The following is a 72,089-nucleotide window of genomic DNA, read 5'->3' as shown; positions in this document are numbered from 1 at the left end:
AGAACTGAGTGGTGAGAACTTTAAGCAATACACCTGGTATTCACATTCTTGGAAGGAGAAATGGCCAGATGTAGATGGTATACTGATTCATGAGTTTTGGCCAAGGATTTGGTTGAATGATCAGGGACACGAAGAAAACATTATTGGAAAATTGGTAACAAGAAACTGTGAGAAAGAGGCATGTTTGCATAACTTTCTGAATTAGTAAAAACACACAAAGATATTTATGTTCTTTATGAGTACCCATCAAAGAGTGACCAGGAGAGGAGGAATTTAATAATCAAGTGGATAAAATGACCCAACATCATATACCAGTCAGCCTCTATCCCTTCTGTCATCACCCAGTGGGCTTATGAACAAAGTGGCCATGGTGGCAGAGATGAAGATTGTACATGAGCTCAATAACATGGACTTTCCCCTACCAAAGATACCCTGATCATGAAAGCACTGCTAAGTGCCCAACCTTCCAGCAGCAGAAGAAACATAAAGTCCCCAATATGGCACCATCCCTTAGCATGATCAGCCTGCTTGCGGATTGATTACATTGGACTGCTTCCATCATAGAAGAGAAGGATTTTGTTGCTAATAGCATAGACACTTTCATTGGATAAGGATTTGCCTTCTCTGCATGCGACTCTTCTGCCAACCTTACCATCCATGGATTTAGAGAACATTTAATCCACCATTATAGTATTGCATACAGCATTGCTTCTGATCAATGATCTCACTTCACAGCAAATGAAGTGTCACAGTGGTCCCATGCACATGGAACCCACCAGTCTTATTACATTTCACACTATGTTGAAGCAATTGGCCTGACAAAATGGTGCAGTGAACTTATACTACCAGCTAGGTAGAAACACCTTCTAGAGCTGGAGCAAGAGTCTTCAGATCTCTGGAAGGCCTTATATGCTCTGCATCAACACTCATTACTTGTTGCTTTTCTACCCAAAGCAAGTCCTGTAACCAAAGGTAGAAATGGAAGAGGCAGCACTCATACAACCCTTAGTGACCCAGTAGCAAAAAGTTTGTTTCCTGTTCCCATTAACTTATGTTCTTCTTGCTTTGAAGTCCTCATTCCAAAGGGAGAAATTCTCCCGGCAGGAGAGACAAGACTCAACTGAACAGAGAGCTGAGACTGCCATCTCACCCCTTTGGGCTGCTCATACCTTGAATCAATAGGCAAAGAAGTAAGTTGCTGTGCTGGCTGTGGTGATTGAAACTGGCAACCAAGGGTAGTTGGACGACGGCTCCAGAATGGAAGGAAGAGTATAGCCAGGATACAGGAGATCCTGTAGGACCACTGTTAGTACCCATGCTCTGTGATAAGGTCAATGGAAAACTACAACCATAGAGGCAGAATTACTAATGACCCAGACCCTTCAGTAATCATATTTATAAAAGGAAAAAAATCTCATTTTTAGAATCCAGTGTGCTTAGAGAGAATGATACGATTAAAATAAATTTGACCCTAATTTTGACCAGAATTTCCTTAATTATGATAAAAATTTTGTTAAAAATTTTTATTTTTAAATAAAAATAATAAAATAATAATAAAAAATAATAAAATTTGTTATTTAATATTTTCTGGAGTAGTATTTTGGGACTAACTTGCCAGATTTTTTTTTTCTTAAAAGTGTCAAGATTCAGGGGAGCCTGGATGGCTCAATTGGTTAAGAGTCTGCTTTTGGCTCAGGCAATGACCCCAGACTCTCTTCTCCCTGCTTGTGCTCTCCATCTCTGTCTCTATGTCTCTCTATGTCAAAAAAAAAAAAAAAAACTTTTTAAATAAAGTAAAAAATGTCACTCCACCAGCTAAAGAACCAGCTATGACCAGCTTTGGTGCTTGCACCAAAGGCACATTGAATACAGGATGATTAACAGAAGAAACTATAAATTATTCATGTAACTATTACAAAAGTGAAGATTGTATTTACTCTTTGTATTACGAGTATATTTGTGTGTGAATATATATAAAGCAAATATTTTTTGTTTTCTTCCCTCTCTTATTACCTTATCATGTAACAGAACACATATTGGCTTTCTGTCATAGCATTTTAGAATTTTTCTTTTTTTTTTAAGATTTTATTTTTCTATTCATGAGAGACACAGAAAGAGAAGGGAGGCAGAGACACAGGCAGAGGGATAAGCAGGCTCCATGTAAGGAGCCTGATGTAGGACTCAATCCCAGGGTTCCAGGATCATGCCCTGGGCCAAAGGCAGGTGCTAAACCGCTGAGCCACCCAAGAATCCCCAGGATTTTTATTTTTCATCTTAGTATTTAACTTATTGAATATGAACGTAAAAGTAATCACCCTCAAAAATCACCTTCCCTATTGTGGAAATTTTAGTGTATTTTCTGTTGTATAGAGAATAGCTGTATGATGTTAGATAGAATTATGACCTTGAGTTGTCTTTATTTGGAGATTCAGAACAATTTAAGGAGATGTCTATTGATGCTAGTGGATAAGCAATGAACTTATACTGGCTACAGAGTGCCTGGACCACAGAGTGCACACATATTTGTTTGTGTGTTGTCTTGGGTTGTGACCATGAGATTTTTTTCTGGATGACATTAACTTTTGAATTGGCACACTGAATAAAGTAGATTGCTCTCACTAATGTAGGATCCTCATCCAGCCAAACAAAGGCCTGAAAATTACAAAAGGCTAACCTCACCTGAGTAAGAGGGAATTCTCCTACCTGGGGCCCAGACTGAACCATAAGCTCTTTATGTCTGAGGGATTGTCATGGACACATTAACTCTTCCTGATTCTATAGTAGCCTCCTGCCCATAGACCTGAACTGGGACATTGGTTCTTACTGGTTTATAGTAGTTTCTGGTCTGCAGACTCAAAATGGGATATTGTACAGATTTTCACCTGCCATCTCCCGTATACAAAAAAGCCAATTCTTTACAGTAAATCTATTTGTGTGTGTGTGCTCTGAAAGATATCATATTTTCATGGATCAGAAGACTCAATATTGTTTAGATGTCAATAATATCCAAAACAATACACAATTAATACAATCCCTATTAAAACTCCAATGACAATTTTTGCAGATATAGAAAAATCAGCTAAAAGATTCACATGGAATCTCAAGGGATATGTAGTCAAAAAAAAAATCTTGAAAAAGTTGTAGGTCTCACATCTCCTGATTTTAAAACTCATTTTAAATTGACAGTGTTCTAAACAGTATGGTACTGGCATAAATACAAATATTGGCATATATACAAATGGAATAGATTGGAGATCCCAGTAATACACCATCACATATATGGCCAAATTACTTTCTATAGGCGTTCCAAAATCATCCAATAGGAAAAGGTAGTTTTTTTCAAAAAATAGTTTTGGAAAAACTAGATATTCACGTGTAGAATGAAGGCAGACCACTAACTTCACCATCTACAAAATAAACTCAAAATGAATCAAAGACCTCAGTATAAGGGCTAAAACTATAAAATGTTTAGAAGAAAATGTAAATTTAAAAAAAACTTCAGGACATTATCAGGCAATAATTTCTTGAATATGACACAAAAAAAACCCAGGCTACAGAGAAATAAATGAATTAAACTACCTTAAAATTAAAAACTTCTATCCATCAAAGGCCACGATCAAAAGAATGAAAATGCAACTCATTGAATTCCTACAACTAAATATCAAAAAAGACTTGATAAACATTTCTCAAAAAAAACATATACAATAGGGAAAGAGCACATGAAAAAAAATACCGAACATCACTAAACAAACTCAGTGTTCGTAAGAATATAAAAATGGTGCAACCACTGTGAAAGGCAGTATGACATTCATCAGAAAGTAAAAAAAAACAAAAAAACAAAAAACAAAAAACACAACTGACCTAGCATTTCCACTTCTGGGTATATGCCAAAGCATTGAGTGGGCACCAGAAGAGATCTGTGTACACTCATGTCCATATCAGCATTAGTCATGATAGTGAAAATGTGTAAGCAACCCAAGTGTCCATAAACATATGAATAAACAAACTGTGATATGCATACAGTGGAATTTTATTTGGTATTGAAAAGGAAGGTATTTCGGACCCATGCTAAAACACAAACTTTTATGACATATTAAGTCAAATAAACTATTTTTAATAAACTTTATTTTTTGTAACAGGTTTACACTTACAGGAAAATTGTGGAAATAATACACAGAGCCCCCATATATCTTATACTCAGTTTCTCTTATTACCATCTTGTATAGTGTGGTACATGTGTCACAACTAACACACCTGATGTGAATACATCGTTAACTAACATCCATACTTTATTTTCTAAATAATGCCACTTTTCTTCTCCAGAATTTCATCTGCCATACCACATTACATTCAACTATCATGTCTTTGTTAGCACCCCCGAAAAAAATGACCATTTTTCTGAATATTCTTTTATTTATTTATTTCAAGTAGATTAATATACAGTGTTATATTAGTTCAGGTGTGTAATGATTCAAGAATTCTACACCTTACTCAGTATCCATCACAATATTTGTGCTCAATATTTCTTGTTTTTGATGATCTTGACAGTTCCAAGAAGAACTAGTCAGATATTTTATATAAAAACCTTCATGTGGGGTTTGTCTGGTACTTCATTCAAGATTAGAATGGGGTTGTGGGTTATTGGGAGGTCACAGAGGCAAAGTGCCATTTGCATCACATCATACCAGTGGATACTTTCAATGTGATTCATTACTGTTCATGTTAATCCTGATCAACTGGCTGAGGTGGTATTGTCACATTTCTCCTTTGTAAATTTGTACCCCTGCCCCATTCCACAATGTGCCTTTAGGAAGGAATTCAGTTGTGTACAGCACACAAAGTAGAGATTGAGAGTTATTCTGTAACCCTTTGAGAGCAGACAACCTACAAAATCATTAAGAATTATTTTAATGGAAGAATTGTCTATTAACCCCATTTTAATTATTTATTTAAGGGTTATATAATTATGAACTTGTGGATTTTATGAACTATGAGTTATATACTTCAATTCAGTGTCATTGATTTTGTTGCTCAATTTTTTTTTCCAGCCTTTGGCATTGGAAGGTCTATCCATTGGCTCTTGTGTCCCTTTGGCATATTCTCAAGAGTGTGAGTGACTGTACTTGTGTGTGTGCATTAACATCTGTACCTTCTAACCTTACAAGATGCTCCAGTTCATCTTGTACATTCCCTGCCCCAAACCTAGAATCAGCCATTTCTTTAAGAAGTCCTAATTCATTTTCTTGGATAATGGTATCAGATACCAAGTCCTGGGCACTATACCAATAGATAATCACTGTTTGTTTGGGGTTTTTTAGTCAAAAGATGTCATTTATGGCCCAAATAACACCTTAAATTGCAAGAAGAGATTACCTTTTACCCATAATCTATTAATACATATTGAAGATTAAGTTCTTTATCACATCTAGTTCATGTGTCTTAATTAAAAGGGAAGAGACACTTTAGGGAATGACCTTCCCCAGACTCCTATAATTTTGCATCATTCCTGTTTAAATACTACTGCAAGAAAGGCAAAAGAGAAGCATTTCCCAGTGAGAATGGATTTCAGACAGTGTGGGATGAATCCAGGACAACTTTGTCGTCTGCCATGCAGGCGAGAACCTGAGCCTCAGTGACATCAAAGAGCTCAGACAGAATTTTTGAAACACTTTTTTTTTTTTAATTTTATTTGAGTAAAGTGGCCAAATTATCTTGAGAAGACAAGGAGACCACTGAAAATCTTATCCTTTGCATAAGCTCTTATCAAAACTGGTAAGATTTGTGTTGGGGATTCATTTACTTTCATTTAATATGCAGAGAAAATTAATCTTATCAATGTCACAGTGTGCACTTAACACATAAAAGGCATTTGCAGACAGAAAATTTAGAGAGTTTTCCAGAAGTGTTTTACAATCTAAGGTGAGAAGTTGGAATAAAAGAAATGGACAGCAGCTCCTGGTAGAGAGATAAGCAAATAGAAATAATATCTATTGAGTGTTCCAGGAAATGCTCCTTGGAGATGATGATTTTACTTTGGGTGGAGTAGGCTTCCCTGTTCAATGGGAAATGAGTATTGAATAGGACCAAACACTATTGGGTTGTGTCAATAAGAAATTATCTTAATTCTTTCATTCACTTTATGAATACTTATGATTAAAGATGTACTTTTTTCTAGATGCTTAAATTCAGCAGTGAGCAGACAAAAATTACCTTCCTTGCATTCCTTAGTTCAAATGTATGCCACTCTTATCTCTATTATTATGTGAATTATACAAATGTTTTAATTTATATCTCTATCAGGCAGATAGATGATAGATGATAGATAATAGATCAATAGGTAGATAGATGGATAGATAAATAGATATCTTTTTGTAATACCTAATTGTTAGAAACCACAAACAAGTTTTCATTCCTCTTTGGAGAAGAGTTGGACAAAGAACATATTTGGCAATCTCATAAGACTACAGGGGAACGTGTAGTGAATGGCAGTGTGATTGGGGCCTGAGGTGGTAAAGAGCCTTGAGTCCAGAACTGCCTCTACAGCTGACTCACCCTCTTTCTCAGACATTTAAACCTTCCTCTGGCCCTGGGAATCTTGCTGTCTCTGAAGCCTATGTAAGAAGATGGCTGCTATCGACCAGTAATATGCCAATGTGATTAACAAACCATCTACTAAAAGGAGGTTTTTTAAAACTTTATTTTCAATCCAGCATGATTATGACATATTTTCAACTACCAAAGGGAATATTTTAAAAGGTAGTCATCCTCCTAATTTTAATTTCAAAATGCAATTTCCTCACCCTGAGGCCACAACTATTATGCTATCTCAGTACTCTCTTAAATAAAATTAATTGATTTGAGTCCGTGTGTGTGTGTGTGTGTGATATATTATTCTGCTGTTATTGAAAATATTAGCACCCTCTGCATACAGTCTGGAACTCTATCACTTTACAACATATTTTAGAAACCATTTCATAAATATCCACTTGACTTTTTTGATGATTGTATAAAATATTGTCCCTGATTCATTTAGCTTCTTTTTTTTTTTTTTTTTTCATTTAGCTTCTTTCATGATGGGCATTGAAGTTGTTTCTTACCTTTTGCCAACATGGAAAGAACTGCTATGATTGTTTTTGTGCCTGTGAGTGAGATTACTTGGAGCAAATGGAATCACTAGACCTGTGTCTATGTGACACTGAAATATCATTAATGCTGAAAATCACTCCCCAAGAGATTGCACCCCGTTAAACAACTACCAAAAGTGTGCAGGCTCAGTTGTTTCCCACATCATTTTCAGTACTGTTTGTTGAAAAACATTCATTAAAAAGGTCACTTTGTTGAAAAGATACAAAATTAGAATTTAAATTTGAATGTATTTTATATGAATGAAATTTAGTACCTTTTGACACTATTTTTAATAAGAAGAATTTCTTTTGAAATCGGTTTTTATAAGGGAAGGGAGAAGAAATGTGTGGGAAATATCAGAAAGGGAGACAGAACATAAAAACTCCTAACCCTGGGAAACGAACTAGGGGTGGTGGAAGGGGAGGAGGGAGGGTGGTGGGGGTGAATGGGTGATGGGCACTGAGGGGGGCACTTGACAGGATGAGCACTGGGTGTTATTCTGTATGTTGGTAAATTGAACACCAATAAAAAATAAATTTATTATAAAAAAAGAAATCTTTTTTTTGCCAATTTTTATTTGCACTGTTTTTTAAAAAATATTTTATTTTTTTATTTATTTAGAGAGAGCACAAGCAGAGGAAGCGACAAAGGGACAAACAGAATCTTAATCAGGCCCCATGCCCAGCATAGAGCCCACTGTAGGGATCGATCCCACAACCCTGTGATCATGATCTGAGTGGAAATCAAGTCAGATGCTTAACTGACTGAGCCTCCGGGGGGCCCCTATGCACTGTATTTTTAAAGATTGATTTCTGAAATCCATCTATATTTGAGAAAATTATGCATTTGTCTGAAATACATGTTGTAAATAAATGACTTGGCCTTTATGTATTTAACTATGCTACTATTTGGAAAATACATGTGATGTGGACAGAAAAGGACTTTTCCACTGTTTGGTATATGTAAACAAATGTTAATTCCCTTCCTGTTTCTACCTTCTCTTACTGATGTCAGGTTACGGGACAATCAAGAATATAGATTCCAAGAATTCTATTGAAAAGTTCCAGCTATGACTTAAAGCTTCCTTAGCTCATTTTCTAAACCCTGGTGTTTAAAATAACATGAAGTTTGAAAGACTATTTTGATTTATGCCAAATGTTCTCAATTTATCCTTTATTTTAATCTCAGTCTCTCCTTCTGTGTTAAGAAATTATGCGGAAAGACTAATTAAAATACTGAAAGAGATGAAGAATTCAACTTTGGACAACATAGTATAATTTAAAGAGTATGAAGTTTTATGATAGAACTGAATTTAAAGAGATACCTGGGTAATTCAGTGGTTGAGCATGTCTGCCTTCTGCTCAGGGCATGATCCTGGGGTCCTGGGATCGAGTCCCACATTCGGCTCCCTGAATGGAGCCTGCTTCTCCCTCTGCCTGTGTCTCTGGCTCTCTTTCTGTGTCTCTTATGAATAAATAAATGAAAATATTTTTTTAAAAAGGACTGAATTCAGAACTGCAAACAACCAGAAATTATTGAGAGTTAAAGTAAGAAGAAATAAGCTTAGTCAAAGTAACCTATTAAAATAAATTTCATGTTAGAATGGACCAGTTGACTGAAAGTTCACTGCTAAAATTTTGTTTGTTTCTCTTGTTCTCTTTCTCTTTCTCTCTCTCTCTCTCTCTCTCCCTCCCTCTCTCTCTGTTTTAGGTTTCATTAAGGAAAACACTATCAAATGCTCTACATCATTCCTTGAATATTCAGAATATTTAATAGAAGATACTTGTTAACTTAATTCCCAGGTTGAAGTAATGTGAAAGTGGAATATGTAAATCATACATAAATTTTCCCCATTTTGGATCATTCTACCCTAACAGGTCCTTGACATAAAATGAAGAAAGATATTCAGCTCAGAAGATACCTTCTCAAACCAAACCTCATAAATTAATGTTTATTATGCCTGAAGAATCAGGTACTCTTTCATTGTAGATATATTATATTATTTCCATAAGCAATCAGGTGAATAGATTGTGAATAAATATCATGATTTCCACTTTATTCAGAAGAATACAAAGGGATTATAAAATGGAACGTGGCACTTCCATAATCAAGTATATAAATTTGACCTCCAAATTCATTTCATAATATTTTTTTCTTTGCAGATTATATCTAATTTGCATTTTCTTCACTTTGCCTGAAATAATGCAGCAAAATAACAGCGTAACAGAGTTCATACTATTAGGACTAACCCAAGACCCTATCAGACAGAAAATGATATTTGTAATCTTCTCCATTTTTTATGTGGGAACTGTGGTTGGGAATTTGCTTATTATTGTGACCATCAAGTCTAGCCGGACACTTGGGAGCCCCATGTACTTTTTCCTATTTTATTTGTCCCTTGCTGATTCCTGCTTTTCAACTTCCACAGCCCCCAGACTAATTGTGGATTCACTCTCTGCAAAAAAAATCATAACTTACAATGAGTGCATGACTCAAGTCTTTGCACTACATTTATTTGGCTGCATGGAGATCTTTGTCCTCATCCTCATGGCCGTTGATCGCTATGTGGCCATCTGTATGCCTTTACGTTACCCAACCATCATGAGACGGCAGGTCTGCACCATCCTAATTGTTCTGGCATGGATTGGATCTTTTATCCATTCTATAGCCCAGATTATCCTGGCTTTGAGATTGCCCTTCTGTGGACCCAATTTGATTGATCATTACTGCTGTGATTTGCAGCCCTTGCTGAAACTTGCTTGCATGGACACTTATAAGATCAACCTATTGTTGGTGTCTAATAGTGGGGCCATTTGCTCAAGCAGTTTTGTGATTCTGATGCTCTCCTATATTGTCATCTTGCATTCTCTGCGAAACCACAGTGCGGAAGGGAAGAAAAAAGCTCTCTCTACTTGTACTTCTCACATCATTGTAGTAATCTTATTCTTTGGTCCATGTATATTCATTTATACACGCCCCCCAACTACTTTCCCCATGGACAAGATGGTGGCCGTATTTTATACTATTGGGACACCTTTTCTCAATCCACTTATCTACACACTGAGGAATGCAGAAGTGAAAAATGCCATGAAAAAGCTATGGCATATCAAAATTACCTCAGAAAGCAAAAAATGAATTGAGGACTTTGGTAGATACTTAATCTGTGGAAATATCAAATATGATGGAGTATATCCTGACTTTCCTGAAGAACTCTTCTGCATTACACAAAATTTCCTTACTTTTTCTCTGTACTTCTGCCCTCAAACTAGTAGCTTCCTTCATATTGTCACCAGGCATTCTTTCTTTTCCTGAACGCTTAATTTTGACATTGCTGATTGTGAAATACTCCTCACATCTCAGTCTACACTTTGGTTGATAAGAAGAAAGATATTTATACAATAACAACTGTTCAAACAGTGAGTACCCATAAATAAAGTATAGTCTGTTCTCTATGATTTGTAATTACTTCTATAGCACATTTCAAATAAGGTATCCTGCTATCTTTTGAACACTTTCAGGGCAAATGAACTAACTTTATGTGTTAAGAAGTTCTTTTCATTATATATTTATATAATGATATCATTAGTTATATCATCAGTTTATCTTTAAAAAGTTCCATACCAGTGGAGTAAAAGAATGTACCAGAGGCATTCAGAGATACTCACTTGGCTTCTGTGGTCAATGGGGCTAGACACAATCTACTTTTGCAGTAGGAAGCCACTTTCTATGTTTGTACTTTCTTAGCAAAGGTGTAGTATCTATTCTAAGTTAGACTTGCCAATTGAATTTTGATGCATATAGTGAGCAGAGCAGATTAGCAGCCATACATTGAATATGTACATACCAGAGGTTGTATTATGAACTTTTAAAATTCATTGATTTCAGAGAACCAAAATACTAATTCAAAGACATATATGCACCCCAATGTTTATAACATCATTTTCAACAGTAGACAAATCATGGAAACCACTCAGGTGTCCATTGACTGATGAATGGATAAAAATGTGGCATTTATAGATGATAGATAGATGATAGATAGATAGATACGTAGATAGATACGTAGATAAATGATAGATGATGATAGATAGATGATAGATCGATAATAGATAGATTACATATATAATGGAATATTACTCAGCAATAAAAAAGAAAGAGATCTTGTCATTTGCCATGACAAGGATGGAGCTAGAGAGCATTATGCTAAGCAAAACAAGTCAGTCAGAGAAGGAGAAATACCATGTGATTTCATTCATGTGTAGTTTACAAAACAAAACAAAAAAATGAATATAGGGGAAGAAAGAAAAAGAGACAAACCAAGAAACAGGCTCTTAACTATAGAGAACCAACTGATGGTTACCAGAAAGGTGGTAGTAGGAGGATGGGTTAAATAGATGATGAGGATTAAGGAGTACACCTGTTGTGGTGAACTGTATGTCCTCTGTAAATATTTAATCACCTGTATATTACACTGTATGTTAACTAAATGTAATTTAAATAAAACCTTTTTATAAATACATAAATGAATGAATAAAGGAATAAATTCCATTGATTTCAGTGTATTCAAGTATACCACATCCTTATAACTGTTATAATATTCCATTTCATTTTTAATTCTGTTCCCCATTATTTACCTGAAAAAAACTTTTCAATACCAATATTTTCTTCCCACCAAAGAATATCTTAAAATGAATTCATTAAAATACCATGCTTTCAGTGTTGTCACTAATTTTTGCTTTCTGGGATATTATGAAGCTTAGTCACTGCACTAGTGTCTCAAAGTTGGCATGCTGACATTAAAAAAAACTGTATATTTCATGTGTACAACTTGATTTTTTTGATATACATATAGTGTGAAAACATCACCACAATCTAATTAGCACATCTATCTTCTTTATATAGTTTATCCATTCTGCATAACTGAAGCCTTGAAACCTTGTGCCAACATCTCTCCATTTCCTCAATCCCTGGCCCCTTGTAACCACCATTCTACTCTCTGCTTCTATGAATAGAGTTATAGCATTTTCATCTATACATGAGATCATGCAGTATTTCTCTTTGTGTGTCTTGCTTGTTTCACTTAATGTAAAGCCTTCCAGATTCATCCATGCTATTTCAAATGGCAGAATTTTCTTCTTTATAAAGTCTGTATCATATACACCTCACATTTTTTATATTGATTCATCAGTCAAGGATGAGGTTGTATCCACACCATGGCTACAGTGGATAATGATGCAATGAACCTAAGAATAAAGTTAGCCCTTCATGATTTCAGATCCTCTAAATATAAACCCAACAGTAGGATTGTTAATTTTTTGAGGAACCTCTATACTCTTTTCCATAATGGTGGTACAAATTTGCATACCCATCAATAGTATACATTGGATCCCTTTACTCCACAGCCTCACCAATATTTCTGATCTCTTGTCTTCCCAATAATATTCATTCTAACAGATGTGAAGTGATATCTCAATTTGATTTTGGTTTGCCTTTCTCTGATGATGAGTGAGGTTGAGCACCTTTTGATGTACCTGTCAGCCATTTGTACATATTTGGAAAATGTCTATTCAGTCCTTCTGCTTATTTATAGATCAGAGGAGATAAAGGAAATCTCCATAACTTCTGCTCAACTTCCTGTGAAACTGAAATTCTTGTAAAAAATAAAGTCTATTATTTAAAAATATGTCAAGAAGATAAAAATGAATATTAGACCAAAATCATCTACTCAATCAGCTCAAAAGAACATAGAAAATAAATAAAATGAGTTATAAAGGGGAAAATAAACTACAATAAGATGAACTCATTTCAAAATATTTAGTAACTACATTAAATGCAAATATACTACACTTGAAAGACAGAAATTGTCAGGATAGACAGAAAAATCTTGAGCTAAGAAAAGTAATACACACGTGTGATAAATCCCAGAACAAAGAGACCACGCACGATGAGTAAATGCTGTGATTCAATTTACATGAAGTTATAGATTAGGAAACACTAATACAGAGTGATACAAATCAAGATTATAATTGCCTTGAGGGAATTAACCTAAAAGAAGCATGACAGAACTTTGTGGGTTAATTAAAGTATTCTACCTCTGGTCACCATCATTTTGTTCTCTATAGTTAAGAGCCTGTTTTTTTATTTGTCCCTCTTTCTTTCTTCCCCTATATTCAATTTTTTGTTTTGTTTTGTAAATTCCACATGAGTAGAATTCTCATAAATTGCTGGTGGTAATGTAAAATGCTACAACCACTTTGGAAAACAATGTGGCAGCTCCTCAAAATATTAAACATGTAATTATAATGACGTAGCAATTCTACTCTTAGGCATCTACCCAAGAGAAATTAAATAGATATTCACACAATAACTGTATACCAATGTTCATAGCAGCATTATTCATAATGGCTGAAATGGGGAAATAATCTACATGTCAATCAACTGATGCATGGCTAACATATATTTATAAAATGGAATTTTATTCGTCAACAAAAAAGGAAAGAAATACTGATATTTCCCACAACATGAATGAAACGCATACTAAGAACATTATGCTAAATGAAAGAAACTTGTTATAAAAGAAACATACTATATACTCCCTTTTTTTTAAATTTTTTTTTAATTTTTATTTACTTATGATAGTCAGAGAGAGAGAGAGAGAGGCAGAGACATAGGCAGAGGGAGAAGCAGGCTCCATGCACCGGGAGCCTGATGTGGGATTCGATCCCGGGTCTCCAGGATCGTGCCCTGGGCCAAAGGCAGGCGCCAAACTGCTGCACCACCCAGGGATCCCTATATACTCCCTTTTATATGAAAAGTCTAGAAGAGCAAATCTATAGTGAAAGAAAATGGGTTGTGGGGTGCTTGGGGGGCTAGATTGATTAAACATGGGACTCTTGATTTCAGCTCAGGTCATGATCTCAGGGCCATGGGGTCAAGGCCCATTGGGCTTGGCATTCAGCCTGGAATCTGCTTAAGAGTCTCTCTTCTTTCTCTGTCCCTCTCCCCACTGCTCAGGCATGCATTCTCACACTCCTGCTCCTTTAAAAATTAAAAAAATAAAATAATAAGAAAAGACCCCTAATGGCTCAGTCTTTAGGCATCTGGCATGAGCTCAGGTCATGACTCCAGGGTCCTTAGGTCTAGCCCCATATCAGGTTCCCTGCTTGGTTGGGAGCCTGCTACTTCCTATACCTCTGTCACTCTCCCTGCTTGTGTTCTCTGTCTCTCTGTCTCTCTCTCTCTTTTTTTTTCTCTCTCTCTCTCCCTCTCTCTCTCATAAATAAATAAAATGTTTTGACCACTGAGCCACCCAGGCATCCCCTAAATAAAATGTTTTAAAAAGATAGAACCTAGATTAGTATTTGTCTAGGACTGCTGGTGATGGTGATGGAGAGGAATGAAAAGTGACTGCAAATGGATATGGAGTTTCTTTGGAAGGTGGCAAAGATGTTGTAAAATTAGATAGTATTGATTGTTTCACAGCCTTCTGTACTGAAAACTGTTAAATGATATACTTTAAATAAATTAACTGTATATTATGTGGGTTATATCTCAAGAAAGCTGTTAAAAACAGATGAATGTTAAATCTAGTGATTATATTATACTTATAATTAGTGTAAAATAGTGACTTGGATCTCTATTATAATTAAAATGTTAGATAATCAACATTATACTTCATGCAGAATGACGCTTAGAAATTTTATTATTGGGAAAGAAATAAGATACGGCATTAGAAAAGGTCATTGTTTCTAATCTGCAAAATGCTGCCATATGAACTGTACTCAGGACATCTGCCTCAGCAGTCAAGTGCAGAGCCCAGTGCTGTCCCCTAAAGCCAAAGTTTCCTTGTGCTGCTGGAGAAGTACATCCTCCAGGTGCCTAAGGAGCACAGCAGAAAGCTTTAACTGGAGCTGAAGGGTGTAGGGCAGGACCAAACATTATAGTCAGGAGATCCTGACAGGTCTAGGTCTAACGAAACAGCCCCAAATGTCTGCCCTCATAAAAATTAGATATTGTCCTCCTTTTGAGTGTTATCTTTTGTGACAACATGATCTCACAGTCGGCATGTAGGGAACCCAACCTAACACAGAGACAAGGGAGACTTTAAGAAATATTTAAGAGTATAAACAGAAGAACTTGACATGGGTGAAGAAAGAAGTCTTGGTTGAAAACCAGATTCCTCCTTAGATTACTAAGAGGAAGAGGGAACAGAGAAGATCTGTCTTCTTGCCATTGAAGTGGCTTCTCTGTCTTAGTCTGAAGCATTAATTCAGCATTACCTAAGGAAAGTCTCATACTTCCCCTCTGAGGTAGGTGCCCTGAAAGAAGGGGCTGATTCTCCTCAGAATGCACCCCCACCACCATTTTTGTTCCTAGACCTATAACTACTAGGATCTCCTAGCAGATCACTAAAGGTGAAGTATGAAGTGTAAACCATGAGGAGCACACTACACTCCAAAATAACCAAGTACTTTCTATATTATAAAGACAGAAATAAAGAGACATAAAGTCCAATCCAACCAAATTTCTTAATATGGGTTCACTAAGCAGAAATTCTTCATTTAATGGTATAGCTGGGGAACTGAGGAAACACTCACATTTTTTCTGCTTGGTGGCTAAAGCATGAACCAACAGGTGGCCCAGTGTAAGCAAAGAGAAATGTCAGATCTGCCTTGGTTTAATGTAGAGGGAGAGATTTAAAGCATGGGGAGATTGGGATATTAAAATGGATTTGTCATTTAAGGGAGGGTCCAGAAGACATACCCATTCATCATGACCAAGAGAAAGATATCTTCAGGCTAGTGCCAGCATCCTTGAAAAACTCTCTAATCACCGTTGTCTGTAGGCTAGACCTTTAGTGTTGCTGAACTGGAAAATCCCAATGCAGTGGGAGTTATTTGAACCCAGATAACAGTGGCCAAGTGGTAGCCCTCAAACTCCTTAAAGGCAAGGTGGGCATGCTTCCCATAAAGGACAGAAGAATCAAAAGAACAATCAGAATAATGATACAAGCAGATTTATAGTGTTGGTCTGTTTTGTTGGTGTTTCTAAAAGTGAAATAGAGAGGAAGCCAATACAAGTCTTACTTGATCTGTGTTAGCAAAAAAGGTCTAGGTTAAGTAAACAGAAGTACACTTAATCATGAAAGCAGAGATTCATGGCCTTGCAATCAAGTCCCAGACTAGAACCAGTTTATAGACTCAAACTTCCTTGAATAAAGTAGAGATTTAATACCATTCAGGAAGGAACCAGAGACATTTCTAAAAATGTATATATTAATCTTACCTTCATCTTTCACCCAAAGAGGCCTATGACCTTTTAGCAGTCATATTGTTTATTGGAGAAAAGAAAATAAGCAGACATTTCAGGGACTACTGGACTCTGGCTGTGACCTGAAATTTATTTCAGGAAACCCCAAACAACAGTGTGCTCCCCCAGTCAAAGCAGAAGCTTACACAGAGAGGTAGTCATGAACTTTTAGCTCAGGCCTAATTTGCAGTAAGTCTAGTACATCACTGAACTCATTCTGTGATTACTTCCCCATTTCCAGAATGCATAGATATACTTTGCAACTAGCAGAATCCCCACCTTGGTACCTGGCATGTGGACAAGGGCTATTTTGTGAAAAGCCAAGTGGAAGCCTCTAGAATTGTCTCTTTCTAGGAAAGTAGTAAACTAAAAGCAATACCACTTCCCTGGAGGAATCCTAGGGATTAGCATTCCCATCAAGGACTTGAAAGATACAGAGGTGGTGATTCTCACAACATACACATTTAACTCAGTTATTTGGCCTGCATAGGAGATAGATGGATCTTGGAGAATGACAGTGGATACTTATAACTTAACCAGGTGGAGACTCCAATTGCAATTGGAGCAATTGCAACTGCTGTACCAGATGTGATTTCATGGCTTGAGTAAATTAACAGATTCGCTGGTATGCAGGACATGATTTGGAAAGTGCTTCTTTTTAAAAAATATTTTATTTGTTTATTCATGAGAAACACACAGATAGAGGCAAAGACTTAGGCAGAAGGAGAAGCAGGCTCCTTGTGGGGAGCCCGATATGGGACTCGGTCCCAGGACCCTGGGATCACGACCTGAGCTGATGGTAGATGCTCAACCATTGAGCCACCGAGGCATCCCTGGCAAGTGCTTCTTATCTCCCTGTCAGTAGGGTCCACCATAGGAAGTTAGATTTCAGCTGACAAGGCCAGCAATATACCTTCACTACCCTCCTTCAGGGGTGACTATGTTTTAATTTGTTAATGGAGACCTCAAATATCTTTTATTCTACAAGGTAGTCACACTGGTCCATTATGTTGATGACATTATACTGATTGGATCTAGTGATCAAGACGTTAATTACTCTAGACTTATTGGTAGGACATTTCTGTGTCAGAGGATGGAAAACAAATACAATTAAATCTCAGGTAACTGAAACTCAGTGAAATTTACAGGGTCCCAGGAGTAAAAAGCATATCAAGATAATTCTTTTGAAGGAAAAATAAAATAGGATAGAAACAGAGAGGGAGAAAAACCTACGAGACTCCTAAATAGACTGAAGAAACTGAGAGCTGCTGGCAATGAGGTGGATCAAACATAGGGTATGTGGGTGATGGGCATTAGGCAGGGCATATGATGTAATGAGTACTGTGTGTCTTAGGCAACTGATGAATCACTAATTTCTACCGCAAAATTAATAAGATACTATATGCTAACTAACTTGAATTTATTTAAAACCAAAAAAAAAAAAAAAGATTTCCTTTTGAGTTGAAGCTATCTTGGTCCATCTATCGTCTCCCGCACCAAATGATGCACAATATCTGGTAGGCCTCTTTGAATTGAGAAGGCAACAGATTCTTCATTTGGATGTTTTGTTCTGGCTTATTATCAAGTGACTCAAAAAGCTGCTAGTTTGAGTGGAACTCAGAAAAAAAAAGCTCCACCACAGGTCCAAACTGTGGCATAAGCTTCTATTACTCATGGGTGCTATGATGCGGCACATCCAACAGTGCTTGATGTGTCTGTGGTAGAAAGAGATGCTCCTGGAGTCTTTGGCAGTCCCCCATATATGAAGTGCAGTGCAGGCCCTTAGGATTTTGGGACAAATTCCTGACATTCTCTATAGATAACTACTTTCCTTTTGAGAAATGGCTGTTGGCCTGCTATGGAGCCTAGTAGAGACTAAACAATCATAGGCCACCGATTTTCTGTGAAACCAGAACTGCTCATCATGAGCTTGGTGTTTCTGACCCATAGAACCATAAATTTGGGGGTGCCACGCAGCAGTCCATTATCAAATAGAATAGTCTTCTTTTACATATAATTTTGCTTTCCCAGGTTACAATTACTTGAAGTTCAGAAGCAGATGATCCTCCTTCTGATATATTTTCAGAAGGTCATTAGTGGCCTCATGCTATATCACCATGCCTGTGTCATTCACCCCACTTATATTTCAATCTCTTGCTTATGGACCCAAACTGGGACATTGGCTCTTACTGGTTTATAGTAGTTTCTGGTCTTTAGACCCAATATAGGACATAAACTGTGCAGATTTCCGGTGTGTGTACAATGGAATATTGTTTAGCCTTGAAAAGGAGGGTATTTCTGACCCATACTACAACACAGATAAACTCTGGTGACATATTAAATGAAATAAGCCATTTATTTCCAATAAACTTTATAATTTATAACAGGTTTATATTTACAGGGAAACTGTGGAAATAATACAGAATTCTCCTATGCTCTGCACTCAGTTTCCCCTGTTGCCATGTTACATAGTATGGTACATTTGTCATAACTAATTTGCTTGATGAGAGTGCGTTATCTTAATTAGCATCCATACTTTATTCAGATTACATTAACCAATGCTGTTTTTTCTCTCCAGAATCTCAGCCAGCATACCATATTATATCAGTTGTCATGTCTTCTTCAGCAGCTCCAGACATGACAGTTTCTCTTAATGTTCTTTTATTTTTTAACTTCAAATATAGTTAACATTCAGTGATATATTAGTTTCAGATGTGTAAAATGATTCAACAATTCTATAGCTTCCTCATCGCTGATCATGATAAGTATATTTTTCACTTTTCTTGTTTTTTTAAGATATTTATTTATTTTAGAGAGAAGGAGTGCGGGGACATGCAGAGGGAGAGAAAGAGAGAGAGAGAGAGAGAGAAAGGCAAAAACAAACTTTCTGCTAAGTGTGGAGCCCCACTCAGGGTTCAAATTCATAACCTGAAATCATGACCTAAGCCCAAAACAAGAGTGGGAGGATTACCCGATTGAGCAACCCAGGAGCCCCTTAACTTTTCTTTTTTATGATGAACTTCTATTGTTTTGATAACTATCCTAGCAATTTATATAAAACCTTCATTTGGGATTTGTCTGATATTTCACTCAAGATTAAACTGAGGTTATGGTTATTGGAGGAAAGGTCACAGAGGCAAACTGCCATTTGCATCACATCATGCCAGTGTGTGCACACTTTAAATGTGACTCATCACCATTGCTGTCAACCTTGATCACCTGGTTGAGATGGTGTTGCCACATTTCTCCTTTGTAAAATTACTCCCCCACCGCATTCCACAGTGTGCCTTTTAGAAGGAACTCATCTGTGTACAGCCCACAAATAAGAGACCGAGAGTTATCTCATAGCCATTTGGGAGCATAGTACTACAATATCATTAGGAATTCTTTTTTATGGGAGATTTGTCTATTATTATCTCTTTATTAGTTATTTATTTAAGTGGTTTTATCATTATGAACTTTTGGATTTTGTAAACTATGAGGTGTATTTGAATTCAATGTCATTGATGTGTTGCTCAGATTTTTTTCCAGCTTTTGGCACTTGAGGGGGGTGGCGAGGCCTATCCATTATCTCTTGTCTCCCTTTGGCATATTCTCATTACAGCGTCAGTGACTGTACGTGTGTGTGTGTTAGCATCCGTACCCTCTAGCGTCACAAGATGCTCCAATTCATCTTGTACAATCCTGGCCCCAGACCTAGAATCAGCCATTTCTTTAAGAAGTCCTAATTCACTTTCTTGATAATGGTACCAGATACCAAGTCCTGGGCACTAGATCACTAGATAATCAGTTTTTTTTTAAATTCTAGTCAAATAGGTCATTTATGGAACAAATAAACACCTTTAATCGCAAGAAGGATCAGCTTTATCCCATAATTTATTAATTCATATTGAAGTTTAAGTTCTCTAGTACATCTAGCTCAAGTGTGCTTAATTAAAAGGGAAGAGACACTTTAGGGAATGACCTTCCCCAGACTCCTATATTTTGCATCACTCCTGTTTAAATACTACTGTAGGAAAAACATTTCCCAGGAAAAATTCCACGTGAGAGTGGATTTCAGAAAGTGTGGGATGAATCAAGGGCCAGCATGGTCGTCTGCCATGTGGGCGAGAACCTGAGCTTCAGTTACAGCAAAGAGATCAAACAGAATTTTTGAAACACTTTTTTAAATTCTCATTTGAATAAAGACTGGCCAAATGATCTTGCAAAGAAAAGAGGACGACTGAACATCCTATCTTTTGCTTAAACTCTTATCAAAACTGGTAAGATTTGTGTTGGGGATTAACTTACTTGTATTTAATACACAGAGAAAATTTATCTGATCAGTGTCACAGTGTGCACCCAACACATAAAAGGCATTTGCAGATGGATAGAAAATTTAGGGAACTTTCTAGAAGTGTTTTACCATCTAAGGTGAGAAGTTGGAGTAAAAGAAGTGGACAGCAGCTCCTGGTGGAGAGATAAGCAAATAGAAATAATATCTATTGAGGGAATAGATACGAAATAGATAAGAAATGCTCCTTGGAGATGATGATTTTGCTTTGGGTGGAGTAGGATTCCCTTTTCAGTGGTAACTGAGTATTGAATAGGACCAAACATTATTGGGTTGTATCAATATGAAATTCTCCTAATTCTTTCACTCATTTTATGAATACTTATTAAAAACATACTTTTTGAGATGCTTAAATACAGCAGTTAGATAAAAATTACCCTCCTTATGTTTCTTCTTTCTAATATATGACATTCTTGACATTCTTATATCTATTATTATGTGAACTAAATAAATGTCTCAGTCTGTATCTCTATTGCGTAGATGATAGATCAATTTGTAGATTGTTAGATAGAAATATCAACAGATAGATATCTTTCATAATACCTAGTTGTTAGAAACCACAAACAAGTTTTTATTCCTCTTTGGAGAAGAGTTGGACAAAGAACATATTTGGACCTCATAAAACTATAGGGGAACCTGTAGTGAATGGCAGTGTGGTTGGGGCATGAGGTGGTAGAGAGCTTGAATCCAGAATTGACTCTACAGCGGACTCACCCTTTTTCTCAGACATTTAAACTTTCCTCTGGCCCTGGCAATCTTGCTGTCCCTGCAGCCCATGTCAGAAGACAGTTCTTATGAACCAATAATATGCCAATGTGATTAACAAACCATCTGCTAAGACGAGGTTTTTAAAAGCTTTATATTTAATGCAGCATGATTATGATACATTTTCATCTAACAAAGGGAATATTTTAAGGGAAAAGTCATCCTCCTAACTTTGATTCCAAGGATGTAATTTATACTATATATGATTTACTAATTTTAAAAGTCCAAAGTTTTAGGGGCTCTGGGTGAGTATGTTGGTTAAGTATCAAACTATGACCCAAGTCATGATCTCAGGGTCCTGGGATCAAGCCCTGTATTAGGCTCCCTGCTCAGCAGAAAGTCTGCTTCTCAGCCTGCCCCTTCTTCCACTTTTGCTTACTCTCTCTCTCTCCTTCTCTATTTTTATTATTCTCTCAAATGAATAAAATATTTTAAAAAATAAAATCAAAATTAGAATGTTTTGTGATATAAGCTGAATTTAGAACTGTAAAAAAGTAGAAAATATTTAGAGTTCAAATAACAGGAAATAAACTTAGTCAAGATAACATTAAAATATGTTTGTGGACTGGACCAATTTACTGAATGTTCACTGCTAAAATACGGATTGTTTCTCTCTTATCCTCTCTGTCTGTCTCGCTTTCTCTCTTTTAGGTTTCATCAAGAAAAAGACTATCAAATGTTTCTACATCATTCCTTGATTGTTCAGAATATTTACTGTAAGATACTTTATAACTGAATTCCCAGGCTGAAGTAGTGTGAAAGCACATTATGTAAATCATGATGAATTTTCCTGATTTTGCAGATTTCTAACCTATTAAGTCCTTGCTATAAACTAAAAACAAAACAAAACAAAACCACATTCAGGTCAGAAAGATACCCTCGGATACCAAATTATCTAAATTAATGTTTATTATGCCTGAAGAATCAGGTGTCTATCGTTATTGATATATGTCATTGTTTCAATAAACAGCCATGTGAAAATTGTGAATAAATATTATCATTTCCACTTTATTAAGGAGAAAACAACATAGACAGTAGGGATAATGTACTGGTAACTGGCACTTCCACAATCATGCATATAGATTTGATTCCCAAATGGGGTGTATTCATTTCATAATAATTTTCCTTGACATTATTTCTAACCTGCGCTTTCTCCACTTTGCCTGAAATAATGCAGCAAAATAACAGCGTAACAGAGTTCATACTGTTAGGACTAACCCAAGATCCTATGAGACAGAAAATGGTATTTGTAATCTTCTCCATTTTATATGTGGGAACTGTGGTTGGGAATTTGATTATTATTGTGACCATCAAGTCTAGCCGGACACTTGGGAGCCCCATGTACTTTTTCCTATTTTATTTGTCCCTTGCTGATTCCTGCTTTTCAACTTCCACAGCCCCCAGACTAATTGTGGATTCACTCTCTGCAAAAAAAATCATAACTTACAATGAGTGCATGACTCAAGTCTTTGCACTACACTTATTTGGCTCCATGGAGATTTTTGTCCTCATCTTAATGGCCGTTGATCGCTATGTGGCCATCTGTATGCCTTTACGTTACCCAACCATCATGAGACGGCAGGTCTGCACCATCCTAATTGTTCTGGCATGGATTGGATCTTTTATCCATTCTACAGCCCAGATTATCCTGGCTTTGAGATTGCCCTTCTGTGGACCCAATTTGATTGATCATTACTGCTGTGATTTGCAGCCCTTGCTGAAACTTGCCTGCATGGACACTTATGTGATCAACCTACTGTTGGTGTCTAATAGTGGGGCCATTTGCTCAAGCAGTTTTGTGATTCTGATGATCTCCTATATTGTCATCTTGCATTCCCTGCGAAACCACAGTGCGGAAGGGAAGAAAAAAGCTCTCTCTACTTGTACTTCTCACATCATTGTAGTAATCTTATTCTTTGGTCCATGTATATTCATTTATACACGCCCCCCAACTACTTTCCCCATGGACAAGATGGTAACTGTATTTTATACTATTGGGACACCTTTTCTCAATCCACTTATCTACACACTGAGGAATGCAGAAGTGAAAAATGCCATGAAAAATCTATGGCATGTCAAAATTACCTCAGAAAGCAAAAGATGAATTGAGGACTTTGGTTGATTACTTAATCTGTGGAAATATCAAATATGATACAGTATATCCTGACTTTCCCAAAGAACTCGAATGTTTTACACACAAAATTTCCTTACTTTTTCTCTGTACTTCTGCCCTCAAACTAGTAGCTTTCCTCATATTACCAGCCTGATTCTTTCTTTTCTTGAAAGCTCAATTCTGACATTACTGATTGTGAGATACTCCTCACATCTCAGTCTACACTCTGGTATGATAAGATGAAAGATATTTATACACAATCGTGACTGTTCTAACAGTGAGTATTCATAAATAAAGTAGAGCCAGTACTCTGTGTCTTGTAATTACCTTTATATACATTTCAGATAAGGTATCCTGCTTTCTTTGAACACATTCAGAGCAAAGAAACTAATATTTTGCGTAAGAAATTCTTTTCATTATATTTTCATTTAATATTAGTTTATCTTTAAAACGTCCATACATGTGAAAGGCCAAAAGGATATATTTTTTTCTTAATTATATCTAATTATATAAGATTATAATAATTTTTCTTATTGTTTCCTTTCATGATTAAAATAACTGAACACTGTGTATATGATTTTTAAGATGTTGTATTACAAAGGTCTTGAGATATTCCACTAATTTGTGTGATTGGTATATAAGTACTATATCAAGAGAATTCTATTAGTCAAACAGGGAATGCTATCTGTTGTCAAGACTAAATAAAAATTTAAAATAAACCATAGATACAACATATTTTCTGAGACTGAATACAATAAGGTAGAAGTTAGTTTGAAGGAAAACAATGTTTATTATTTCACTTCAAGTTGGTTGTTATTAATGGAATAAAAGTACCAGGGACATTCAGGAATATTCATTTGATCAGTCTCCAGTTAATGAAGTTAGAGAGAACCTACTTTTGCAGCAGGAAACCACTTTATTTCTCTGTATGTGCTTTCCTTGTAAAGGGGTATTATCTATTCACAAGTTAGAATTGCCAGTAGAATTTTGATGCTCATAGTGAGCAGAAGGATTAACAGCCATGCCTTGGATATGAGCATGCGAGGTGTTATGAACTTTTAAAATTCATTGATTTCTGTGTACTAAACCAAAGGAATACATGCACCTCAATGTCTGTAGCAGCATTATTTGCAATAGCTATTTGCAATGACAAGGATAGAGCTAGAAAGTATTATGCTAAGTGAAACAACTCTGAGAAATATGATTTCATTCATGTGGAATTTTAGAAACAAAACAAATGACTGTGAAGAAAAAAAAGAGAGAGGGCAAACCAAGAAAGAGACTCTTCAATGTAGAGAACAAACTGATGGTTACCAGAGGAGAGATGGGTAGGAAGATGGGTTAAATAGATGATGGAAAATAAGGAGTATACTTCTTATGATGAGCTGGATGTGGATGCAAGTGTTGAATCACTAAATTGTATACCTGGAACTCTTATTACACTGAACATAAAGTCTCCCAGCTCCATCCATGCTATTTCAAATGGCAGAATTTTCTTCTTTTTAAAGTCTGCATCATATACACCTCCCATTTTCCATATTGATTCATCAGTCAAGTCCACACCATGGCTACTGTGGATAATGATGCAATGAACCTAGGAATACAGATAGCCCTTCACAATTGTGATATCAGATCCTTTGGATGTAACCTAACAATAGGGTTGATGGATGGTAGTCCTACTTTTAATTTTTGAAGAACATTTATACTCTTTTCCACAATATCTGTGCTAATTTACACACCCATTAATAGCACACATGGGATCCCTTTTCTCACATCCTCCCCAACATTTCAGATTTATTTTCTTGATGATAGTTGTTCTAACAGTTGTTTAGTAATATCTCATTATAATTTTGATTTGCCTTTCCCTGATGATGAGTGATATTGAGCACATTTTGATGTACCTGTTGGCCATTTGTAGGTCTTTAGAAAATTGTCTATTGAGTTCTTCTGCCTATTTTTAATCAGAGGATTTGAAGATCCACATGAAATCTCCATACCTTCTGCTCAATTTTCTTATGAACCTGAAACTCTTCTATAAGATAGAGTCTATCATTTAAAAGATGTTAAGAGGAAGATAAAGTGGAATATTAGACAAAAACCATCTACTCAATTACCTCAAAAGAAAATAGAAAATAAATAAAGTAAGTTATAAAGGGGAAAAAAGTAAACCACAATGAGATAAACTTATTCCCCTCAATTTGATAATTACATTAAATACAAATACACTTCCTATGAAAGACAGAAGTTTTCAGGATAGACAGAATAATCTTCAACTAAGAAAAATAATGGACTAAAGATACACATGTCAGTATGATAAATCCCAGAAGAAGAGACCATGTACGATGAGTAAATGCCATGATTCAATTTACATGAAGCTATAGACAACACAGAGCTCAGCGGATAGTCTGCTTAAGATTCTCTCTACCCTTCACTACAACCCACCCCACAGCTAATATACTCATATGTCCTCTAACTTTTAGAAAAAAAAAGAAATATTAGTATTTGCTTAGGACTGTGTTGATGGTGATGGAGAAGATTAAGTGACTGAGTTTGCAATTTCTTGATAAGGAGGCAAAGGTGTTGTAAAATTAGGTACTGTAGATTGTTTCACAGTCTTCCTTACCAAAAAGCATTACATTATATACTCTAAATAAGTGAATTTAATAGTTTGTGCTTTATATCTCAAAGCTGTTAAAAAGAGATAAATGTTAAGTCTAGTGATCATCTGTATAGAATAAAAGGCCATACAAGCAACTATTACTAAAATTTTATTTTTTTATTTTATTTATTTTATTTATTTATTTATTTATTTTTTTTTTTTATTGGTGTTCAATTTACTAACATACAGAATAACACCCAGTGCCCGTCACCCATTCACTCCCACCCCCCGCCCTCCTCCCCTTCTACCACCCCTAGTTCGTTTCCCAGAGTTAGCAGTCTTTACGTTCTGTCTCCCTTTCTGATATTTATGATGAACAGAATATATGTAAATGTTGTATTAAAATTACTGTATAATGATGACTTTAGATCTATCATGATTAAAATGTTAAATGAACAACATTGCATTTGATAACTTAATTTGTATCATTCACACAAATGGCTTTTTTGTAATTTATTATCAGGAAATAAATAGGATGTGGCCTAAGAAAAGGCCATCTGTTTCTAATCTGCAAAATGTTGTCATATGAATTATACCCAGGACATGTGCTTCAGCAGCCAAGTGCAGAGCCCAGTGCTGCCCAATAAAGGTGAAGTTTCTATGTGATGCTGAAGAAGCCTATGCTCCAGGTGCCTAGAGCACAGCACAAAGCCCCAGCTGGAGCTGAGGGATGTAGGTAAGAACCAAACATTATAGTCAGGAAATCCTGACAGGTCCAGCTCCAATGAAACAGCCTCAAATGTCTGTCCTCATAAAAATTAGATAATGTTCTCCTTTGGAGTATTACCATTTGTGGCAACATCATCATTGTGGGCATTAAGCTAAATAAATCAAACAGAAAGACAAAAACTATATATGATCTCATTTACATGTGGAATATTAAAAAATAGATCAATAAATGGAATTCACAGATACAGAGAACAGATCGGTGGTTGCCAGAGTAGGAGATAGGAAGGGTGGGTGAAGGGGTACCAAAGGAAGGAACTTCCAGTTATAAAATAAGCAAATTACATCATGGAATATAATAATATACAACACAGTGAATGTAGTTAGTAACACTATATTCTTTATTTAAAAATTGCAAAGAGTAGTTATTAAAAGTTTATATCACAAGAAAAAATATAACTGTGTGGTGATGGTTGCTAACTTGATTTATTGTGATCATTTTGAAATAAATGCAATGTTGAATCATTAAGATGTATACCTGAAAACACTAATAATGTTAATTACATCTCAAATTTTAAAGAAGTGGAATCTATGTCTCCATGCTTTCTTCTGGGCTAAAATTGTGACACAAGTCACATGTAATCTTACCCACATGAACAGAAGGTGATAAAAGTCATGTTGTATATTCCCTAAAAGTTGGTGTGAAAGGCCTTAAAGCTTTTGCTTTTGTGAAACAATGAATGCTCTGAAACAACCATGGTGTTTTATAGCCCAACCTACACTCCTGAAGAGTGAATGAGAACTGACATACCTGAGCAGAAGCAGAATGCTGGATGTAATAATGAGGCCATCTTGGACCATGTACTACATTCATACTCCATTTAAGTCGTTGGGAGCATTTCCAGGTGAAACCAGGAGCTGTAGCACCCAGCTAAATCTAGGCCACATTGTAGAATCATAAAGAAATAAATTCATTTTATTTTTAAGTCTTTAAGTTTTGTTTCGCAATTTAAAACTACTATTTGGGGGAGGGAGGTACCGGGTGGCCCAGGTGGTTAAACACCTACCTTCAACTCAGGTCAGGATCTCAGGGTGCTGGAACCTAGCCCTGCCTGGGGCTCTCGGCTAGCCAGAGTCTGCTTCTCCCTCTCCCTCTCCCTCTCTGTGTGCATTCTCTCTCTCTCTCTCTCTCTCTCAAATTAATAAAAGAAAAATCTTTTTTAAAAAATAAAACCACTAATTTAAGGATTAAATTTTGTGGTTGGAAGTCACTATTTTTTGCTTCATATTATTTCTCTATATATAGCAGTAGTAAGTTTACACACCGACTAGGTTCACACAAGGCAGAAATAGAAGATAAACACTATAAAGTTTCAGGGGACTGTCACATGGGTAGAGTTCTTAAGAATCTTGAGGCATAACAGTGAAGATATTCTCTTAATTAAAAAAAGAAGTGTTTCCTATTCACATCTCCTAACAGTAGGAAAGAGGCACACTACCTTATGGGCTTTATATCCAGGGAGTACATATACTGGATGAGAGGGCACTATTTCAAATCTTGTATTACGTGACTCTAAAGATGACTAGTTTCAGGAGGACCTACTGACATGGGTAAAGCAGGAAAGAGTCAAATTCCTTTGGAATAAAGGTGAATATCACCAGATCAGTCAAGCAACAAGTCAAGGTATAAGCTAATACCTTAGTGTGAGGCACAGCAAGCATCATACCCAGATTTTTAGGTGTCACCCAGATTCCTGCACTCCTTATAGCCAGAAATGTCTTGGCAGTGGCCTGCATTTCATCATGATACTAAAAGACCATAGATGAAGAGAGTTATGGAAACTATTCTCCATCTTTAAGTCACTTGTGGGCCTGACCTAACAGGACTTTGGCTTACATCCATGTGGGCACTCTGAACCCTATCCATAGATATTCCCTGTGCTGCTGAGGTAGTAGATATTGTCTGACATGATCAGAACCCAAAGCTTCTCAGGGACTTTCTCCATCAAGCTTGCTTTCTGCTATGAATTTGGGCTCGGTCTTTTCCTACAACTGAAATAAGAGTCCAGGGTCATGGTCACACAGAGGTGCAAATGGCCCACTGTGGGGTGAACTTTGGCCAAAGGGAAAGAAAATACAACAACAGCTACATTTTCCCACTTTGTGGCTATTAACATATTGGAAAAGGAACAAATGTATTCTCTCTTAAAAGGTCCAATGAGGTCAAGAAATTAACCATGTAAGTGGTGAAACCAGATAGAAATATACAGCTTGTGAGTTCCCTCTAAGAGTAGAAAGTGGGAAGGGTCTGGCATTTTGTCCAAAATGTATGTATGTAAAGAAGAAGTAGGTTTGATGACAAAGGGAAAAGAAAGGAAAGAATAGGAACAGGAGAGGAATAAGAATGTTAGTAGTGAAGTTTCAACTTTGATGACTTACACTCAAAATAGAAGAATAAAAGCTTGCGGAACAATTGTCCCAAGTATAAACTAGAAGTGAATTTCCCAGCAATTTCCCAGCAATTTCTCCAGACATCAGCAGAGATTCAATTAAAAAGAAAACCAGTGAACTCCAAGGCACTATTGAACCAACTCTTTTCCAATCAAATAGAACTTTCAAAAGAGTAGAAGAAATAAATTTCAATCGGGAAATACCCCAAAATAGATATTTTAATATATTCATTATATTAAATATTTAATATATATCTATATATATTTAAACATATTAATCCCATGAACAAGATATCAGTCATAAAACAATTATGTCTGTTTACTGAAATAGTTTAGAACCATGTTATGGTCCTAAATCAACAATTTTTTTTTTTTTTTAGATTTTATTTATTTACTCATGAGAGACACACAGAGAGAGGCAGAGACATAGGAGGAGGGAGAAGCAGGCTCCATGCAGGGAGCCCGACGTGGGACTCATTCCCAGGACACCAGGATCATGTCCTGAGCTGAAGGCAGAGGCTCAACTGCTGAGCCACCCAGGAATCCCCTAAATCAACAATTGATTTGTTTTTAAATTTAGCAAATAAAGAAAACTTTAAACGTTTTTAACAAGCTGAAAAGACACCTTGAAATTAAAGTTTATTGTCAGTTCTTGTGGTTCCGAATATGGAGGGTGACTTTGGAGAAAGGCTTTCCCCAAGGTCATTAACATTTTGCATCATTCTCTTTAAGCAGACTTTATACGAAGTAGAGAAAGGAGCATTTGTTGCCATACAAACTATGAAATGGCAAGTTTGAGCAGTTTAAAGACAGAAACAGTAAGGACAATACATGATTACTATCAGATTTTGGGGTTTTAGGGTCAGAGATTCCCTGATATTAATTATTCACAAAGCAATTATAAGTTATCACTCTCTTGTGGATAGCTTCACAAAAACTACCTCAGAAGGGATAGAAAAATAAAAGTTAAGCCCTCCACAATACTAATGAGTTTTATTTCTTCTAAAGTTAAAATAAAAAGGATTATAGAAAAAGAGAATTAATAAAATTGCTATATTTTGAATATCTGCAAGATACTTGCAGGAAACTGGTTTCAGAAATAAGGGGAGAATAATTTTTATTTTTCTTTGACTCATTATTTTTTTAGTTAATAGATGTTTAATAATAATTCCTCAGAAATCCTCAAATATTGAGTCTGAAGATGAGAAATTAACACATATTTCACTTCCCCTCTTTCAATTCCAACGGGTCTCAATGAGTGTCCAGCAGTTCCTTTCACTGCTTTGTCTTCTTTTATCTCTGCCTCTTCATCAGGGTTTCATGGCTATTCCAGGCCAACAGAATAGACTTAAATTCATAGTAGAAAGAACTGTTCATATGATAGATGACAATGAAACTGAAATTTTCTTGTTTCACAAATGGGATAATAACAAAAGCACCATAAAGCTAAGCACTTTATCTAGATTTACAGCACTATTGTCTCACAATGAGACATATTTAATTTTTGTCCTTTTCTTTTTTAGAAAATATTTTATTTATTTATTTATGAGACACAGAGAGAGAGAGAGAGAGAGAGAGAGAGAGAGGCAGAGACATAGGCAAAGTGAGACGCAGGCTCCCTGAGGGGAGCCCAATGTAAGATTCAATCCCAGGACTCCAGGATCACTACCTGAGCCAAAGGCAGATGCTCAATCACTGAGCCACTCAGGTGCCCCTCTTGTTCTTTTCTAACTGTACCCACCACCTCTTGAATATAAGAGATTGATGTCAAATAGGAGATCATAAATTCATGTATTCAAATACCAGAGTGTTCTAAGAAGACCTGTGGATGTCACCCACACTCAACTACTTGAACACTCATGGCAATATTAACAAGGGAAAATATGGGTACATGTTTACATTTCTGTGACAAAAATAATTGGTCATCATTTTCTTGGCCATGTACTTTCATGTATATTTGCTCTGATACTACCTTTTCAGGGGATAAGATGATGGCTGTATTTTACACCATTATCACCCTCATGTTAAATCCTCTGATCCATACCCTGAGAAACACAGAAGTAAAGAATGCAATGAAAAGACTGTGGGGCAGGAAGATTTTGTCAGAGGCTAATGGTAAATAGTTGAAAGTAACAATTTAAGCTGGATGATCTCATTGATTCAATTAAGACAGTAATAACAACCACATATGGGTTTTGGAGGAACAAAGAAAAGAATAACACATTCTACACAACTAAGGTATTATTTATCATCATTGTCATATTTGTTTTAATAGTTCATATGTAGGTAAATTTTCTGAAAGTTCTTTGCCAGAGGGATCTTATTAAATTGAGATCAGAAGAATCATACTGGACAACATTGTTTTCTCCTTCTAATTCTGGCCTGTTTGCATTTTCCTTAAAGAATGAGAGTCTACTGTGAAAGATTTAAGGTCATTTTCTAGCATTTAGTAGTGTGATAGAAACATATTGAGCACTCAATATGGATATGTTGCATGCACAAAAGAATACAGGAAAATAACAGAGATCTAAGCTATAGGGTTCTGATCTAAGCCCTGCAAAACACAATAGAAATGAAATCTAGCAAGGCTCCAAATGGAGGGGAGGTGTATGTACATAAAAAAGAAATAAAACATAAAATACACTTAAAAAACAAAAGACCTGTTCTCATCCTCTGCTCTTGGGAGAAAGTTTTCCATTCTCTAGGACTCATTTTTTTTTTTTTACCCAAAAAGTAAGGAAATGGGAAAAAGTTGCCTCTAGTATCCCCATTGAAATTCTAATATCCCATTCATATGCTTCTACTACCTAACTGATCTTAACTTGTCTAAAGCCAGGGGTCCCCAACTAGCATAAAGTTATGAAAAGGAAAAACTGAACAAACTGAATGAAAAAAAAAGATAAAAAAAAAAGAAAAGAAAAGATAGCTGGGATGAGTAGGTGACTTGATTCAAAAAACTGGACAAGTACAACATTGAAATGAATGGCTGAGAAACCGTATTTCCTCCTATGTTGAATCAAACAGTTTTACTGAATACAGTGAGCCATCCATCACACACATCTCACCTACACTTACTGCATTCTGAGCTTTGTTTTTCTGTAACAAATAGAGATATCACTGATAATTCATCTTATTGCTTCATTGTCTTTTGCACAAATCTGATTATTCTAGTTACTGCCAATACCTGGGTAAGTCTTTATGGTAGAGTACGTGTGTGTCTGTATGTGTATATGTGTGTACAGTACATTAAAATATGTACATAGTCTTTGTTTTTAAAAAAATATTTTATTTATTTATTCATGAGACACACACATACACAGAGAGAGAGAAGCAGAGACACAGGCAGAGGGAGAAGCAAGCTCTATGCAGGGACCTTGATGTGGGATTTGATCCCAGGACTCCAGGATCATGCCCTGGGCCAAAGGCAGGCCCTAAACTGCTTAGCCATCCAGGGATCCTCTATACATAGTCTTTAAAAAGATTGTCTCTGGAGATGCCTGGGTGGCTCAGTGGTTGAGCATTTGCCTTCTGCTTGGGGCATGATCCTGGAGTCCCAGGATCCAGTCCCACGTTGGGCTCCCTGCATGGAGCCTGCTTCTCCCTCTGCCTGTGTCTCTATTTCTCTCTATCTCTCTCTGTGTCCCTCATGAATAAATAAGTAAAATCTTTAAAAAGAAACAAAAGATAATCTCTGATGTTGATGCATTCACAGATTTGAAGATAAGAAACAACAAAATCATGTTTGTTGTCCCAGCTTGGAATCTCAATGGACTCCTACTTACTCAATTTTTAACGATGGATAGTTTAGTGTTTCTCCAATTTCTTTGATCACTGGACTCATTTGGCCAGACTTTTAAACAGATGACAGTATCTGTGCTATGATTTTCTAATATGTTAGGCCATAGTTAAGGAGTATTAAAAAATCTGTATTTTTAACAAGTTCATCTTGTAATTGCTATACATTCAGTGGCACCTCTGAGCATTTGGACTTGGAAACAGCAGGACTGAATAATACCTGATGCTCTTAGAGCACAAAATGGCTATGAGTCAATGAAATCTAAGGAGCCCTACCTGTTCTACTAACTGATGCAAGGGAACTAAATTTGAACTAAGAAAACAGTGTAATAAATGAATATTATCCTTTTGTAAATTTCCTCCACAACATTTTTTTTAAAGATTTTATTTATTTATTCATGGGAGACACAGAAAGAGAGAGAGAGAGAAAGCCAGAGATACAGGCAAAGGTAGAAGCAGGCTCCATGTAGGGAGCCTGATACGGGACTGGATCCTGGGACTCCAGGATCATGCCCTGGGCTGAAGGCAGGCGCTAAACCGCTGAGCCACCCAGGTATCTCAGCATTTACAACATTCTTTCATTCATGTCTTTGCACTAAAGTCTTTCTAGCCAGAGATGTTATTCTGACATACCTAAGAAGGTAAAAGCTGAGAGATTCATTACTCTCAAAGACCAAGAACCAAGGCATATGAAATAGCATTCCTTTCTTTCAATGGCTTTGTACATTTATTTCATTCACAAAATGTCCTAATGGTCTAGCCCAGAAGAACTCAGAGATTCTACTCTTGGATCCTTGGAAAGAGATGACCAAGAATCATTAGAACCTAGACTCTCCCCAGTTTCAGTAGGAGTGAGACCTGTTTATACCATTCTATATCTACCTAATATGATCACATCATTGGCTATCAACCACTGAAGTTTTATAGTTCCTATATCTTTTCAACCTTTCTGTTGCAGAGGAATAGATATGACTTTGATTAGAGCCTTTGTTGATGAAAAAATAATGGCAAACCTTTTCATTTTCCAGATGAATATTCATTTATTTCATAATGGACAACAATAAAAATGTGTCTCTCTATGTCTTCCTACCACTGGTTACATTTCTGTCCTGGGAGTAGTGAAAACATTTTTAAACATGTTTCCTTGTATCACTCAAATTAACATATAAAAATAGTTTTCATGTTCCTCCATATCTCATCCTTAATAAAAGGGACAGTTCAATAACCATGCATTGCAAAGAATATAGATTTTTTCTTTTTTTTTTAATTTTTATTTATTTATGATAATCACACAGAGAGAGAGAGAGGGGCAGAGACACAGGCAGAGAGAGAAGCAGGCTCCATGCACCGGGAGCCCGACGTGGGATTCCATCCCGGGTCTCCAGGATTGCGCCCTGGGCCAAAGGCAGGCGCCAAACCGCTGTGCCACCCAGGGATCCCAAGAATATAGATTTTAGAAAAATAATTTAGAAATATTACTAAACAAACAACCACAATCCACAAAATATTTCCCTCATAAAGTCAGAACAATACCAGGATGTTCACTCTCACTGCTTATATTTAATAGTTCACTAAATATTTTAGGCTGATACATTGAAAACCACAGACATTAATGAAAAAGATGAAAGATTACACAAATAAATGGAAAGATATTCTATAGTCATGGATTAGAAAGATTAATATTGTGAAAATGTCTGTAAAACCCAAAGCTATCTATAGATTAAACCAATCATGATCAAAATTCCCAGTGGCATTTTTTACAGGAAGAGAAAAAAACTATCCTTAGTCTGTTTGGAACCACAAAATACCCTGAATGACCAAAGCAATCCTGAGAAAGATTACTTGATTTTAAGCTGTATAACAAAGCTATAGTAAACAAACAGTATGATATTGGCATAAAAACAGCACATGGAACAGTGGCACAGAATGAAGAACTCAGACAATTGCATACACATATACACAGTCAACTGGTTTTTGACAAGTGTCCAAAGCACACAATAGGGAAAGAACAGTATCTTCAAAAAGTAACTTTGAGAAAACGGTATATCCATGAAAAAGAATAAAATAGGACACGTATCTAACACCAGTCACAAAATTAACTTGGATTGAATCAAAGACTTAAAAGTAGGACCTAATACCATAGAACTCCCCAAAGAAAACAGAAGGGGAAGGATTTTTGACATTAGTCTTGTAAATTTTTTCCTGGATTGGATAGAAAGAAAAAAAAGCAGACAAAAAAAAAATCCAAAATGAACAAATGGGACTACACTAAACCAAAGAATTCTGCACAGTAAGGAAATGACATTGAAAGGCAATCTACAGAATGAGAAAATATTCACAAAACTTATAACTGTTAAGAAGTAAAAAATAATAAAAGAGAAAAAATTATATTGAATTTATAGAACTTAATAAAAAGTAAGTAAATAAATAATCCAATTATAATTAGGCAAAAGGCCTAAATAGTCATTTTTTCAAAGAAGACATATAAAGGGAAAAAGATATGCAAAGGTACTCAACATTACTATCAGGGAAATGTAAGTTAAAATCATAATTGAATGTCACCTCATATCTGTTCAGATTGTTATTTAAAACAAAGACAAAGGTAACAAATGTTAGCAAGAATGTGGCCAAAAGGAAACCCTTATACACTGTTGGTGGAAATGTAAAATGGCAAGGCCATTAGGGAAAACAATATGGTGAGACCAAAAATTTTAAAAATGTACCACCATAGATATGATTAACCAATCCTACTTCTTTTTAAAAATGAAAAGGCAATCCATGGACTAGGAAAAAAAACTATATAAGCACACACAATTAAAAGTCTGCTTCTCCCTCTGCCTATGTCTCTGCCTCTGTGTTTGTGTGTCTCTAATGAATAAATAAATAAAAGCTTTTAAAAAAAGTAAAGTATATTTAAATTCCAGTTAGGTAACATACAGTTTAATATTAGTTTCAGGTGTACAATATTGTGATTCAACGCTTCCATACAACACTCAGAGGTCATCACAAGTGCTCTCCTTAATCCCCATGATTATTTAACCCATCCCCACCACCTCCCTTCTGGTACCATCACATTGTTCTCTATAGTTAGAAGACTGTCTCTATTAAAAGGTTTGCCTCCTTCTTTATCCATTCATCAGTTGATGGATAGTTGGGTTGTTTCCATAATGTTGCTATTGTAGATAATGCTGATGAATGGATACAGAAGATGTGATAGATGTGACATAATTTTATATGTGTGTGTAGTGTATTATATAAATGTATTATATGTGTATATATGTAAAATATATGTATGGTATATATATGTGTATATATATATATATATATGACAGAATATTACTCAGCCTATAAAAGAATGAAATCTTGCCATTTGCAATGACATGGGTGGAGCTAAAGAATCATACTAAGCAAAATAAATCAATTAGAGAAACACAAATACCATATAATTTCACTCATATGTGTTACTTAAGAAATAAAGCAAACCAGTATGGGGAGGGTGTGAGAAAGAGACAGAGAAGGAGGCAAACCAAGAAACAGTCTTCTAACTATAGAGAACAATGTGATGGTACCAGAAGGAGGGGGGGATGGGTTAAATACTCATGGGGATTAAGAAGAGCAGTTGTGATGACCTCTGAGTGTTGTATGGAAGCATCGAATCACAATATTGTACACTTAAAACTAATATTAAAGAAAATGTGGTTTATGTATACAATGGAATATTACTCAGCCATTAGAAACGACAAATACCCACCATTTGCTTCAACGTGGATGGAACTGGAGGGTATTATGCTGAGTGAAGTAAGTCAATCGGAGAAGGACAAACATTATATGTTCTCATTCATTTGGGGAATATAAATAATAGTGAAAGGGAATATAGGGGAAGGAAGAAGAAATGTGTGGGAAATATCAGAAAGGGAGACAGAACATAAAGACTCCTAACTCTGGGAAACGAACTGGGGATGGTGGAAGGGGAGCAGGGCGGGGGGTGGCGGTGAGTTGGTGACGGGCACTGAGGGGGACACTTGACGGGATGAGCACTGGGTGTTATTCTGTATGTTGGTAAGTTGAACACCAATAAAAATTATTTTATTAAAAAAATAAACTGCATGTTACCTAACTGGAATTTAAACATACTTTATTTTTTACGCTTTTATTTATTTATTCATGAGAGACAGAGAGAGAGAAGCAGAGACATAGGCAGAGGGAGAAGCAGGCTCCATGTAGGAAGCCCAATGTGGGACTCCATCCCGGGACTACAGAATCACACCCTAAGCCAAAGGCAGATGCTCAACCCCTGAACCACCCAGGCATCCCTAAACGTACTTTAAAAAACATACAAATGGCCAATGATAATATGAAAAAAAAAATGCTCAAAATTATTAGTCATCAGGGAAAGCAAATTAAAACCACAATAATATATCACCACATACCTCCTCGGATGACTACATGGAAAATAACAATACCAAGTGACAAGAATATGGAACATTTCTTGTGGTTAAAATTAGAACTTTCTGTTTGTGTATTGATATCTCTCTACAATTTTAATGTTGCCTAGTATTCCTTATGAACCAGACCACGATACCAGAAATTGCTAATTGGGTCCCTATTAGAGCTTCTGTTTAATTTCATAGCCCTCTGATGAACATGAAAAACAACTTTTGGAGACAGGGACTTTAATGGCTACCATTCCACTAATATTAATCCCTCACTGCTCTAGCACTGACACAATCACTGACACAATCAATAGCAGGTTTCCAGAAATGTTTTTATATTGTTAGGGAGGTAGACATTCTCTCTGTGAACTGAGTCAACAGGTTAAAAACATCACAGGTCTCCATACCCAAATTATGTCATTTTCTTCTTCACATGATATTTAGCTTTCCGGAAACCAAAAGTTCACAAAAATAAAGGGGATTCTTGCATGGTTGTGTTCCAAGTAAAGGAAATGCAATTCCCTATTCAAAATTGGGTTTTTCTCAACCATGTCTCTTCAGCATACCTGCTTCTAAGACAAAGTCTTTGCATCACAGAAGATGATTCCAGAGAGAGAAAGCAGCAGCTCTAAGCCAAGGTCCTTGAACCTTTTTGGAAACCACTTTTAAATATCCATGCAGTGCCAGAGGAAAATATTGTGGGGGGTTTACATTTCCAGAGCAAGATTCATTATAGTAAAAATGATCCATTTATTTGAAAGTGTTTCCTCCACATTTCTTGCCTCTTGTCTATGGGACCAGAGCCATCTGGAGGTCATTTCATGATAGTGTTTCAAAATAATTCATTCCAAATTCAAATCCCGTATTCTCAATAAGGGATTTTGAGACTTTAGGCTAAAAGGGAAGATTTAGATTAGGAGAAACACCTTCTCAAGGGCCATAGATTTGTTATTGAATTACCTAAATAGTCTGTGTCTGTGTGTCCTGTGTTTCATACTGATAGTTTACTATCCAAGAAGAGGCCAGTTTGAAGATGGAATTATTTCTGAAAACCCCTAAACATCATGGAGATAATCCAATCTATTTAAGGTAATGTTTTCAGTAGCACTGAAGCATCTTAAACATTGGTATTTTCTCTTTTTAAAAAGATTTTATTTATTTATTCATGAGAGACACAGAGAGAAAGAGGCAGAGACATAGGCAGAGGGAGAAGCAGGCTCCATGCAGGAAGCCCTATGTGAGACTTGATCCTGGGATTCCAGGATCATGCCCTGAGCAGAAGGCAGATGCTCAACCGCTGAGCCATCCAGGCATCTCAAACACTGGTATTTTCTATATAGAATAATCATTATGTTTCAACAATTTCCAAACAAAGTAATATTATACCCTCATATCCATTAGTCAAAAGATAGTTGGTAAATATCATTAACCTAAACTGACAAATGAAAACTTTGAGGCTCGTACAGATTATACAAGTTATGGAACCCAATTTTTGGACACAAGCACTTTCTTTTGACATAAGACACCTCCTTTAACATTCGAGGCTAATCATGAGCATGAAAATCAAATGTAAGTATGCTCCACACACAGTTATACATAAATATGTTTAATAGATGACATGAAAATCAAATGTAAGTATGCTCCACACACAGTTATACATAAATATGTTTAATAGATGACATAAATCATCAGTCATTTAGTCTAAGCATGACCAGAGACTGTCTTTCCTGAGGTTAACTGCTATGCATAACGAGAGTCTTTCTGGCTTCTTGACAAGTAAAATTAGAGATAATTCTTCCAGAGATTATTGCATGTTTTCTGACTGAACTCAAATTACTAATTCTTCCTATCTCCAGTGGGCATACAGAGTAAAAAAATTAGGTGAAAGCTCTTTGTGTAACCACAGTAATGTGGTGGAGATGTTCATATATGTTTCCTCAATCAATTTTCATAACACCTGAGATGTGGATATTATCATTCTCATGTTAGAGATGAGAAAACAAGAATGTAAGTTGCCAAAAATTATACCCTGGAAAAAGAAGTTGCAAGTGGAAAAGGCAAGATTCCAATCAGTTTCTCTGATTTTCAAACCAATACAGTACACACTTAACCACTGTGGTAGTCATTTTCAACATTGTGCAGGAGACTCTGGAAAACCATGTTTGTAAGAGGATTGTAAAGAGAGGAAATGGGGCTGCATAAAAGGCTAAAGTAAAAGTGCTCTGCAATGAAACTAGCACCCCATTTTCATGAATATTTAGGGATTTCAGTGTGTGTGTGTGTGTGTGTGTGTGTGTTGATGAAATTGCTTCATATGCATTTGCCTCTGAAATAGCATCAAAGTGATTATGGTCATGTCAAAAGGAGATTACTAGTTCACATTGTAAGCAAGGATTAAAAATTTGGAGGAATAAAAGGTCACAAGTAAAATTTATGTAATCTTGTCTCTCCCCATTTTCATCTGCTTGATCTATGGCAGGATTCTTAACTTCTCTACATTTATATCTCTTGCTGTGTAAAAGAAGTATAAAATAATAGTGATAATTATCTCATAGGTTTATAGTGAGGATTCAACAATCACATTTCTGCAAAACCAGAACAACAACCATCCAATATGTTTTAGTTGATATTATCATTATTATTATTCTGAACATCAGTCTCTGCAAATGTTTCTTCATTTGAAAATGGATGAAATAATGCTAACCACACAGGTTATTACCAAGCACATAGGAATCAATCATTAAAAAATACAATTATCAGTTGGCATAATATGTTGGGATTTTGAAAACTTGTATTATCTTCTTTTATAATAGCTCCTGGAGACTTTTATTACATTCCCATAAGAAACACCCTATTCCACTTCTTGTCAACTATTAGAAATGGTCTGTGACTGGACTTTCTGTCTCTGGCTGACATCCCCTTACTGAAGCTCAGCCGACATCATCCAAGACACACAAAGGTCTTTCACAGAATTATATCCAAGAGCCACTCATCCTCCAACCCCTTAACATTCTTCCACTCCACTTCCGAAGGGTAAAGAAAGAATTCTAGCTTTCCATTCACAGCTTGGACATCCATTCTTTATCATTCTTTTGAAACTTAGCTTCCAGTATGTATGACTCCTTCAAGATAGTCTCTGTCATCTCAGATGATGAAGTGTGCCCAGACGATCTTCAAGAACTCAGAACTTACTTGCTATCTCACAAAACCTCATGAGAATCCACAACTCATTAGAATTCAGGCTGCTACATTTACTAGATGTGGAAGCTTACTAAATACAAGGTTACATTAACATAAGGGATTTCTTTTTCAAGTCATGTAATTAAGCATAATATGAAAAAATGGAGACTAGGAACAACGTGACAGAATTTGTGCTACTGGGGCTCACAGAGAATCCAAAGATGCAGAAAATCATATTAGTTGTGTTTCTGGTCATCTACATAGTCTCTATGGTAGGAAATGTGCTCACGTGGTCACTATCACTGCCAGCCCATTATCGGGGTCCCCCATGTACTTTTTTCTGGCCTATCTCTCCCTCATCGATGCCTGCTATTCTTTTGTCAATACCCCTACACTCATCATAGAGTCACTCCGTGAAAAGAAGACCATCCCATTCAATGCATGCATAATCCAAATCTTTGGGGAACATTTTTTGGAGGTGCTGATGTCATCCTGCTTACTGTGATGGCCTATGACCGCTATGTGGCTATCTGCAAGCCACTGCACTACATGACCATCATGAATCAGCAGGTATGTGGCCTGCTCATGGCAGTGGAGTGGGTGGGAGGCTTTCTTCATGCAGCCATACAGATCTTCTTTATCATCCCACTACCCTTCTGTGGCCCTAATGTCATAGATCACTTTATATGTGATCTGAATCCTTTGCTCAATCTTGCCTGCACTGATACCCACACTCTTGGGTTCTTTGTTGCTGCCAACAGTGGTTTCATCTGTGTCTTAAATCTCCTCCTCCTCCTCATGGTCTCCTATGTGGTCATTCTGCACTCCTTAAGGAACCACAGCTTTGAGGCAAGGTGCAAAGCCCTCTCCATCTGTGTCTCCTACATCACAGTGGTCATCCTATTCTTTGTGCCCTGCATATTTGTATACATGAGACCCGCAGCTACTTTATCAATTGATAAAGCTATTACAGTGTTCTATACTACAATAACTCCCATGTTAAATCCTTTAATCTATACCTTGAGAAATGACCAGATGAAAAATGCCATTAGGAAACTGTGTAGTAGGAATGCTAGTGTGGGTGACAAATAAATGTGCCTGGAGCTCAACAATGATTCAACTGAGGCAAAGGTCAAACAGACATGATGGATGATCTCAGCAAGGAATACCTACGACATAAAAAAAAAAATTACTGCTTTGGATCATTTTTGTACTCAAAAGAGCAGAAATGGGTGCAAGAAAAGGAACAATAATCCTAGCTCAGGATCTTTCTTTGCATATTTGGACAATGCTACCAAGTTGGGGCTTAGTTTTACTAGTTGCATTCATGTATCTGGATTCAAAAGCTTTCACCCATATTTTAAAATTAAAAATATATTGGTATTGAGAAACAGTCTCTATAACGATCCAAAATGTAGTCATTGAAGGGATCCTGGGTGGCTCAGCAGTTGAGCATCTGCATTTGACTCAAGGCATGATCCCAGTGTCCCGGGATAGAGTCCCGCATCAGGCTTCCTGCATGGAGCCTGCTTCTCCCTCCGCCTATGTCTCTGCCTCTCTCTCTGTGTGTCTCTCATGAATAAATAAATAAAATCTTTAAAAACAAAACAAAAATAACAAAATGTAGGCATTGCTAATATTCCCATTTTATAGGCAAGGAAAAAAAAGGGGGGGAAGTATCAAAATATTTATACTGAAGATTCACTAATTGGAACCTACCTGATTTCTCAGACCATGATCTTAAATGCTGTGATACAGTGCCAGATAATGATGACAGAAAGATGATTATAATTCTTACAATTTATTGAAAGAGGGATCATGCTGGAAAACATATATTTTATATATATATGTATGTATGTATATTATATTATGTATATTATAATATATCTTAGAATATTATATATAGAAAACATATACAAGTTAAATATTACATACATATATTAAATTTCATAATATAATTATTAAAATTGTTATATTTCTATTAATTAATTACCTATAACTTAATTCTAAGGAGATTTAATTAATAACTGTTCAATTTTAATTATCATATTTGTGGATAATATATCCACTGTAATATTGTGCTTCCTAACTACTTTAGGCATATAAAGGAAGGTGAATAAAAATAAAATGTAGAGAAGAAAAATATTCTAGAGTATAGAGAATACTCTTCCTATTTTTATTCAATTCAGAGTTTGAGATTTTGAGCAAGAACTCTTTGAGAAACCACTATTTGTTTTAACTTCTGCTTAAATTCTATAATGAGAAAGAAATTGAAACTGACATTCTCAATGAAAGAGCATATAATTTATCTTGATAATCTCCCTATTTTCAGCAAGATTTCCACATATGAATGTGAGCTGTTCATGTTATTTATGTTAATTAGTTTACATTTGGATAACACTTCATGAGGAAAGGTATTTTGAAATATATTTGGCTCCATGTAAACACAAATCAACTTCAGGACAAATATATTCCATTTATTCCATCCATCCCTCACTCAAAATCAACAGAAATGTCTTGAGCCTAAAGAATAATATATCAGACACATTGATGGTTGCTGGTGCTTCAGTGGTAAATGGAGAGGAACCTGGTCTTTCCTTTAAAAAGCTTCTGATCCAGCGAGTCCACCGAGAGGGAAAAGTAAAAAGACAACATCCTGTTTTAAATGATAGAGAAGTGGCAGCTCAAGGTGCTATGAAAACATGTATGACAGACACACAAGAAAGACCCAGGGGTTCAGGAAAGCTTGCAAGAATGAAAGGCCATATGAAATGGAATTTCAAACTGGAAATCAAGTCAGCAGAATGAATACGTACACTTCAGTTGGAGTAGAATCATTCCTAAGATAGAGAACACATAACAAAGGCCAGGGGGTAAAAATCAGTATGCAGGAATCCTGGTGAATACAGTGTGACTATTGGTATTAATAGATCTATAAGTTCAACATTATTTATTAAACTCTCACTATGTGCCAGGCAGTGTACTACACAATGAACCTATAAAGGGTAAATAGCAGGAACATGAACCTGGAGAGACTGGAATAGGGAAGATGCAGAAGGGTCTTATGATCATGTTAAAGCCTACTGCACAATATCATGGGGCAAACATTGGAAGGCCTTTTGAACCAGTGAGTGATGCAGCTGGATTCGAGTTTGAGATGATAGGCGTATGAGCTATCAGTGTGAGAAATGGGCTGAAGGGAACAAGAGTAGCAGCAGGATGTTACTGTCATGATGTGGGTGTGAAAGGATGGAGCCTGAACTCTGGTGGTGGCAGTGAGTTTGTTGAAGGTGGTAGGCTCTGCTGAATCTGGCTCCACTTCCTTCACTCCTCCAATGTCCCAGCTGTTGTGTGTCTGGACTTGGAAGAGCTCAGAGCTCAGAGCCCTCACCTTCTCTGTACATTTGCACTAGAACAAAATTATAGGCTATGCCCACCATCCTGGAACACAGCAGCAGCCAATAGACATCAGGCTGGCCCCTTTGCCTTGAGGTGGAGCCAGTCCTGTATCATAGTGTATAACTTCAATTCCTGTGGCATCAAGCTGAGCCAATCCCCAGTTGAGACCATACACTTCTTCCTATGTTGTAGTAGCTTCTCTCAACCCTTCTTGTAAATCACTTTCATGAAAATCCCCATCTCAGAGTCTACATTTGAGAATCCAAACTAACACAGAGACATGGGAGACTTAAAGAAATATTTAAGTATATAAACAGAAGAACTTGACATGGGATGATGATTAGAGAAAGAAGTCAGGAATGAAAACCCAGATTCTTCCTTCGATTACTAGGAGGATGAGGGAACAGGGAAGTTGTGTCTGCTTTGCCAGTTGAAGTGACTTTTCTGTCTTAGTCTGAAGGATTAACCCTGCATTGCCTAAGCACATGTAATATGCACCTCCTGAAGCAGCTGACATGAGAGAAGGGGCTGATTTTTCACAATATTCACCCCCAACTCCCTCTATGATCCTGCATCTATATATAACTAGACATGAACCTCAGCAGATTCCTAGAGGTGAAGTAAAAAGTGTTTTCCATGAGGAGCAAACTACACACCAAAATAACTACATGTTTTCTAATTTGTAAAGATAGAAATTGGATAATCGCCCAAGAAAAATAAATTCAACCTAACCACATTTCTTGATACGGGTTCACTAAGCAGAGATTCTTCTTTTAATGTTGTGGCTGGGGGAATGAGGAAATGCTAACGGTATTTATGCTTAGTGGCTAAAGCATGAATTAACAGGTGGCCCAGTGTAAGCAAATGAGAAATGTCTGACTTGCTTTGGTTTAACATACAGGGTGATATTTAAAGCATGAAGAGATTGGAATGTTAGAATTCCAATTCTAGAATCCTAAATTTGTCATTTAGGGTTCAGAAGACATACTTTTCATCAGGACCAAGAGAAAGAAATTTTCAGGCTAGTGCCAGCCTCCTTGAAAAACTCTCTGATCACTGTTGTCTGTAGGCTAGCCCTTTAGTGTTGCTGAACTGGAAAATCCCAATGCAGTGGGAGTTATTTGAACCCAGATAACAGTGGCCAAGTGGTAGCCCTCAAACTCCTTAAAGGTAAGGTGGGCATGCTTGGCCAGACAAATCAAAAAGCAATCAGAATAATTGATACAAGTAGATTTACAGTGTTGGCTCTGTTATGTTGGTGCTCCTAGAAGTGAAATAGAGAGGAAGCCAATACAAGTCTTACTTGATCCATGTTAGCAAAAAAAAGGTCTAGGTTAAGTAAACTGAAGTAAACTGAATCATGAAAGCAGGGATTCATGGCCTTGCAATCAATTCCCCGATGGAACCAGTTTATAGACTCAAAATTCCTTGAATAAAGTAGAGATTGGATCCCCTTTAGGAAGGACCCTGGGACATTGCTAAAAACGTCTATTTTAACCTTCCCCAAATAGAGCTTATGTCTTTCTGTCAGTCAAATTGTGCATTAGAGATAAAAAAGTGAGCAAACCTTTCAGGAACATTCTGGACACTGTGGCCTAAAACGGATTCCAGGTCAACCAAAACAACAGTGTGGACCCAACAGCTAGAGCAGATGCTTACACAGGACAGGTGTTTTTGGAGTTTTAGCTCAAGCCTATATTGCAGTAGGTCGAGTAGGTCACTGAACCCATCCTGTGGTTACTTCCCAATTTCCAGAATACAAGGAGAGTGCTTTTTTCCTGGAAGGTCTTTCCATTTACTCTTGTGTCCCTTTGGCATATTCTTAGCACAGTGGGAACATATGTTCGTGTGCATATGTTAGTACTCCCTCACCTTCTAGTATTACAAGATATTTCTTGTACATTCATCTTGTATATTCTGCCCCTAGACCTAGAATCAGACATTTCTTTAAGAAATCTTAATTCATTTTCTTGGACAAAAGTATCAGGAACCATGTCCTGGGTGCTAGATCACTAGATAATCACTTTTTTTTTTTTTTTTGTCAGAAGATGTCACTTATGGTCCAAGTAAACACCTTTAATTGCAAGAAGAAATCACCATCTTCCCATAATCTATTCATACATATTGAAGTTTGAGTTCTTTATCACATCAAGCTCATGTATCTTAATTAAAAGGGGAGGAACACTTTAGGGAATGACAATCCCTGGACTCCTATATTTTGCATCATCCCTTTTTAAATACTACTGCAGGAAAGGCAAAAGAGAAGCATTTCCCAGTCAAAGTTCCATGTGAGAGTGACTTTCAGAAAGTGCGGGATGAATCCGGGACCAATTTTGTCTTCTGGCATGGGGAGAACCTGAGCTTCAGGGACATCAAAGAAATCAGAAATCACTTTAGAAATACTTTTTTTTAATTCTCATTTGAGTGAGAATTTAATTCTTCTCTTTCTTGAGCAGAAAATTGGGCAACTGAACATCCTAACCTTTGCATAAGCTCTTGTCAAAACTGGTGAGATCTGTGTTGGGGATTAACTTATGGATTTAATACTTTGAGCAAATTAATATGATCAATGCCACAGTGCACATCTAACACATTGAAAGCATTTGCTGAAGGATAAAAAGTTTAAGGAATTTTCTAGAAGTATTTTACAATTTAAGGTAAGAAGACACAATAGTAATGCACAGCAAATAGATAAATAAAGAGATAAGCAAACAGAAATAATATCTATTTGAATGTTTCAGGAAGTGCTCTATGGAGTTGATTTATTTGGAAGAAGTAAGCTTCTCTTTTCAATGGTAACTGAGTACTGAATAGAACCAAACACTATTGGACTGTATCAATAAGATATTCTCTGAATTCTTTCATTCATTTTATGAATAGTTCCTATTAAATATGTATTTTTTTCTAAAAATCTTCAATGAACAAATAAAAATTACCTTCTTTATTATACTTCTTTAGAATACATGCCACTCTTCTATTATTATGTAAACTATACAAACGTCTCAAACTATATTTCTATAAGGTAGGTAGGTAGATGATAGATCAATAGGTAGACTGATAGAATGATTGACAGATAATCTTTTATAATACTTAATTGTTACAAACCACAAACAAATTTTCATTCCTCTTTCTGAAGAGTTGGACAAAGAACATATCTGGCAAACTTTTAAGTGTAGTGAATGGCATTGTGGTTGGAGCTTGAGGTGGTAAAGAGCTTTGAGTCCAGAACTGCCTCTACAGCTGAGTTGCCCACTTTCTCAAACACTTAAACCTTCCGCTGACCCTGGTAATCTTGCTTTTCCTGCAGCCCATGTCAGAAGACAGTTCTTCTGAGCCAGTAATATGCCAATATGATTTACAACCCATATAGAAGGATGAGTTATTAAAAGCTTTATTTTTAATGCAGCATAATTATGACATATTTTGAAATACCAAAAGGAATTTATTATGGAGGTCATCCTCCTAACTTTGATTCCAGAATGCTACTTATAATATATATGATTACTATTATATATAATAATATTATATAACATTGTATGATTTTTAAAAGTACAAAATTTTAGGGGTGCATGGATGGCTCTGTGGGTTGAGCATGTGCCTTCAGCTCTGGCCATGAATTCAGGGCCCAGGGATTGAGCACTGCCTCAAGCTCCCTCTTCAGTGAAAAGTCTGCTTTTCCTTCTGCCCCACCCTCCACTACTGCTCTGTTTCTCTTGTTCTATCTCTCTCTAAAAAATTAATGCCATCTTTAAAAAAACTAGAATTTTTTATGAGAGAAACTAAATTTAAAACTGTAAAAGACTTAAAGAATTGAATTGAAAAAAAAAACTGTAAAAGACTAGAAATTATTGAGAGTTAAAGTAACAGGAAATAAACTTAGTCAAGGTAACAGGTTAAAGTAAGTTTCACAATGGACTGAACCAATTGACTGAATGTTCATTGCTAAAATATTGATTGTTTTTCTCTTGTCCTCTCTGTCTGTCTCTCTCTTTTAGGTTTCACTAAGGAAAACACTAACAAATGTTTCTACATCTTTCCTTGAATGTTCAGAATATTGGCTAGAACCTATTTTATAACTGAACTATCAGGTTGAAGTGGTGTGAATGCACATTATGCAAATCATGATGAGCTTTTCCCATTTTGCAACATGCTACTATAACAGGTCCTTGCTATCAAATAAAAATAGACATTCAGCTCATAAAAATACTGTCTCCTACCAAATCCTCTAAATTTACATTTATTTTGCCTAAATAATCAAATACGCTAATATTACTAATAAATTTGTTTCCATAAGCAACCAAGTGAATAAACTGTGAATAAAATATTATGACTTCCACATTATTCAGAAGAAAACAACAAGGATGGTGGGGATTATCCGCTGGTAAGTGGCACTTCCACGGTCAAGCATATGGGTAAAACCTCCATATAAGGAGTATTCATTTCATAGAATGAATGCTTCCTTGCAGATTAATTATTTCTAACCTACATTTTCTCCACTCGCCTGAAATAATGAAGCAAAATATCAGTATTACTGAGTTCATACTGTTAGGATTGACCCAAGATCCTATGAAAAAGAAAGTGGTATTTGTAATCTTCTTCATTTTATATGTGGGAACGCTGGCAGGAAATTTGCTTATTATTGTGACCATCAAGTCTAGCCGGACACTTGGGAGCCCCATGTACTATTTCTTATTTTATTTGTCCCTTGCTGATTCCTGCTTTTCAACTTCCACAGCCCCCAGACTAATTGTGGATTCGCTCTCTGCAAAAAATATCATTACTTACAATGAGTGCATGACTCAAGTCTTTGCACTGCATTTCTTTGGCTGCATGGAGATCTTTGTCGTCATCTTCATGGCCGTTGACCGCTATGTGGCAATCTGTAAGCCCTTACGTTACCTAAACATCATGAACTGGCAGGTCTGCACCATCCTAATTGTTCTGGCATGGATTGGATCTTTTATCCATTCTATAGCCCAGATTATCCTGGCTTTGAGATTGCCCTTCTGTGGACCCAATTTGATTGATCATTACTGCTGTGATTTGCAGCCCTTGCTGAAACTTGCTTGCATGGACACTTATGTGATCAACCTACTGTTGGTGTCTAATAGTGGGGCCATTTGCTCAAGCAGTTTTGTGATTCTGATGATCTCCTACATTGTCATCTTGCATTCACTGCGAAACCACAGTGCGGAAGGGAGGAAAAAAGCTCTCTCTACTTGCACTTCTCACATCATCGTAGTAGTCTTATGCTTTGGTCCATGCATATTCATATATACACGGCCTCCAACCACCTTCTTCATGGACAAGATGGTAACTGTATTTTATACTATTGGGACACCTTTTCTTAACCCACTGATTTATGCACTAAGGAATGCAGAAGTGAAAAATGCCATGAAAAAGCTATGGCATATCAAAATTACCTCAGAAAGCAGAAGATGAATTGAAGACTTTGGTTGATTTCTTAATCAACTTAATTACTCAGGATGTCTCTTTGCATATTTGGACAGTGCTACCAAATTGGGGCTTAGTTTTACTAGTTTCATCTTAATGTTTAAAAAAATTAAAAATATATTGGTATTGAGCAGCAGTCTCTATAACAATCCAAAATGTAGACATTGCTATTATCCTCATTTTATAGATGAGGAAATGGAAAGGGAGAAGTATCATAAAATTATACTGAAGGTCACATCAGAATCTTCATGATTTCTCAGACCACACTCTTAAACGTTGTGATACAGTGCCAGACAATGATAACAGAAAGAAGATTATAATATACCATTTATTGAACTAGGTATTATGCTGGACCACATATAATATCTATCTATCATCTATCTATCTATCTATCTATCTATCTATCTATCTATCTATCTATCATCTATCTATCTATCTATCATCTATTTATCATCTATCTATTACAATATGTATATGGGTTATGTATTATAATATATATTAGTATATATATTAGAATACTATCTATGGCATACATATACATGTTAAATTATTTTATATGTGTACTCTATATCATAATATAGAGTTAGATATAATTTTATTTCTATTAATTCATTACCTATAACTAAATTCTAAGGAGGTTTCATTAATAACATTGCACAATCTTAATTATCATAGTTGAGGATAATATGTCCACTCTAATATTCTGGTATGTAACTACTTTAGGACATAAAAGTGATGTCCATTAACCACTAAGAGGTAGGTGAAGAATATAATACCTTGTTTAATTTCTTTCTTGTAGTCTTCAGAATCATTTTATTGCTCATGTCACTCATCTTATGTTGAAAAGCCATTAGACAATTTGATGACCCAGGACACCTGGGTGACTTAGTGATTGAGCATTTGCCTTGGCTCAGAGCATGATCCTCAGGTCCCAGGATGGAGTCCTACATTGGACATTCCGCATGGAGCCTGCTTCTCCCTCCCTTTGTCTCTGCCTCTGTCTCTCATGAATAAATAAATAAAATCTTTAAAAAAGAAGAAAATCCATGACTCAAATCAAAGATTATTTTAAAGTCAGACATGAATTTCTACTTTTTAATATACATTTATACTCCATAAAGATCTTGCCTGCTACCTAGGATAGTTTCTCCAAGTAGAAAAATGACTAATGCATGATAAATGTTGTATAAAAAATAAAAGTATAAAGGAAGGTGAGTAAAGTCAAAATATAGAGCAAAAATATTGAGGTGTAGGGAATAGTCTTCCTATTTTGTTTGATTTGAACTTTGAGAATTCTAGCTAGATGTGTTCAACAATTAGTTGAAAATTAGTTTTAACTCCTGCTTACACTGTGTAATGAGAAAGAAATTGAAGCTGACATTCTCAGCTTGATTCAAGAAATTGAAATTGAACCTGTTGTCAGCAAGATTACATCATATGAATGTGAATTGTCCATGTTATTTTTCTCTGTTAATTAGTTTAATTTGTGGTAAGATTTCATTATGAAAGGATATTTTTAAAAATATGTGCCTCCATCTACACACAAAACAATTTCAGGATAAATATATTCCATTTATCCCATCCATCTGTCGCTCATTATCAATAGCAATGTCTTCAGCCCGAAGAATAATATATCAGAAACACCGATGGTTGTGGGGCTTCAGTGGTAAAGAGAGGGGAACCTGGTCTTGTTTTCACAGAGATTTACATCCAATGAGAGAAACCCAGAGGAAAACAGAAAATGACAACACCCTGGTATAAAGGATAAGGTAGTGGCAGCATGAAGTACGAGGAAAGGATGAATTAGGGACATACAAGAAAGGTTCAAGAAATGTTCCAAGAGGAAAGGACATACAAAATGGAACTTTAAACTGGAAATCAAGTCAGCAGAGTGAATATGTACACTTCAGTTGGAGTAGAAGCATTCCTGGGAGAAAGAATACATTACAAAGGCCAGGGAATGAAAATCAGTATGCAGGAATCTTGGTGAATTGAGTGTGACTATGGGTGTTAATTCATTATACATTCAACAATTATTCATGGAAATCTCACTATGTGCCAGGCAGTGTGCTACACAATGAACCTATAAAGGGTAAATAGCAGGACATGAACCTGGAGAGACTGGAATAGGGAAGATGCAGAAGGGTCTCATGATCATGTTAAAGCCTACTGCACAATATCATGGGGCAAACACTGGAAGGCCTTTTGAACCAGTGAGTGATGCAGCTGGATTCGAGTTTGAGATGATAGCTGTATGGGTTATCAGTGTGGGAAATGGATTGAAGGGAACAAGAGTGGCAGCAGGATGTTACTGTCATGATGTGGGTGTGAAAGGATGGAGCCTGAACTCTGGTGCTGCCAGTGAGGATGTTGAAGGTGGTAGGCTCTGCTGAGTCCAGCTCCACTACCTTCACTCCTCCAATGTCCCAGCTGTTGTGTGTCTGGACTAGGAAGAGCTCAGAGCTCAGAGCCCCTACCTTCTCTGTACATTTGCACCAGAACAAAATTATAGGCTATGCCCACCATCCTGGAACACAGCAGCAGCCAACGACATCAAGCTGGTCCCTTTACCTCGAGTTAGAGCCAGTCCTGTATCACAGTGTACACCTTAGATTCCTGTGGCATCAGCTGGAGCCAATCTCTGGTTGGGATGACACACTTCTTCCTATGTTGTAGTAGCTTCCCCCAACCCTTCTTGTAAATCACTTTCATGAAAATCCCCGTCTCAGAGTCTACATTTGGGAACCCAAACTAACACAAAGACATGGGAGACTTTAATATTTAAGTATATAAACAGAAGAACTTGACATGGGATGATGATTAGAGAAAGGAGTCAGGAATGAAAACCCAGATTCTTCCTTAAATTTTTGCTAGAATGTTAGAATAAGGAACATGAGTCTTTTTTGACATCTGAAGTGGCTTCTCCTTCTTAGACTAAAGGATTAACACTGCATTGCCTGATTAAATGTAAGGTTCCCCTTCTAAGACAGGTGTCTAAGTGAAGGGGCTGATTTTCCTCATGACTTAACCCCCCGACCATCCTCTTTGATCCTACACCTTTGGATTCCCAAAATCCCCAGCAGTGAGGTACAAACTGTAACTCATGAATACAGTACACTCAAAATAACTGAGTGCTTTCTAATTTGTAAAGACAGAAATTGGATAATCATGGAAGAAACATAAAGTTCCATCCAGCCAAATTTCTTGATATGGGTTCACTAAGCAGAGATTCTTGATTTAATATTGTAGTTGTGGGACTGAGGAAGAGCTAATGGTATTTCTGCTTGGTGGTGAAAGCATTATTCTAAAGGGGGTCCAGTGTAAGCAAATGATAAGTGTCAGACCTGCCTTGGTTTAATATAGAGGGAAGGTATAAGGGCATGAGGTGATTGCAATGTTAGAATGGATTTATCATGTAAGGGAGGATCCAGAAGACATACTTTTCATCATGAACAGCAGAAATAAATTTTCAGGCTGGTGCCAGCATCCTTGAAAAACTCTCTGATCACTTTACAGTTGCTAAACTGGAAAATCCCAATGCAATTGGAGTTATTTCATGGGGGATAACAGTGACCAAGTGGTAGCACTCAAGCTCCTTAAATGCAATGTTGGCATCCTTTCCATAAAGGGAGGTTCCAGAATGCATAATATGAAGAGATATACTTTGCAACTGGCAGTATCCCCATCTTGGTTCTTTGACATGTGGACTGAGGGTTATTATGGTGAAAAGACAAATGGAAGCATCTATAATTGCCTCTACCTAGGAAAACAGTAAACTAAAAGCAAATGTGCATCCCTGGAGGAATCCTAGGGATTAGCACCCCGATCAAAGACTTGAAAGATACAGAGGTAGTGATTCCCACAATATACATATTCAACTCACTTATTTGGCCTTCATAAGAGATAGATGGATCTTGGAGAATGACAGTGGATACTTATAACTTAACCAGGTGGAGACTCCAAGAATTGCAACTGCTGTACCAGATGTGGTTTGTTGCTTGATTAAATTAACATATTCTCTGGTACCTGGTATGCAGGACATGATTTGGCAAGTTTTTAAAAATATTTTATTTATTTATTCATAAGAGACACAGAGAGAGAGGCAGAGACTTAAGCAGAGGGAGAAGCTGGCTCCCTGTAGGGAGCCCGATATGGAACTCAATCCCAGGACCCCAAGATGATAACCAGAGCTGAAGGCAGATGCACAACTATGGAGCCACTAAGGCATCCCTGGCAAGCGTTTCTCTCCCTTTCAATAAGGTCTACCAGAGGCACTTTGATTTCAGCTAAAAGGCCAGCAATATACCCTTCACTTCCCTCCCTCAGGGTGTGTCAACTCTCCACTACTGTTATAATTCAGTTTATAGAGACCTCTATTGTCTTTTACTCTACAAGATAACAATACTGGTCCATTATATTGATGACAAAACATTGATTGGATCTGGAGATCAAAGTGCAATGTAAACACTGATTGGATCTAGAGATTAAGGTGTAGAGATCTAGATTTATTGGTAGGGTATTTCTATGTCAGAGGATGCAAAATAAAAACAATTTAAACTCAGGTAACTGAAACTTAGTGAAATGTCCATGGTCCAAAGGGTATAAAGCTTATAAAGACAGTTCTTCTGAAGGAAAAAATTAAGATGGAAACAGAGAGGGAGACAAACCTAAGGGATTCCTAAGTATATTGAACAACAAGTATAGAGGTTGCTGGCAGTATGTGAGTCAAGGCATGGGGTAAGTGGGTAATGGGCATTAGGGAGGGCATTTGATTTAGTGATCAGTGGGTGTTTTACACAATAATTTTATTCCAAAATTAATAATACACTATATGCTAACTTGAATTTAAATAAAATGAAAACAAATATCCCCTAAAAGGGGATCCCTGGGTGGCGCAGCGGTTTGGCGCCTGCCTTTGGCCCAGGGCGCGATCCTGGAGACCCGGGATCGAATCCCACATCGGGCTCCCTGCCTGGAGCCTGCTTCTCCCTCTGCCTGTGTCTCTGCCTCTCTCTCTCTCTCTCTCTCTCTCTGTGACTATCATGAATAAATAAATAAAATCTTTAAAAAAAAACAATCATTCAAATATCCCCTAAAAGAAAGTGCATCTTGGTCTATTACTTCTAAAATCAAAACATGTACAATACCCAGTAGGTATCTTGGATTGGGAAGGCAAAAGGTTCTTCATTTGGATATTTTACTCTGGTCTACTTATTGACTCAAAAAGCTGCTAGTTTGAGTGGAGCTCAGAAAAAAGAAATATCTCTGTCTCCTGTCCATTCTGTGGTATAAGCTACTATTCCACATGAGTGCTATGATTCAACATATCTAATCATGCTTGATATGTCAATGGTAGAAAGGGATGTTGCTAGAGTCTTTGGCAGTCCTCCATGTATGAACTGCAGGGCAGGCCCTTAAGATTTTGGAGCAAATTCCTGACGTCCTCTACAGGCAACTACTAGCCTTTTGAGAAATGGCTCTTGCCTGCTACTGGGCCTTGGTAGAGACTAAACACTTAACCAGGGCTGAAGGTGGCACTAAACTTCTGAGCCACCAGGGCTACCCAGAAACTCTTCTTAATGTGAGACTTGTCAATTGTCTCTGGTTTATTAGTTATTTATATAAGCGGTTATATCAATAACAACTTGTGGATTTTTTAAACAATGAGGTACATTTCAATTCAGTGTCATTGATTGTGTTACTCAATATTTTTTTTCCAGTTTTTGGCACTGGGCAATGGGAGGGCTTTCCAGTGGCTCTTGTGTCCCTTTGTAATATTCTCATTACACTGTGAGTGACTGTGCATGTGTGTGTGTGTGTTAGCATCCTTATCTTCTAGCATTACAAGGTACTCCAATTCATCTTGCACATTCCCTGCCCCAAACCTAGAATCAGCCATTTCCTTAAGAAGTATTAATTCACTTTCTTGAATAATGATATCAGATACCAAGTCCTGGACTCTAGACCACTAGTGGTGATCACAGGTTTTTCATTCTATTCAAAAGATATTATTTATGACCGTATTAAACACCTTTAATTGCAAGAAGAGATCACCTTTTCCCCATAATCTATTAATACATATTGAATTTTAAGTTCTGTATCACACCTAGTTCATGTGCTTTAATTAAAAGAGAAGGGACACTTTAGGGAATGACTTTCCCCAGACTCCTATATTATGCATCATTCCTGTTTAAATACTGCTGCAGGAAAGGCAAAGGAGAAGCATTTCCCAGTAAAAATTCCAAATGAGAAAGGATTTCAGAAGATGTGGGATGAAATCAAGACCAACTTTATCTTTGGCATGCAGGCAAGAACCTGAGCCTCAGTGACAGCAAAGAACTCAGACAGAATTTTAGAACACTTTTTTTCTTTTTTAATTCTCATATGAGTGAGAAATTCTTTTCTTTCTTGAGAAGAAAAGAGGATGACTGAACATCCTAACCTTTGGATAAGCTCTTATCAAAACTGGTAAGATTTGTGTTGAGGATTAACTTACTTGTATTTAATAGAGAAAATTTATCTGATCAATGCTACAGTGCACACCTAACACTTTTTTACGTGTTAAATTTGTGAAAAGATAGAAGGTTTAGAGAATTTTCTAGAAGTGTTTTACAATCTAAGGTGAGGAGTTGGAATAAAAGAAATGGACATCAGCTCCTGGTGGAGAGATAATCAAATAGAAATAATACCTATTTGAGTGTCCTAGAAAATATTCCACGGAGATGATGATTTTACTTTGGAAGGAGTAGGAGCCTTTTTCTTTGGTAACTGAGTATTGAATAGGACGGAGGAGTGTTGGATTGTATCAAGAGTAAATTCTCCTAAAATTTTCATTCATTTTATGAATACTTATTATTAAATATGTACTTCTTTCTAGATGCTTAAAATCAACAGTGAACAAATAAAAATCACTTTATTTTGCTTCTTTCATGTATGCCACTCTTCCATTATTATGTGAACTATACAAATGTCTCGAACTATAATTCTATCAGGTAGATAGGTAGATGGGTAGATAGATGATAGATCAATAGGTGGACTGATAGAACGATAGATAGATAATCCTTTTATAATACTTAATTGTTAGATACATGAACAAGATTTCATTCCTCTTTACTGGATTTGGACAAAGAACGGATTTGTCATCTCTTGAAACTACAGCGGAACCTGTAATGAATGGCAGTGTTGTTGGGGCATGAGGTGGTAAAGTCCCTGAGTCCAGAATTGGCTCTACAGCTGACTCACCCACTTACTCAAACACTTAAACCTTCATGTGGCCCTGGGAATCTTGCTTTTCCTGCAGCCTGTGTCAGTAGACAGTTTGTATGAACTAGTAATATGCCAAGGAGATTAATAAACAATCAAGGATTAGGTTTTTAAAAGCTTTATTTTTAATGCAGCATGACTATGGCATATTTGAACTCCCAAATGAAATATATTATGGAGAAGGTCATCCTCCTAACTTCTATTCCAAGAATGCAACATATAAATAAATGAATATATATATATATATACAAATACATTGATATGTATGTATATAATTTACTATTATATCTAATAATTTAATACAATAATATAGAATTTTAAAAGTACAAGGTTTTAGGGGTTCCAAGTGGCTCTCTTGGTTAAACATCTGCTTATGCCCCAGATATGATCTCAGGGTCTGGGAATCAAACACTGTATCAAACTGCCTACTCAGGAAAAAGGCTATATTTCATTCCTCTGCTCCTCCCTCCACTGCAGTCATGTTTACTCTCTCTCTTTTTCTGTCAGTGATCTCTCCAAAACAGTAATATATTTTTTAAATTAAAACAAAAAGTAAAATGTTTTATGATAGACACTGAGGAGGGCACTTGACGGGATGAGCGCTGGGTGTTACACTATATGTTGGCAAATTGAACTCCAATAAAAAAATATACCAAAAAAAAAAAGAAACTGAATTTAGAATTGTAAAAATACAGAAATTATTAAGAATTAGTAACAGTGAATTAAACTCAGTTGAGGTAGTAACAGATTAAAAAATACGTTTCACAATGGACTGACCAATTGACTGAATATTCACTGCTAAAATATTGTTTATCTCTTGTCCTCTCTGCCTCTCTCTCTCTTTCTCTCTTTTAGGTTTCATTAAGAAAACACTATCAAATGTTTCTACATCATTCCTTGAATGTTCAGAATATTTACTGTAAGATACTTTATAACTAAACTACCATGTTGAAAAAGTATGAAAGCGCATTATGTAAATCATGATGATTTTCCCCATTTTGTAGACTTGTATCCAAATAGGTCCTTGCTAGAAACTAAAAAAAAAAAAAACATTCAGCTCAAAAAGATGCCTTCTCTTACCGAATCCTGTAAATTAATGTTTATTATGCCTAAATAATCAGGTCGCTATAGTTATTGATATATTTCTTGTTTCATAAGCAACCAAGATAATAAATTGCAAATAAATGTTATGGTTTCCACTTTATTCAGAAGAAAACAAATGAATGGTGGGGACTATACACTGGTAGTGGTATTTCCATGATCAAACATATGGATTAAACCTCCAAATACAGAGTATTCATTTCACAGAACGTTTCCTTACAGGTTAATTATTTCTAACCTGCATTTTCTCCACTTTGCCTGAAATAATGCAGCAAAATAACAGTACTACTGAGTTCATACTGTTAGGATTGACCCAAGATCCTATGAAAAAGAAAATGGTATTTGTAATATTTTTCATTTTTTATTTGGGAACTGTGGTTGGGAATTTGCTTATTGTTGTGACCATCAAGTCCAGCCGGACACTTGGGAGCCCCATGTACTATTTCTTATTTTATTTGTCCCTTGCTGATTCCTGCTTTTCAACTTCCACAGCCCCCAGACTAATTGTTGATTCACTCTCTGCAAAAAATATCATAACTTACAATGAGTGCATGACTCAAGTCTTTGCACTACATTTCTTTGGTTGCATGGAGGTTTTAGTCCTTATCCTTATGGCCTTTGACAGGTATGTGGCCATCTGTAAGCCCTTACATTACCCAACCATCATGAGCCGGCGGGTCTGCACCATCCTAATTGTTCTGGCAGGGATTGGATCTTTTATCCATTCTATAGCCCAGATTATCCTGGCTTTGAGGTTGCCCTTCTGTGGACCCAATTTGATTGATCATTACTGCTGTGATTTGCAGCCCTTGCTGAAACTTGCCTGCATGGACACTTATGTGATCAACCTACTGTTGGTGTCTAATAGTGGGGCCATTTGCTCAAGCAGTTTTGTGATTCTGATGATCTCCTACATTGTCATCTTGCATTCCCTGCGAAACCACAGTGCGGAAGGGAGGAAAAAAGCTCTCTCTACTTGTACTTCTCACATCATTGTAGTAATCATATTCTTTGGTCCCTGTATATTCATTTATACACGCCCCCCAACTACTTTCCCCATGGACAAGATGGTGGCCGTATTTTATACTATTGGGACACCTTTTCTCAACCCACTCATCTACACATTGAGGAATGCAGAAGTGAAAAATGCCATGAAAAAGCTATGGCATATCAAGATTACCTCAGAAAGCAGAAGATGAATTGAGGACTTTGGTTGATTACTTAATCTGTACAGATATCAAATATGATACTGTGTATCCTGATTTACCCAACACACTCTAATATATCACACCAGATTTCCTTACTTTTTTCAGTACTTCTGCCCTTAAACTAGTAGCTTCCCTTATATTGCCAGCCTGGTTCTTTCTTCTATTGAGAGCTCACTTTTGATGTTGCTGATTGGGAAATACTGCTCAAAACTCTGTCTATACTCTGGTATATTAATAAGAAAGATATTTATACAATCACAACTGTTCAAAAAATGATCATCCATAAATAAAATATTTTATGACTTGTAATTACCTCTATAGCATGTTTCAAATAAGGTATCCTACAGTCTTTTCAACACATTCAGAGCAATGGAACTATTTTTTTGTGTTAGAAATTCCTTACATTATATCATTAGTTTCTTTATTTTTTTATTTTTTTTAAAGATTTTATTTACTTATTCATGAGAGACAGAGAGAGAGAGAGAGAGACAAAGACACAGGTAGAGAGAGAAGCAGCTCTATGCAGGGAACCTGTTGTGGGACTCGATCCTGGGACTCCAAAGGCAGGCACTAAACCACTGAGCCACCCAGGGATCCCCCATTAGTTTATCTTTAAAAGTTCTACACAAGTGAACCAAAGGCCTACAGATGTGTGAGTGTGTGTGTGTGTGTATACATATATATATATACACACACCACACACACCTTAAATATAATATATAATATATATAAATTCTTTCTATCTATCTATCTATCTATCTATCTATACACATAGTTTTCTTATTGTTTCTTTTGGCTATTAACATAATTGATACATTATTTATGGGATTTTTAAAGTGTTTTATTTCAAAGATATTGAGATATCCAGCTAATCTGTGTGATTGGTATATAAGTGCTATACCAAGAGAATTCTGTAAGCAAAAGAGGGAAGGAGGCAAAATAATCTAGGCTGGCAAGACTAAATAAGAATTTAAAATACACCATAGATACAACATATTTTCTGAGATCGAAGTACAGAAAAGTAAAACCTAGTTTGAAGGGAAAAAAATGAGGAAGATGGCGGAGGAGTAGGGGCCTCAATTCACCTGGCCCCACCAACTTCCAAAGATAACTTTCAAACTATCCTGGAAACCTACAAATCTGACCTGAGATTTTAAAGAGAGAACAGCCTGTACCCTACAGATAGAAAGGTTTTGGCTTCTAACAAAGTAGGAGGGTGGAAAAAAGTAAAAAACAATCCAGTGGAGGAGGGGCCCTATGAGGAGCCGGTCTAAGGCAGCAGAGGGAGCCTCGGGGACAGGAAATCCCAGCCCTGGAGAAGGGGGAAATTTAAAATTCTGCACCAGATTCTTCCCGGATGGAAAGGCGCTTAGCAGGGAACTCGGGCAGGATCGAAGGAGGGGCAATGGAACCCCCAGGTTCCCGGGGTCAGAGGGGCACAGAGGAGGTGTGCCCCAGGGGAAAGCATGCCACACACCCCAGGCCAAGTGCGGTAAAGGGCTGGAGGGCTCCGGGGGGACCTCGGGGAGAAGCCAGTAGGTCAGGAGGTGGCTCCCTGTGGAGGGGACTGCACCCTCTGCCTTCTGGTGCAGGGACCCCAGGAGCACGATTCCAGCAGCCCAGGCCCTGGATCCCAGGGCACCAGGGGGCACAGCCCAGGATCCTGCGCTCCCCCGGGACAGGCCGAGGCCAGGAAGGTCCAGGACAGTGAGGACGTTCCGGAGCTGTGCAGGTCAGCACCCCCCAACCCCCGGAGCATCCAGGCCCTTGTGGACTGGGAGCTGTGGTGGTTACTGCGGGAGCTGACTCCAGTGCTGGAGAGCTGGCCCCCATCAGTGTGGTTGTTCTTCCTGGTGTCACTCTGTGCCTGGTACAAAGTGGGGCTGCCAGGGAAAAGGGGCATCACAGGATAAACAGCTCCCACTGAGCCTGGAACCCATTGGGGGGAGGCCAGCTCCCCCAGATGCACACACCTGAGAATCAGCACAGCAGGCCCCTCCCCTTCTGGTCCCCCAGAAGACCAGCTGGAAGGACAGGGGAAGAGCAAGTTCTTGACCAAGCAGCGCTGGAAAGCTCCAGGGGAAGTCAAGGGATTTACAGTATATAGAACTAGAGGGCATCCCTCCTTTTGTTTTTTCCTTTTTCCAGTACAACTCGTTTGTATATCAGACTGTAAATTTCCAATTTTTTTTTTACTTTTCCGACCTTAGCTACAATATTTTACCATTTTTAAGTTTCTTCCTTTTTGACTTTCATATTTAAACCATTAAGACCATTTTCATAGGTCTTAGATATATTTTCCACTTCTAGATTTCCTTCAACAAGTTGTTGAGTACAACTTAATTTTGGGAGATATACAAGATATGTTTTTTTTGTTTTGTTTTGTGTTTTTTGTTTTCTCTGCCTCGTTTTGTTCTACAATGGTGGAAGTTATTTACCTTCTAAAACATGACCAGGGGGATCCCTGGGTGGCGCAGCGGTTTGGCGCCTGCCTTTGGCCCAGGGCGCGATCCTGGAGACCCGGGATCGAATCCCACATCGGGCTCCTGGTGCATGGAGCCTGCTTCTCCCTCTGCCTATGTCTCTGCCTCTCTCTCTCTCTCTCTCTGTGACTATCATAAAAAAAAAAAAAATTAAAACATGACCAGAATGCATCCAGAACCAAGTGGTATACCATGCTGGATCATTCTGTGAGATTCCTCATTCCCATTCTGCCCCCCTCTTTTATCTCACTGATGCTTTGGTGGTCAGTTTTGGGGCTTTCTACAAGTATTTCCTGTTTATATAAATTTGGGACTGAGTAGATTCTAACATACAGAACTTAATATACACAGAAACAAGAGGATCACCCTCTAGGACCCTTCAGGTAGACTACATTCTCCCTCCACTACACCTTCGTCACCACCACCATCTCCCAGTCCCCCTCTCCCTTATTCCTCTCTTTTTTTTTTCTTTCATTTTTCTCTTTGCTCTTTTCTCTTCTTTTTCTTTGGGATCCTTGGCCTTTTATTTTTCACTATTTTTTTAAAAAATTTGCTTGTCATTTTACTGTTCCTTTTGTTTTATTTCATTCTGATCTATGTTCTCAATTTCTAGTCTCTGACCTCGGCAAAATCATCTAGGATGAAATTTACTTAGGTTGTAGATGATATTCTTGGCTCAATCCATTCATACAGCCATTCTCCACCGAGCAAAATGACTAGAAGGAAGAAATTCCCACAAAAGAAAAAAATCAGAAACTGTTCTCTCTGCCACAGAGTTACAGAATTTGGGTTAAAATTCGATGTCAGAAAGCCATTTCAGAAGCACAATTATAAAGCTACTGGTCACTGGAAAAAAGCATAAAGGATTCAAGAGACTTCATGACTGCAGAATTTAGATCTAATCAGGCTGAAATTAGAAATCAATTAAATGAGATGCAATCCAAACTGGAGGTCCTAACAATGAGGGTTAATGAGGTGGAATAAATTGCATGACATAGAAGACAAGTTGATGGCAAGGAAGGAAGCGGAGGACAAAAGAGAAAAACAAAAGACCATCAGGAAAGGTTAAGGGAAATAAATGATAGCCCCAGAAGGAAAAATCTACATATAATTGGGGTTCCAGAGAGTGCTGAGAGGGCCAGAGGGCCAGAAAACATATCATAGCTGAGAACTTCCCTAAGTTGGGGAGGGAAGCAGGCGTTCAGATCTAGGAGATAGAGAGGTCCCCCCATAAAATCAATAAAAACCGTTCCACACCTCAACATTTAATCGTGAAACTTGGAAATTCCAAAGATAAAGAGAAAATCTTTAAAGAAGCAAGAGAGAAGTGATCACTAACTTATATGGGGGGAAAGATTAACAGCAGACCTCTCTACAGAGACCTGGCAGGCCAGAAAGGGCTGGCAGGATATATTCGGGGTCCTAAATGAGAAGAACCTGCAGCCATGAATACTTTATCCAGCAAGGCTCTCATTCAGAATAGACGGAGAGATACAGAGCTTCCAAGATAGGCAGAAATTTAAAGAATATGTGACCACCAAACCTATTTCAGCTGTGCAAGAAATAGGAAGGGGGACCCTGTAAAAAAAGAGGACACAAAGAAATAATCCACAAAAACAGGGACTGAATAGGTATTATGATGACACTAAATTCATATCTTTATATAGTAACTCTGAACGTGAAAGGGCTAAATGATCCTATCACAAAGACGCAGGGTTTCAGACTGGATAAAAAAGCAAGACCCATTTATTTGCTGTCTACAAGAGACTCATTTTAGACCAAAGGACGCCAACAGCCAAAAAAGGAAAGGTTGGAAAAACATTTAACATTCAAATGGTCTTCAAAAGAAAGCTGGGGTAGCAATCATCATATCAGATAAATTAAAGTTTATCCCAATGACTGGGACACTATATCATACTTAAAGGCTCTAAATAAATAAAATGATAGATGATGGATAGATAGATAGATCGATCGAAGAAAGGAGGGGGAAAATGCGTATTATTTCACATAAATTTGGGTTCTATTGATGGATTGAAAGGAAGTACCATAAACATTCATAAAAGCTCATTTGGCTTGTCTCTATTTAATTAAGTTAGAGAGAACCTACTTTAGCAGTAGGAAGCCACTGTCTTGGGCAGCCCGGGTGGCTCAGAGGTTTATTGCCACCTTCAGCCCAAGGACTGATCCTGCAGACCCAGGAGCATCAAGATCAAGTCCCAAGTCAGGCTCCCTGCATGAAGCCTGCTTCTCTCTCTCTCCCTCTCTCTCTCTCTCTGTATCTCATGAATAAATAAGATAAAATCTTAAAAAAAGGAAGCCACTTTCTTTCCTGTTTGTCCTTTCTCAATAAATAGTGTCTATTCACAAGTTAGAGTTGCCAATAGAATATTGATGCTCACAGTGACCAGAAGGATTAAAAGCCATGCCTTGAATATGGGCATGCCAGGTGTAATATAATGAATCTTTAAAATTAATTGATTTCTGTGGATACACAACTACTAAATCAATGGGATATGTGCACCCAGATGTTTATACAAGCTTTACCTGCAATAGTCATTTGCAATGACAAGGAAAGAGCTAGAGAGTATTACGCTAAGTGAAGCAACTCATAGAAATATGATTTCACTTATGTGGAATTTAGAAACAAAACAAATAACTATCAGGAAAAAAAGAGAGAGGGGTCAAATAAAGAAATAGACTCTTAAATATAGAGAATAAACTGATGGTTGCCAGAGGGGAGGTGGGTAGGAGGATGGGTTAAATAGATGATGGGAAATAGGAATACACTTGTGATGAGCTGAGTGTTGATGTAAGTGTTGAATTACTAAATTGTACACCTGGAACTTTTATTACATTGAATGTTAACTAAATGGAATTTAAATATCCATTTTGAAATAAATAAATAAATAAACTCCTTGATTTCAGTGTATTCAAAGGTACCACATGCTAGTAACTGTTACAAGAATGCAGGTTTAATTCTTCATTTCATTATTTACCTGGAAAACCTTTTCAATACCAATATTTTCTTCCTGTCAAGGATTATTTTAAAATAAGTTCATTAAAATATCACATTTTCACTGTTCTCACTACTTTTTGCTTTCTGGAATATAATGAAGCTTAGTGCCTGCATTAGTGTTCCAAAGATGGCATATCGACATACAAAAATACATATATTTCAGTTGTAAAATGTTATTTTGATATACATATAATGTGAAAACATCACCACAATCTAACTAAGTAGCATTCTATTTTTCTCTATATAATTACCATTGTGCATTTGTCTGTGTGTGTGTGTAAGATTTTATTTAAGATCTATCCTTTTTGTTATTTCAAGTATGCATTATGGCGTTGTTAACTATAGTGACCATGCTATATATTAGATCTCTAAAATTTATTCATTCTACATAATTGAAACTTTATAACCTGTGGGCCAACTTCTCTTCATTTTTCCATCCCTGGCGCCTGGTAACCACTATTCTACTATCTGCTTCCGTGAAGTGAACTATAACATTTCAACCTATAAGTGAGTTCATGTAGTATTTCACTTAACATAAAGTCTCCCAGCTCTTTATGTTATTGCAAATGGCAGAACTCTCTTCTTTTTAAAGTCTGAATCATATATATCTCACATTTTCTATATTGATTCATCAGTCAAGGATGAGGTTGCGTTCACACCATGGCTATTGTGAATAATGATGCATTGAACCTAGGAATGCAGATTGCCCTTCACAATCATGATTTCAGGTCCTTTGGATATATACCCAACAGTAGGATTGGTGGGCAGTAGTTCTAGCTTTAATTTTCTGAGGGACCTCTATGCAATTTTCTCTAATGGCTGTAGTAATTTACATACTCATCAATGGCATAGATGAGATCCCTTTATTCTACATGCTCACCAACATTACTGATCTTTTATCTTCCCAATAATAGTCATTCTAATAGATGTGAAATGATATCTCATGATTTTGATTTGCCTTTTCGTGGTGATGAGTGATGCTGAGCTCCTTTTGATGTATCTGTATGCCTTTGCAAAAATGTCTATTCAGTCCCTCTGCCTACTTATAAATCAGAGAAGATGAAGGAAATTTCCATAGCTTCTCTCAATTTCCCTGTAAACCTGAAACTGTCTTAAAATAAAGTCTATTGTTTCAAAAGATATTTAAAAGATACAATTGACTATTAGACAAAAATCATCTAAATTCGCTCAAAAGAATATAGAAAAGAAATAAAATAGGTTATAAAGGGGACAAAAAGTAAACTACAAAAAGATGAACTTATACCAAAATATTTAACAACTACATTAAATGCAAATACACTACACTTGAAAGGCAGAAGTTGTCAAGATGGACAGAATAATCTTCAGCTAAGTAATGGACTAATGATACACACGTCAGTATGATAACCTTCAGAACAAAGAGACCATGCATGATGATTAAATGCTGTATTTCAATTTACATAAAGTTATAGAGTAGGCAATACAGAGCTCAGCACAGAGTCTGCTTAAGAATCTCTCTCCCTCTGCACCTCACCACCCGTCAGCACACACAGATGTCCTCTCACTCTCAGAAAAAAACAAGAAAAAAAATCAAAGTAGATTGTATTTGTCTAGGACTGCTGTTGATGGTGATGGAGAGGAATAAGTGACTGTGAATGGGTATGCAATTTCTTGTTGGGGGGGCAAAGACATTGTAAAATTAGATAGTGTTGATTATTTCATACTTTAAATTGTATACCATTAAATTATATACTTTAAATAATTGAATTGTATGATATGTGTAGATTCTATGCCAATAAAGCCATTAAAAACCGATAAATTATTGAAAACTGCATTTGAAATGAATGATGAGGTATATGTAGTCTAATTGAATTTAAATAAAAAGAATATAATTTTTAAAAACCCAGATAAACGTTAAATATAATGATCATTTGTACAGAATAAAAGGCCATACAGCAACTGTTACTAAAAATATACTTACCATAAACAGAAGTTAGGTAAATATTGTATTAAAATCACTGCATAATAATGACTTTGGATCGCTTTTAGAATTAAAATGTTAAGTGATCAACATTTCATTTGATAATATGATTTAGTCTTACAGAATGACTGAGAAATTTTGTTATCAGAAATAAATAGGTTGCAGCATAAGAAAAGGCCATCTGTTTCTAATCTACAAAATGGTGCCATGTGACCATTTGGTCAGTGGATAATGTAGCATAGCTCTAAAGAGAATAGAACTTGGCATCAGATACAGTTCATATCTTAGGTTACTGCTTAATATTTTAATGAATAGTTATTATTATCTGAACCCACCCATTTTTGTTAACTCAAATGAAAAAAGAGTATCAGAATAGTAACTCTTGGGTTTTAGTGAGTTAAGTGCATTCAAAATGTGTATAAAAATTCTCCCCATAAAGTATGCTGTCATTAAACATTATTTGAAATATGATAATAGCCTTAAGCCAAAATGATTTAAAAGATTGAGTATAATAATTCTTCTGCGACATGCATATTTTTTGGTGCAAAAATACTCCAAAGGGATGCCTGGATGGCTCAGTGGTTGAGTATCTGTCTTGGCTCAGGGCATGGTCCTGGAGTCTCAGGATCCAGTCCTGAATTGGGCTCCCTGCATGGAGTCTGCTTCTCTCTCAGCTTATGTCTCTTCCTCTCTCTCTTTTTCTCTCTCTCTCTGTGTCTAATAAAAATAAATAAATAAAACCTTTTAAAAAACCAAAAACACTCCAAAAACATAAAAAGTACTATTAAAAATGTCATATGTTCTTTATCATTTCAGGTAACCTAAGTTTCTATTGTGTCTCTGTAGTGAATATGTTGAACCATCACATTTTATCCATAACCAAAGGTCTGCCACAACAAAAACATGATTTGCCTAGAAGGCTCTCAATGTGAATGAATTATTTTAATGGCATAAGCGGGAGAATAGTATGATGTAGTGGACAGTGTCTGGTCTAATGATCATGAAGGTGAGCATCTAGGATCCTATGTCTTGTCACCTTTTTCTTGTTAGCACTGAGCATTTCATTCCTTCTGATTCTTCTTCAGTTGGTAAGTGGAAGTAAAAATACTTGATCCATTTGCCTTGTGCCAAGAGCAAAATGAAGAGCATTTAAGAATATACAATAGAGGGTCTTATGATTCTTACCTGTCAAGGCCACAGAAGAGTACTCCCAAAAATATTTGGAGAGGAAAAACAGTTGTATAAAAAATAGATATCAGAATTTTCTTCATCAATTAACTGGTTTTAACTGTGTATTTTGTATTCTGCCAGAGGGGATAGGATGAAGATTTTATATTATGATAAGGAAAAAAACATTGACTTGGGAATAAGTTTGTTCTAGGTTCAACATAGAGCTTAGCAAAGTACTTCTTCATATATAAATGGAGAATATCCAAGCCTAACATTTGTTTACACAGAAGAATATGATCAGTTAGAGGACATATATAAATCCCAGGGTAGCTTTTCATTAAAATCGTAGAACAAAAATAAAAAAAATCAAAACCATAGGAAACGCACTCTTGGTTTACAGTGTGTCCTTAACAGTGGTGCAAACCTCATCATCTCTTAACATAAGATCCAGTGCTGATCAACCACAATGTTTAAAAATCAGTTGTGAAAATGTAGATCAATATAGAAAAAGATCCTTCAAAGCAGCTCCTATAAAGTTTCTCCTGAGAATCTGCTGGAAAAAAAAATTCCATGAACTATCCCTGTGCATTTTTCTCTTTCCCTTTCCCTATTCTTTGTCTCTCCCTCTCTCTCCCAAAATATCATACTGCACTCACCTTTATTGTACTCACCTTTCTTCTTGTGATGATATGAGATGATAAAATGCCTACATGATGGGATGAAGTGAGGTAAATGAGGTAGGCATTGTGAGGTAGTGTTAGCTACTCTTGACCTTACAAGACATCAAATGAGGATCATTTGCTTCTGAACCATGCTTGACAGCAGGTAACTGACCCTATGGAACATGAACCATGAGTAAAGGGGACTATTGTATTATTGTCCTTGTTTTGCAAATAAGGAAACTTGAGTCCAAGATTGCACAAGTACTAAGAGGGAGGTCTACCTCTAAACCATTGATTTCAGCCATATGATTTGTAAGTGCCTATTTTTTCATTACACCTAGATACTATCTTCAAAATACAAATAAAGGCTTAAAACTGTCATCAATTGCACTCAAGATTTTCCTGAATGTACTGTCTTAAAAATAACCACCAACAAAATTATTACGGAAGAATTTAAAAATTTAAATTATGAGATCAAATTTTTATAAAATGAAGATTTATGAACATTAAAATTATTTTCTCTGTATCTTATATATATTATAAACAATATATATGTCAAAGTAATCTTTCAGGCATTTCTTTTTACTTTCTGTGTCTGTACCATGTAACAGCAAACAGATGTGATGCACCTCTGACTCTCCTGTGAATCTTGCATCCAAAGGAGCTTTCAGGAAAACATTGTTGGGAATACCATGAATTAAAGCATGAAGGGGTCCTGAGGGGGGAACCTCCCACAGGTATCTTATAGTAGCCAATGTGCTTGTGATTATAATTTGAAAAATAAAGTCTGTATTAGTAGAGCGGTCATATAGATGCTCTTGAGTCTTACTTGATATATTTCTTTTTTTTTTTTTTTAAGATTTATTTATTTGAGGAAGAGAGCAAGGGGAGGATCAGAAGGAGAAAGAGAGAGAAAGAGAATCCGGAAGCAGACTCCCCACTGACCATGGAGGACAAGGTGGACTGAATCCCAGGACCCAGAGATCATGACCTAAGCTGAAATCAAGAGTTGGATGCTTAACCGCCTGAGACACTCAGGCACCCCTTGATTTGTCCCTGGAAGGTTATTGCCTAAATGATTCAATATTTTTATAATGTTATAGTACTGATGTAATGTGGATATCTATTTTTCTCTCTCTCCTCTTCTAGAATAATTTCCTCGAAGACTGGAGATATATATATACATATAAATTTTTAATTGTTCACATCATCTGAGTTAAATATACAAAGAGATTATAGAAGATTATTAATATCTTACCCATCAACATAGAGTCATTGCCATTAGCATGAAGATTTTGAAATTATTCTCAATAGTTACATCCATTGGAAACTTTGAAATCCTATACATTGTTTTGTGTTACTAGGTATCATCTAATAGTAGGGTATCAGTTAGAATTTGGAAAATGCCATGATGCACAATTAGTTATTTTCCTTATTTTAGTTTTGTTTTTGTTTTACATTGTTTGAGTAAATCCAATTGAGTGAATTGTAGTCCTTTGTTCATAGCAGCAATCCACATGGGTTCATACTAGATCCATGTAAGTCTAATTTTACTTTACATTTTTTTATTCATTGTTCATTTGTACTTCTGCTTGCCACTTTTGTGCACCTACTGTATTCAGCTGTACTCAATTCCACTAGCCCAGGACATTGTATATTCCTTGTGATTTTCCTACAACTATTCACATCTTGAATATAACCTCTTCCAATACTATCCTCAAATTATGGCATTTGGTTCTGTCTTCTTGTGGCATGACCCTTTCTCATGGATGCATTTAATAATCTAGCCTTCAAATACATAAGTTTAGATAATTCATATGAAGAAAAATATGAATGTACCTTGACACTGGAAGATTTCAACCTTCCTCTTTCAATTATTGATGCATAAGGAAGGCAGTAAGTATAGAGGGTATAAAAGATCTGAACAATAGAACTTAAAAGTATATGGATATATACATCATATATATTATATATAATGTATATAATATATAACTATACATCTAACAAGGATATATAGATGGAATATACATAAAATTATTTTGTATGCACAGATGGGATATACATATAATAATTATATTAGATTATCTTTAAAAGCTTCACCATATTTAAAGATGTGACATTCTACAAAACTCTGAGTACAATAAAAGGTATAAGTAGATATACATATAGGTAAATATGAACGTAAGTACACAGACAAGCACAATATTGGAAATTAAAACTATACTTTGCAAAATATCTAGTTTGTTAAGAAATAAATCACACTGGAAATTTAAGAATCTACCTATACTTTTTTTTTTTTTTTTGAATCTACCTATACTTGAAATATAAGGAACATACTGTCTGCCAAAGTCTATAGGATACAGGAATAGTGGTACTTTTGAAGAAAATTATAACTTAAATATTTTAGAAAATATTAGAAAATTGGATATTTTGAGTATTTTAATATTTTAGAAAATTAGAAAAGAGAAAATCTGAAAAAGAATATATCATTAGAAGACAGGAGCCCATCAAAAAGTAATATGGAGAACATAGGCAAATCAAAGTGAAAATTAAAAAGAAAAATACAAAAGAAATAATAAATTTTGACATTGAATCTTTGAAAAGCCTTTCAAAATAGTTGAAGTTTTAACAATATGGATCAATATAAAAGAAAAAGATATAGTATTTAGTGAAGAATAACATAACTATTGGTAAAAATGGAAAGGAGAAATATAAAACATTATCAACAACCAAATGCCAATAATTTTAAAGGATAAACAGAAAAACATGTTTCTACAAAAAATTATAACAAAACTAACCGGAGAAGAAATACAGAAGATAACTAGTCTATAACTAGTAAAACTAGAGTTAAACAAAAATAATCCAGTAAAGGAATACCAGTCTCAAATGGATTTATAAGATTTTACCATAGTTTTTCAAAATAGATTATTCCACACTCTTACAGTTTCTCATAAATGAGTAAAAATGAAACTATCATTAATTCATTTTGCAAGGCTATGGTTACAAGGAAATATAATTAATCTTTGATCCTTTTCCTTCTGTGGTTCACTATAAAAATCTTAATAATATATTAAATTAACTTTATAAAAAGTCAATGTTCCATCACCAAGTTTTATCCCAGATATTCTTTAATAGTTTATTATTAGAAACTTGAAAAATATGTCATCAAGCTGGAAATTAAAAGTGAAAAAACAAGTAAATATTTCAATAGATGTAGAAACAGCATGTGATAAACTTACAAGTTCATCATAAAAATGTTGTGGGGGCCATGAATAAGGGGGCCATTAAAACTTTAATGGGGGCCATTAAAACTCAAAAATATATTAATACAAAGGAGCTTGCCTAATACTAAAAATAATATTTCTTAAAAATCCTACATAAAATGTTATTTTAGAGGGATGAAGTTAGATACATTCTCTTTAACAACAAGAATGAGACAAAATGCTCATTTCTATCACCATTCTATTCAACACTGTAATGCAGCACAGTGAAACAAAAATCCGATCTGTATGGCCACCTGGGTGTCTCAGTGGTTGAGTGTCTGCCTT

General features: G+C 36.3%; 4 protein-coding genes and 1 pseudogene across 4 annotated transcripts; all 5 read left to right on the top strand.

Moving 5' to 3' along the window:
* Nucleotides 1-9,327: 9,327 nt before the first annotated feature.
* LOC144293297 (olfactory receptor 4C11) lies at nt 9,328-10,260 on the top strand. Its single transcript, XM_077864380.1, has one exon. The coding sequence runs from the start codon at nt 9,328-9,330 to the stop codon at nt 10,258-10,260; it is 933 nt and encodes a 310-aa protein (XP_077720506.1).
* Nucleotides 10,261-22,700: 12,440 nt separating this feature from the next.
* On the top strand, nt 22,701-23,633 carry LOC144293296 (olfactory receptor 4C11-like). Its single transcript, XM_077864379.1, has one exon. It carries the CDS (start codon nt 22,701-22,703, stop codon nt 23,631-23,633), a length of 933 nt encoding a protein of 310 aa, XP_077720505.1.
* A 17,353-nt stretch (nt 23,634-40,986) lies between these two features.
* LOC144293295 (olfactory receptor 4C46-like) lies at nt 40,987-41,917 on the top strand (annotated as a pseudogene).
* Nucleotides 41,918-48,733: 6,816 nt separating this feature from the next.
* Nucleotides 48,734-49,666, top strand: LOC144293294 (olfactory receptor 4C11-like). Its single transcript, XM_077864377.1, has one exon. The coding sequence runs from the start codon at nt 48,734-48,736 to the stop codon at nt 49,664-49,666; it is 933 nt and encodes a 310-aa protein (XP_077720503.1).
* An 8,642-nt stretch (nt 49,667-58,308) lies between these two features.
* LOC144293293 (olfactory receptor 4C11-like) lies at nt 58,309-59,241 on the top strand. Its single transcript, XM_077864376.1, has one exon. The coding sequence runs from the start codon at nt 58,309-58,311 to the stop codon at nt 59,239-59,241; it is 933 nt and encodes a 310-aa protein (XP_077720502.1).
* The last annotated feature ends 12,848 nt before the right edge of the window (nt 59,242-72,089 follow it).

The sequence above is a fragment of the Canis aureus genome, chromosome 21 (genome assembly GCF_053574225.1).
Source record: "Canis aureus isolate CA01 chromosome 21, VMU_Caureus_v.1.0, whole genome shotgun sequence".
Lineage (NCBI taxonomy): Eukaryota > Metazoa > Chordata > Mammalia > Carnivora > Canidae > Canis > Canis aureus.
This window is presented reverse-complemented; position numbering and strand designations above follow the sequence as displayed.

Excerpts from the sequence above, each read along its gene's own strand:
- LOC144293296 (XM_077864379.1), top strand. The coding sequence starts at position 22,701 with ATGCAGCAAAATAACAGCGTAACAGAGTTCATACTGTTAGGACTAACC.
- LOC144293297 (XM_077864380.1), top strand. The coding sequence starts at position 9,328 with ATGCAGCAAAATAACAGCGTAACAGAGTTCATACTATTAGGACTAACC.
- LOC144293293 (XM_077864376.1), top strand. The coding sequence starts at position 58,309 with ATGCAGCAAAATAACAGTACTACTGAGTTCATACTGTTAGGATTGACC.
- LOC144293294 (XM_077864377.1), top strand. The coding sequence starts at position 48,734 with ATGAAGCAAAATATCAGTATTACTGAGTTCATACTGTTAGGATTGACC.